The 72089-nt window shown below is 43.6% G+C and overlaps 2 protein-coding genes and 1 long non-coding RNA gene across 3 annotated transcripts; 1 reads left to right on the forward strand and 2 right to left on the reverse strand.

The window, feature by feature from the left end:
- The first annotated feature begins 16074 nt into the window (after positions 1-16074).
- LOC123170298 (flavonol sulfotransferase-like) lies at positions 16075-17275 on the forward strand. The gene has a single exon (XM_044588130.1). The coding sequence runs from the start codon at positions 16090-16092 to the stop codon at positions 17173-17175; it is 1086 nt and encodes a 361-aa protein (XP_044444065.1). The 5' UTR covers positions 16075-16089; the 3' UTR covers positions 17176-17275.
- Positions 17276-17331: 56 nt separating this feature from the next.
- Positions 17332-18232, reverse strand: LOC123170299 (16.0 kDa heat shock protein, peroxisomal). Its single transcript, XM_044588131.1, has one exon. The coding sequence runs from the start codon at positions 17978-17980 to the stop codon at positions 17564-17566; it is 417 nt and encodes a 138-aa protein (XP_044444066.1). The 5' UTR covers positions 17981-18232; the 3' UTR covers positions 17332-17563.
- An 18350-nt stretch (positions 18233-36582) lies between these two features.
- Positions 36583-37753, reverse strand: LOC123168103 (uncharacterized). The gene is made up of 3 exons (XR_006484208.1): positions 37515-37753; positions 36844-36971; positions 36583-36724 (listed from the first exon to the last, which is right to left on the reverse strand). It is a non-coding gene; the product is annotated as an uncharacterized lncRNA (long non-coding RNA).
- Between the last annotated feature and the right edge of the window lie 34336 nt (positions 37754-72089).

Raw genomic sequence — 72089 nt, forward strand, 5'->3', positions numbered from 1 at the left:
TCAGTACTGCATTTCATCCTCAGTCGCAAGGGCAAGTTGAACGCGCCAACCAAGTTCTCAAAGACATGCTTCGAGCTTGTGTTATTTCCTTCGGCAAGAAATGGGAGGAATCTCTCCCGTATGCTGAGTTCTCCTATAATAATAGCTATCAAGCTAGTCTGAAGATGGCCCCCTTCGAAGTGTTATATGGGCGAAAGTGCCGAACCCCTCTGAACTGGTCAGAAACGGGGGAACGTCCACTCTTCGGTCCGGATATTATCCAACATGCCGAAGAACAAGTCCGCATTATTCGTGAGAATCTCAAGGCTGCTCAGTCACGTCAGAAGAGTCAGTATGACCGTCATCATAAAGACATGGTCTATCAACCTGGCGAAAAGGCTTATCTTCGAGTCACACCAATGAAGGGTGCTCACCGCTTCGGAATCAAGGGCAAACTAGCTCCTCGCTATATTGGCCCATTCACTATTCTGGAAAGGCGTGGAAAAGTGGCATACCAACTGGAGCTTCCGCCGAACCTTTCTCAGGTTCACGATGTGTTCCATGTGTCACAGCTCCGCCGTTGCTTCAAGGACCCAATCCGAGAAGTGGATCATGAAGTGCTCGAATTGCAGCAGGACCTCTCTTATAAGGAGCATCCGGTCCGCATTCTCGACCAAGCTGAACGCCGCACACGTCAGAAGGCGATCAAGTTTCTCAAAGTCCAGTGGTCGCACCATTCTGAAGATGAGGCCACTTGGGAACGCGAGGATCGCCTGCGTGATGAATACCTCGCACTGTTTCCTTCTACCTCCTAAATCTCGGGACGAGATTTCTTGTAGTGGAGGAGTTTTGTAACGCCCGGGTAATCAAGCTACAGTAATTCCCCGCTAATCATGCCATGTCACCTCGGTTACTGTTGTTAACCATGCGATGATCCAAAACCGTTTCATAATTTAAATTCAATTAGTGTCAACAATAAAAGTTTTTCAAAATTTAAAACAAAATGTTCGGGAGATGCCATATTTTGCATAAGTAAATATGGTGTAGTAAACACATTTTTATAAAATGCCTAAATAATTTAAATTGAATTAAAACAGAAAAGAAAATAAATAAAAGGAAAAAGTGAAAATTTAAAAAGAAAAGAACCCCCCCTCTATTGGACCAGACGGCCCAACTCACCACCGGCCGGCCTGGCCCACCTCGCTCGGTCGCTCCCTCCCCTTCCCTGTTCCCCCGACCGGGGTCGGAACAGGGGCACGTCCCCGCCGCACCCCCTCGCCGGCGACGGGGGAGGATAAGGCTGCCACGCCCCGCCTCCTCGATCGCGCCTCCCACTCGCCCCCACTCTCGCCCTCGGTTCCTGCGCCTCTCCCTCCTCCCTCGGATCCACCTCGCCCTCTCCTTCCCCTTCGCATCCGAACGCAACCGCCGCCATGCCTCCGGCCTAGCCACGGCCACCGTGCCCACCTCGCCGCCCCACGGTGTCTCCAAGGGCCGCCGTCGCCCGCTGCTTCGACTGGTGCAGCCCGTTGGAGACCGGAGCCACCGCAACGCCCCTCCCCCCCGACATCGCCGTCTTCCTCCTCTGCTCCGACAAGCTCCGCCGCCGCTCTTCACCAACTCCGGCCGCGCCCCTGCAGCTACTAAACCCCCAAGGGCCACCGTGTGCGCCGCTCGGTGAGCCCCTGCTTCCTCCTCTCTTTCTCGTGCGCCCTAGCTAGTTTCCGCCGAAGCGCCCGAACGCAGCACCGCGGAGCTCGTCGCCGACGAGTCTTCGGTGACCAAATGGACACGGGCGTGTTGCCATTGAACTCGCCGCATCGAGTAGGGGCCGACTAGCCCTCCCGTTTGCCCATTAACGCGTGGCACCGCCGTTCCCTCTTGCGGCCGAACGCCGGCGTCCGCCGCGCCACTCGTCGCCGTCGCTACACAGCCTCTCCGGCCACGGTGTCGCTACCGTTCGACGCGGCTTTGTCTCTGCGTTCGAACGCGCCCAGCCGCGCGATAAACCATGCCCCGCAGCCTCGCCATCAAACTCACCCGAGCCCCGGTGTCCGCCCCGCTCGTCGCCGGCGACGCTGCGGCCCTCCTCCGACCAAGCCACCACCTCCATTCAATGCGCCACGGCGCGGGCCTTCGAATGAGCCTAGCCCCGCTCCTCCCCGAGCCCCGTAGCGCGATTCCGGCCAACTCCGGCGAGGGGCCGCCTCTGTTTTGGTCGCCGGAGTCGCTCCGGCGCCGGTCGCCGACGTGGCTGGCCTGGGGCCACCCAGAGCCACTGCCAGTGGGCCCTGTGGGTCCCAGTTGACTGGGTTGACCCAGTCAACTGCTGATTGGGCAGGCCCCAGCCACTGACGTGCGGGCCCCACCGCTTAATCCTGTAATTAAAACATTTTAATAATTAAAACTAATTAGTTTAGTTGATTAGACAATGACAGGTGGGGTCCAGTAGTTAACTAATCTAAATTTAGTTAGTTTAATCTTCTGTTAGTCCACTGTCTATGACAGGTAGGACCCACTAGTCAGTTTGACCTGGTCAGCCGCTTTGTTGACTGCTGAGGTCATCATTACGTCATGCTGACGTCATATTCCTTTTCTGTTAAATTAAATAATTCCAGAAAATGATTAAATCTTTAGAAAATCATATCTTTTATTCCGTAACTCGGATGGAAATACTTTGTACATGAAAGTTGCTCAGAACGACGAGACGAATCCGGATACGCAGCCCGTTCGTCCGCCACACATCCCTAACCTCTCGAACTCGCAACTTTCCCCCTCCAGTCCGTCCGTCCGAAATTGCGAAACATCGGGAATACTTTCCCGGATGTTCCCCCCCCTTCGCCGGTACCACCTACTGTCGCATTAGGACACACCTAGCACCACTCATTGTCATGTCACGCATCGTCATGCTTATGTTGCATTGTATTTACTGTTTCTTCCCCCTCTTCTCTCTGGTAGACTACGAGACCGACACTGCTGCTGTCCAGTTCGACTACGGAGTTGACGACCCCTCCTACTTGCCAGAGCAACCAGGCAAGCCCCCCTGATCACCAGATATCGCCTATTCTTATCTATACTGCTTGCATTTGAGTAGTATAGCCTGTTACTGCTTTCCGTTAATCCTATCCTGATGCATAGCCTGTCCTTGCTTCTACTGTTATTACCTTTACCTGCAATCCTACATGCTTAGTATAGGATGCTAGTTTTCCATCAGTGGCACTACATTCTTGTCCGTCTGCTGTGCTATACTATCGGGCCGTGATCACTTGGGCGGTGATCACGGGTATATACTTATATACTCAATACATGACACATGTGGTAAATAAAGTCGGGTCGGCTCGTAGGAGTACCCGCAAGTGGATCTTTGTGGCGGAGCGACAGGGCAGGTTGAGACCGCCTAGGTGAGAGGTGGGCCTGGCCCTGGACGGCGTCCGCGGTTACTTCGACATAACACGCATAACGAGTTCTTGGTATTTGATCTGAGTCTGGCCATTTGGTCTATACGCACTAGCCATCTACGCGGGAGTAGTTATGGGTATCCCGGCGTCGTGGTATTAGCCGAAGCCTTCGTGACGTCAGCGACTGAGTGGCGCGCGCCGGATTGGACTGGAACGCCACTAGGCTAGGTCTGCTTCCGGCCGCGTACGCAACGTGCAGGTGTGCAATGGGCGATGGGCCCAGACCCCTGCGCGCATAGGGTTAGACCGGCGTGCTGACCTCTCTGTTGTGCTTAGCTGGGGCTGCGACGTGTTGATCTTCCGAGGCCGGGCATGACCCAGAAAAGTGTGTCCGGCCAAATGGGATCGAGCGTGTTGGGTTATGTGGTGCACCCCTGCAGGGAAGTTTCTCTATTCGAATAGCCTTGTCCCTCGGTAAAAGGATGAGCCGGAGTTGTACCTTGACCTTATGACAACTAGAACCGGATACTGAATAAAATACACCCTTCCAAGTGCCAGATACAACCCGGTGATCGCTCTCTAACAGGGCGACGAGGAGGGGATCGCCGGGTAGGATTATGCTATGCGATGCTACTTGGAGGACTTCAATATACTCTCTTCTACATGCTGCAAGATGGAGATGGCCAGAAGCGTAGTCTTCGACAGGATTAGCTATCCCCCTCTTATTCTGGCATTCTGCAGTTCAGTCCACTGATATGCCCTTTACACATATACCCATGCATATGTAGTGTAGCTCCTTGCTTGCGAGTACTTTGGATGAGTACTCACGGTTGCCTTTCTCCCTCTTTTCCCCCTTTCCTTTCTACCTGGTTGTCGCAACCAGATGCTGTAGTCCAGGAGCCAGACGCCACCGTCGACGACGACTCCTACGACACTGGAGGTGCCTACTACTACGTGCAGCCCGCTGACGACGACCAGGAGTAGTTAGGGGATCCCAGGCAGGAGGCATGTGCCTCGTTCGATCTGTATCCTAGTTTGTGCTAGCCTTCTTAAGGCAAACTTGTTTAACTTATGTCTGTACTCAGATATTGTTGCTTCCGCTGACTCGTCTGTGATCGAGCACTTGTATTCGAGCCCTCGAGGCCCCTGGCTTGTATTATGATGCTTGTATGACTTATTTATGTTTTAGAGTTGTGTTGTGATATCTTCCCGTGAGTCCCTGATCTTGATCGTACACATTTGCGTGCATGATTAGTGTACGGTCAAATCGGGGGCGTCACATATTCCCACCACCGGGACGGAGATAGGACGTGGGAGACATTATTGCTACAGAGGGACATCGCCGCCGCCACACAGCCCCAACCAAGACGTTCAACCTAGCAAAAACGAGAATGGGGTCCCTCCCGCCGGCGGGGGGCCGAGATCCTCCGCACCTTCATAGGCCAAAGGCCATCGGAGGCGGGGTGGATCCGCGGCGGCGCCGACGGGAGGAGGAAGGAGACGTTTCTTGTGGAGGCGCCGGCCCATATGTGCCGGCGTGGCCGGCTGGCCGCCCAATATTACATTGATTTGCATTCAAACATATTGTCAAACATAGTTCATCGAATAAAATAGTATAGTTTTACAAGCCGGATACAAATAAAAAAAATCACATAGTTTTGCAAACAAATAAAAGAAGATACATCTATTGGTTGCCAACATGAGTCCACATATGTTCAACCAAATCATTTTGCAGTTGCACGTGAGTTTCCCAATCACGCATGTCTTGATGAAATTGGGTGAACTGTTCAAACGTTGCCGCTACTCCATGCTCAGGCACAACATTCTCACCCTGAAACTGAAATCCTTGATCGCATAGACATTCTGGGCGCTCGTCTTCTACGATCATATTGTGCATGATCACACAAGCAGTCATCACCTCCCACAGTTTCTGCGTGCTCCAGGTATTAGCAGGATACCGAATGATGCCCCATCGAGATTGCAAAGCACCAAAGGCACGCTCGACATCCTTCCTAGCACTCTCTTGTTCTTGGGCAAATCTTTTCCTCTTCTCTCCGACATGGTTGGGTATTGTCTTGGCAATAATGGTCCATTGAGGATAGATACCGTCACCCAGGTAGTATCCTTTGTCGTAGTTGTGGCCGTTGACAGTAAAGTTCACCGGTGGGCTGTTGCCTTCGGCAAGCCTAGCAAACACCGTCGAGCGCTGAAGCACGTTGATATCATTATGTGATCCAGCCATGCCAAAGAAAGAGTGCCAGATCTAGAGATCTTGAGACACCACGGCCTCTAGTATGACAGTGCAAGCCCTGACATGTCCCTTATACTGCCCTTGCCTAGCAGAAGGACAGTTCTTCCACTACCAGTACATGCATTCTATGCTACCAAGCATCCCTGGGAAGCCCCTTCTGGCATTCATCGCCAACAAACAGGTTGTATCTTCAGCTGTCGGCTCTCTCAAGTACTCAGGGCCAAACACAACAATAACAGCCTTGCAGAACTTATACAGGGACTCTAGGCATGTAGACTCACTCATACGGACATACCCGTCAATGAGATCACCAGTCACTCCATATGCAAGCATACGGATGGCGGCAGTGCATTTCTGATAAGAGGAGAAACCGATCTTGCCGACGACATCCTCTTTGCACTCGAAATAGTCATCATAGCCGACCACCCCCTCTCTAATACGGTTGAAAAGATGCCTACTCATACGGAAACGGCGGCGGAATTTTTGATGTTTGAACAACGGGTTTGTTGTATCAAAGTAGTCCTTCCAAAGAAGGAAATGCCCGCACTCTCGGTTGCGATTCAACGCCGGAAGGTGGCCCAGAATGGAGCCACAGAACAACGGCCGCTGGCTGTTGAGGTGGTGATGGACCAACACGGTAGCCAATATCTCCTCCTCGTCGTCGGACGACGAATCATTAGAGTCGCAAAGGAAATTGTGGAAAAAGAACTCGTCGGCGGAGTCCATTTTCGTACCTTGGCAAACTGTCGAACAGCTTGCGGGCGTCGAAGAAGGAGACGGCCGGCGAGGGGAGTCGCGGCGCGCACGGACCAGCTAGCTGCCCCGCCGGCGTCCTACGAGTGGGCCGGCGTCCGACGAGCGTGCCGGTCTGATCTGACCGGGGCGGCGAGGCGGCTTCTTGGTCGCGGGCGGCTGTGCATGGGAGGAGCGGTGGTGGGAAGCAGTTTGCTCCTCCGGCGGCAAGACGGCGGTGGCGGGCGACGGGGGGAGTGGGCGGCGTTGCTGGGCGGATGTGGAGGCGGCGGCAGCTGGCAGAGTCGCCGGCAAAAATGGGCGACGGTGTCGGCGACGAAGAAGGCGGGCGGGGGTTGCTGTTGGCTGGGGGTGAGGGGGAGGCCAATGTGCTACCGACCAGCGGGCCCGGGAAGAGGAGAAGGCGAGCGTGCGCGCGTTCGTCGCGTGTCCGCGCCGACGCAAATCCGGCTCAAAAATGGGTCGGGAATGGGTCGCCCGCTGACGAAAAACGGATGCGCGTCCGTTTGGGTCGGCGCGTTGAGCCGCCTTTTGTGTCCGCGCCAACCCAAACGGACGGCGGCGGACGAAATGAATCGCCCCATTGGAGTTGCTCAACATACTCAAAAAAGTATTCTATACTGGGGTCTGTGCTCTTGACAAGCAGTGTTTTCAGTCTAGCTGTGTCAAATCGGGTATGAAGTGTCCTTCTAGGTTTTGGCTGGTAGAGCAGAGGACTGAAAATCCTCTTTAGTTTCACGCTCCTACATCAGAAACAACAGTGAGAAAAAACTCTTCCATTCTATCTATGGTAGATAAAGGAGCTTCATGGCCTTTTCACCCTACAGCCGTTGCACTTTTTTTATTATTAAATTGTAGTCTAACTGTGAGTTTTGTTCAGCAGCTCGCTTGAAAAACATACATGGTTCGACCTTTCGGTGCACAAGACACAACGAATATGGTACCTCGCCTAAGAGCATCTTCAACAGCCGTCCAACGCGCGGCGCGCTAAAAACCAGTTTGCAGCGTGCCCATCACCTGGTTTGGCGCGGCGGGCAGCGCTGGTTTCAGCAACCGCAGCAAAATGCAGCGCGCGCGTAGCTCCAGTAGCGTGCAAAAATGCAGCGCGCGCTCTCGCACAAACAACATATGCGCTCCAAACACAAGCAAAAAGATCAAATACAAACAAAATAAATGAACAATAAATAGTTCAATTTCGTTATTACAACTCAAACAAATAGTTTATCGTTCAATACAACAAATAGTTCAACAATACAATATCAAACGCACAAATTATGATGCTCTTTGTCGGCCATTCCAAGCCCACCACTCCTTAATGAGATCCTTCTTAGGATCATCATGCGCTGCAGGACATCGAATAGCATGATAGGAGGTAACAAAACGGGCCACCCTTTCAGCCCTCCGCCGCACTCGCACGGGATGTCCCAAGAGCTCATACTGAGAGTAGTCTACATCTTGGCCATGCTCATTCTTGATGATCATGTTGTGCATGATGTACCAAAGTATCTTTTGATCCCAAAATCTAGCCGCTCCTCTCACAATAGCAAATTGGTCTCGCAAAATCCCAAAAACTCTCTCCACATCTTTTCTAGCCGCCGCCTGAGCATTGTGGAAATCAAGATTTTTCTTACCTTCTGGTTTTTTCAACGGCTTCACAAATGTTTGCCACTTTGGGTAGATGTCATCCGCAAGATAGTAGTCATAGTTGTATGTACGACCATTTGCTACAAACTGCACCGGTGGCAGTTCACCCTTTGCAATCTTATTCATCAGTGGTGATTGGTTCACAACGTTGATGTCATTCAAAGATCCAGGCATTCCAAAAAAAGCATGCCAAATCCAAGTCTCTTGATCGGCCACCGCTTCAAGGATTATAGTGGAACCCTTTTTTTGGCCGTGGAATTGCCCATGTCATGCCTTTGGATAATTCTTCCAACTCCAATACATGCAATCTATTGAGCCAAGCATACCTGGGAAGCCGCCAACTTTGTTCATCTCCAATAGCCTTGCAGCGTCTTCAGCATTGGGAGATCTCCAATACTCCTGGCCAAACACTTGCACAATTCCGACTACGAAGCGCTTGACACACATGATGGCTTGGCTCTCACCCATGGCTAAGTGATCATCAACTAGATGAGTCGGGATACCGTATGCCAACATACGCAAAGCGGCTGTCACCTTCTGAAAGGTGCTATGCCCGAGCTCTCCGCTGACGGCATTCCTCCTTTGTTGAAAAAACCGGTCATGGCTCGCTAGTTTCTCTGCAATGTGCCTGAACAACTCGGTGCTCATCCTAAACCGGCGACGAAAGTATGACTCGATGTTTGTGGGATTCTCCACAATATAGGCCTTATCAATCTGTTGTGGGCATCGACCCTATCCCTCCAAATTTTCTGCCGACCATAACCCGTGCTTCGGTTTTTTATTGATGTGCATAGGTAGGATCATTGCAAGATCCTCCTCCTCTTCCATATCAAATTCTTCTTCGGAAGAATCATACGATGAACTCATCTACAATGTTCAATTTAAACTAGGCTATAAAAACTACAAACATGTAAAAAATGTGAAGTTGAAGCAATACATACCTTGCGGGCGTTTTGTCAAACACCTTGCGGGCGCCGAGCGGCAGTGGGCGGCCGGGCGCTGTTCGTCGGAGGACTGTCGTGCGCGATGGGCGGCGTTGACTAGAGGAAGCCGCGGCGGCGCGGGGATAGGCCGGGGAAGCGCCGGAACGGTCGCCGGAAGAAATGGGGTGGCGCGGGCGGCGGCGGCGCCAACGGCTGGATGGGGGTAGGTGGAGTTGCGAGCAAGCGCTCGAGAGTCCAGCGCGCGGGAGCAGGCGCAGCAAATAAGCGGCGCGAGATGGCGTTTCGGCCGGCGCGCTGAACTGGATATGACGCGCGTGCGATTTTTGCGCATCCGCTGGAGCGCCCGGAGCGGTAGCGCGCGCAAAAAGCACTAATTTTTTCAGCGTGGCGCTTATATAGCGCGGCTGTTGGAGATGCTCTGAGCCGGAAAGGTTTGATGCATAACGTGGGCATGATTTTCCACCGGTTTCCTTGACCTTGTTTTCCTCTTTTTCTTGGGAAATGATAAATCCCGAAGTTTGGGATTTGACCATGGCAAATCAAACATTTTCGATGTTAATTTAATTGGCGCGTGGATGGCAAGTTTAAAAGTTCACGCACGACAATTTTTTGATAAAAAATATGCTAAGGATGGAGTAGTCATGCTTGCCAACTAACTTGCCATCCTCGCATCACTAAGCTTGTCATCGAAATTAAAAAACGATTGATTTCTCCTGGTCAAATCATGTGTTTGTGCGTTATCGGGTCCTTTTTGTTGCGTCATTTCTTCTTTTCATGTTTATGTTCTTTTTCATTTTGCATGTTTTTCTTGTTTCTTTTTCTGTTTCCATTTTTTGTTTTACAATTTTCATGAATATTACGTTCAGATACTTTTCAGAATTCATGAATATATTTAAAAATTCAAGATTTTTTGTAATTTTTAATATTTTTCAAACTTCATGAAGAAGTTTTAAAATTGTGAACATTTTTAGTATTGATGAATATTTTTAATATTTATGAATTTATTAAATTATTGAGCATTTTTTTATAAATCATGAAAATTATTTACAGTGCATGAACAGTTTTTAATATTCAAAAAAACTTTAAAATTTTGTTAGCATTTTGGTAATTCATAATATTATTTAATCTATCAAATGCACATGCAAGTTTCTTTTGAAAAAGTGTGCGAACTTGAGCATCTGCAGCAACCACGCATTTAGACGGGCGTATTTGTTCGTGCTAGTAAACAAACGAGAACGACATATGATGAATTGGTGTGTCTCCACTTTAAATGGGGCGCCTATTAGGACGACATGTGCGCATTAACCCCCTTCCGGTATGAGTCGGTTGTCGACGTGGAGGATGGTGGCCACCGGCCAAGGCCGCTACATAAGGACATTCTCTAGGAGGAATACGGGACTTCGTCAATCCGTAAGCTAGAGAAGTGTAGAGATAGTCGATTAGTAGATCGTTTACATGTCCCGTCTAGATTCGTCCACCTTCAACTCCGGCGACTAGACATCGAACTGACCAGACGTTGCCATTGGGCACGTGTTGTAGTAGTTGTTAACTATAATCATCAACAGAGTCATTTCTCGCCATGTGAGGGCCTGAACGTGGGTCAAGCTTGTGTCCCATGACCATGTGATAACCTGAGGTGATCACCCCTATCACTGTAATCCACATATGTTTACTGTATCGTCATTAGGTACTTTGTGAAACATAGATGAAGGCTGGCTCAGTGGGCCTCGTTGGGGCTCCTAGGGCTCACCTAAAGGTTCCATCCGCATTCGTACCACCCATATTTCTAACCACTCAAATTTTGGATTAATTTCTGGGCCAATCAAGTAGCATATAATCCATCGTCATGCTCGTCTTGAACTTGCATTTTTGGACATTGATGCCCATCCCCACTGAAGTCATCCTCACATGGCCTATTTTAAAAAATTATTTTGATGTAAGTCATCAACTTCTCCTAACCCACATAGGCATAGAAAACACACAGTATGGGTGAGTTCATGAAGTGCAATTCACAATTTCTTAACATACCACTAGATCATTTGATCCACGTCGTACATCATTTACTATTATTTGTGGACAATCTATAGTCCAATCACCGGGCTTCATCTTAGTCAACCTTTAAGTTCACTTTATGTTCTACCTTAGTTTTTTTAAAGCCAGAACCAACTCTTTGCTTTACTTCATTGCTTCAAGACTTGATCACTAAAGGATCAATTCTCTCATGACAATATTGAGTTTCTCCATGAGAATCATATTGGTCATCACTTGCTCTTCTAAATACTCCACCACAATATCTTGAGAGCCATAGTGAATTTTTTCATTTAAATTTACTCACTTCAAGACTTTATCAACCTTGGCCCAATTCATGAGCTCATCATGACCTTAATTATCTTCAAGACATGTCTAGAATTATTTTCTTTAATCACTCTCTCAAGAGCTTGATCCTTCATGGCTCAACTCATAAGCCCACACACAAAAACTTTTTGTTTCCTCCAACGAACTCTATCTTGGTCATATTTGACTTACTCACTAGAATCAATCTTGATTTATCTTATTCAATTTTCTGCATATTCTTGACCATAACATATTCATCTCTATAACTAAATAATCTTGATGCATACCCTCATTTTAATGTCATTCTTCCCAAATCCAACCCATATACTTATGAATCACATATGGAACATTCTTTCGTATATAACTCAATGCAACTGTTAGTCCATGCAAGTGCCAATCATACCAAATCTCAATGCATATGTTTATCTTGATGGCTTTCATCCTTGAACCCGTCCAATGTTCTGCATGGATTACCTATGGAACCCATATCTGTTAAATCATTAGTCCATAGGATTGCTATTAATTATGAAAACCACACGTGGGTCGGGGTTTATGCACTTTCAGTCGCCCACAAAGCGCCCAGAAAGCACATGACCATGTATTCCACCATGTCTTGCTACCACAAAAGTCAAGGCCTCACTTGGTGTTGTGTAAGATCGAACTGAGTCTAGAGGGGGTGAACAGACTACTAAAACTAATTATATCACAACCTAGATGGTTTTCCCAATTTTAGTTCTTGGCAATTTTAAGCTTATCTAGATATTTCCTAAAACACCCCAGACATGTAAATCTAATAAAGGGTAAAGCACGGAAGTAAAACCTGCAAGTAAGTTAAAGGGAGTGAGCTTAGTAGATTGCAAATACAAGGAGGCTCAACAATGTTTTCACGTGCTCCTCCTCACGTGTTATCCAATCAGACTCTCCGTACATATAACACAAAAGATAAGGAGATGGGGGGTCTCCCTGCCTTAACCCCCTCGAAGGCTTGAAACTCTTACTTTTTTCCAGATTAAATCGAACTCGGTATTCAACAGTGGATACACATTGCATAATAAAATTTACCCAGTTTTTTCTCGGAAGCCTAGTTTCAGCATAATCTCCTTCAGGAAGGACCACTCAACCTGGTCATAAGGTTTATGCATATCAAACTTGATGGCACATAGACCCTCTTTACCTTCTATCTTATTTTCAATTGTATGAAAGCACTCATAAGCCACTAAAACATTCTCTGTAATCATTTTCCTGACACGAAAGCACTCTAATTCAGACTCACAATTTCTGGGAGAAAAAACTTCAAACGAGAAGCCACCATTTCTGCAGTACTTTTATACACCACATTACACAAGCTAACCGGCCTAAATTAGGTGACCTTTTTCGTAGAATTAACCTTCGGGGTCATCATAATAGTAGTGTTAGTCCATCTCGTTGGAATAGTACACATGTTAACCTCTTGCAAAACCTCCTCGACCAGATCGTCCCCTAACATGTATCAAAATCTTTTATAAGAAATAGCATGTAGTCCATCCGGCCCCGGAGTATTTAAATCACCAATATCAAAATGAGCCTTACAAACATCTTCAACGATGTAAGGGGCAAGGAGTGCATTATTCATCTTAGCTGGCACCCTTCTATGTACCAGAGATAAAATCTCCTGACCCGGTTGCAAAACTTTAGAAGTGACAAGATTTCAAAAATAGTCTGTGGTGTGATCCTTCAGTTCCGTTCCTTGTTGCCGAACCCCAAAATCATCATGGAGTTTCTTAATATTATTTCTCTTTTCCCTAGTTGTAGTCGCATTAAGGAAGAAAGAGGTATTACGATCCCCATGCATCAACCAATTTGCTCGACCTCTCTGTATCTAGAAAATTGCTTCTTGATCCAAAAGATTTTCAATAAGCACTACAGCTTCCTTTTGTTGAGATCGGGACTGTGTATTTAGAGGACCACACCACCGTCTCTCTAATTCCTTTTTTAATTTGTTGATTCTCCATTTTGGACCCTTCAGAGTATCATGACCCCGAGTATGTTGTATGCATATTCGCATGCACCGCTCGAGTCTGAGCCACGAGAGATGGATCAATACTTGCAATCTTGGCCTTTTCCCAAGCTGACTTCACGATTTCCTCAACTGTCTCTTCTTTGAGCAATCTTGCTTCAATTCGTTTTACATGGCCCTTCGGACGACTAAATACATTACCGTAAAAATAATCCATATCCAGAATCAAAGGGTGGTGCTCCGAGCGTACATGTTACTAATTGATAACCGCAGCCCAAGGAAATTTATTTGCCCATTCCGCATTACAGATAGCCCTTTCAAGTCTTTCCCTGATATCCCCTCTTTTGCAAGTAATGAGATCACCAATGGAACACATATTCATCCAAACCGCACTATGTAAGACAATCATGAAACTATTTCATCATAGCATTAGATTTCATATTGTCACCCTCTTCTTCCGAATAGTATACAATTATAAAATCCCCTAAAACCATCCAAGGATGGGCCTTTATTATGCAAATTACGGATATCATTCAAAGATATATGACGATCACTCCAAGACCTATGACCATAGAAACCCGTAAAGTGCCACTGTACAACATAAGCATCCATATAAAAAACATAAAAAGCTGATAGAAAAAACATGAGTGATAGTTGCTAGTGTGTTGATGCATGCCACGACGAACATCAGTGTTGACAATGAGGGCCGCCAGACGAAATAACGTGTTGCACCCCAGGCCATTGCTCAGCTCTCGCGTGTAAGGAAAAAACAGCCAACATGAATATCCGGCCTTTAGATCCGACGGTCAGTGAAGTGAATGAGACCAATTTATTTCCCAGCTACTAGCTAAGTTCCAGCAAAACAGATACATATATATATATATATATACTTTTTTCTGGTTGATGGCTTCATTTATCGATAATGTTTTCTAGCGAACGTCAGTTAGGAGGGGGGTGACGAGTGAATGTTTTTGCCTGACTGTTTTAGTTGCTTCACGAGATTAAACGATGACAGTTTTAAATGAAAAATGCCTTCTTCTAAAGAAACCGTCATGTTGTTCTGAAGAGTTGCCATCACCTCACAACTACAACTACCATCAAAACTGTTTGAAATGCCACCCCTCCTAGCGAATGTTGGGAGTTCGTGTTTACGATATAGAAAATCTAAAGTTTTTTGCTCGCCATGTGGGACTTAAACAGATCATGGAACATTGGCATCAGACCAGCTTAATTATATCCCAACATCTCTTATAAAATTCTACTAAAAAGTCATCCGGGCCAGGTGGCTTATTATTATTCATCTGCGAAATCGCCTCGAAAACCTCCTTTTCCGTGAAAGGAGTAGTGAGTAACTCGTTCTCATCCTCTCCTAGCTGCGGTACATCCTCAACCATATCCTCGTTGCGTGAAACAAAATTCACTACTGGTGCCCCAAACAGCTTTTTATAAAAGTTGGAAATGTACAACTTTACGTTCTCATGCCCTACTATTGTACCCTCGTCCTGTTCAAGTTGGATAATCTTCCTTTTTCTATATTTCCCATTCACAATCATATGGAAAAATTGAGTATTATTATCTCCTTGAACCACCTGACGCACTTTAGCTCTAAGTGCCTATTTGATCTCCTCTTCTCTAAGAATCTTCGCCAAACTAACCTCAGCCTCACATTTAGCTCCTCGTTCACTTATATCAAGCAAATTAGTCTCAACCTTTAAATCAAGATCATTAATGAAATTAAGTAACCTTTCTTTTGCTGCTTGTAGATACCACTTTCATTTTTAACCCATCCCCTCAAAAACTATCTCAGATGTCTAATTCAAATTGCCATATGTCAATGTTCGAATCTCTCCTCTGCTTTGAGGCCCATTCCATGGCTATCAAAGCAAGGAAGTCATCCCTCTCAAACCACAAAAGTTCGAAAGAGAAGACATCCTTGTTGCCTCGGTGAACCGCCTCACCCGAGTCAACAAGCAGGGGTGTGTGATAGGATATCCCCTTTGTAACGCACACACCGTTACCAAAGGCATCTCGGTAGCGTTTTTAATCATCGTTTTACTAACCTACCTCGAACAAGTGCTGCATCCCGGCAGCGCTTTGAATCTGGGAGGCGCTTTGAATCCCAGATGAATAGTAAATTAAAAAAAAATCAAAAAATTCTGATTTTTTTGTAGATGTTCGTGTAATACCTCGAGTGTAATCCTTTCCATTTTGTAACCTTTCCAACCTTGGTCATGAGTATTTCCATGTGGGTTTATTATATGGCTTATTCATCTTTGTTTTGCATTGTCTCTTTATCTGTTGCATGCCATGCTCATCTTTGTTTGTTGCATTGTGCCTCTTGTCATGTTGCATTTCATCATGATCATTATGTGCATTGCACTATTCTTTATGAAGTGACTTGATATGCGCTTCTATTCTTGACGGGTCTCCCCAGACTCATGAGAATAAGACTGCATATTGGGCATGACAAGTTCGTGTTAGTGTCACAAGCATGCTTGAAAAATTTCATGCGAAATGGAGCAACAGTGTTTCGGGGATGAAAAAAACAAATTCGGCGTGGCATTTGGTCTTCTCTTACTTTCGCTTTCCATCATCCTTTTACTATTCCTTGGTTCGATGCGTCAGCTAAGAGGGTCCTTCTCTTATATCTTATAAAAAAGATAATCATCAAAAAGCAAAGAAATCGGTAGCGAAAGACGTACATTTCCACTTTTTTAATGACGCGTGATCCACGCTCCAAATATACTGCTCGGGTCACCAGTGATGATATAGCATGGCACCGCTGCGGTAATGCAGACCTTCCTTATCAATCACATGGCAGTCCAACAACTCCAACTTCAATCCATGGCGACTAACGCAGCCAGTGCTCCGGCAGGCCCTATCCCGTTCAAGGATGTTGTCCTCGACAACGTCAACCTGGTCGCCGCCATAGCGGCGGAGACATCTTCGGAAGACCACGGCGATGTCCTGGTATCGGCGCTACCGAGCAAGCTGTTGGCCGGCACCCAGAACAAGCTCCGCTGCTACCAGGGCTTCTGGCTGCCGGAGACCTTCGTCCCGGCGGCCATCGGCCTGCAGCGCCGCTTCGTACCCCGCCCCGACGACGTCATCATCGCCAGCCTGCCCAAGTGCGGCACCACGTGGCTCAACGCCCTGTCGTTCGCCACGATGGCGCGCCGCTCTTACCCGCCCGCCGGCGCCGACCACCCACTCCTCCGCCTCAGCCCGCACCAGTGCGTGCCTTTTCTAGACGCCCTCTTCGCCGGAGGCGGCCGGGAGGCCAGGCTCGACGCGCTCCCGTCCCCGCGTCTCATGTACACGCACATGCCGCACGAGATGCTGCCGCGCGCCGGCGGCTGCAGGGTCGTGTACATCTGCAGGGAGCCCAAGGACACGGCCGTGTCGCTGTGGCAGTTCCGCCGGAGCATGCACCCGGAGCTACCGTTCATCGACACCTTCGAGTCCATCTGCAGCGGCGCCAACACGTACGGGCCGTTCTGGGACCACATCCTCGGGTACCGGCGCGCCAGCGAGTCGTGGCCGGAGAACGCGCTCTTCTTGAGGTACGAGGAGCTGCTGCGCGACCCCGCCGAGAACGTGAGAAAGCTCGCGCGGTTCGTCGGGCTGCCGTTCTCGGAGGCGGAGGAGGAGGCCGGCGTCGTCCGCGGCATCGTCGAGCTCTGCAGCCTCGAGAGCCTGAGGAGCATGGAGGTGAACAGGACGGGCTACATGGACGGCCTCAAGTTCCCTCGCAAGGCCCTCTTCCGGAAGGGCGTGGCCGGCGACTGGGTGAACCACATGACGCCGGAGATGGCGCGCCGCATGGACGATATCGTCGCCGACAAGCTCCGCGCCACGGGTCTCACTTTCCAGTGAGGTCAGAGAAAATTCGTATGTAGGCCGATTTGTCAAGCAAGTTATATTTCAGTGTAGTAAGTACACCTTAACAAATTTGTCAGAATAAGCAAGCTCAAAATGGTCTTTCAAATTTCTGCATTGCCCCAAGATCAATTCTTTTGTCATACTCATCACTAAGTATTAACCAAATTCCTCAGCTTGTCATACGTCCTCAGCACAGCATCATCACGATTTGTATTTGTATTTTACAGTAAAATCATTCACGGCTACTAGTTTATTATTCACAGCTGCTTGGCATATTTATCACATCACAGTACAACTTTCACGGTCGATTTACGTTGACACATCACCAACCCCATAAACATACCAGATTTCTATTTTTTGAGCAAATAAACAGAGTCCGGCGTCAGAGCTTGCTGGAGACCGCGATGGGCCTGGTCCGGGGGCGGGCCGGAGCGGGCTCCTTGGGCACGACGACGGTGAGCACGCCGTTGTCGACGCTGGCCCTGATCTGCTCCACCCTGACGTGCTCCGGCAGCGCCACCTCCCGCGCGAACTCCGGCTTCCCGCGCTCCGCCACGTGCCACACCGCCTCCTCCTCGTTCCCCTCCTTTCCCTTCTCCTTGGCCGCGCCCCTGACGCTGAGTACGTTGCCGTCCTCCACCTGGACCTTGACGTCGTCCTTGCCCAGGCCCGGGACGTTGATGCGGAGGACATGGGAGGTCGGGGTCTCCACCCAGTCCATGGCGGCCGTGGCGGAGGCGAAGGGGCGGGCGTAGAGTAGCCGCCGGAAAGGGCTTCCCCCGAAGAAGAGGTCCGCCATTGATTGGAACGTGAGAGCTAGCTCGGATGGGGTCCGCTGGGACTGCAGTTGAGGATCGCACGGTTGGGAATTGGTGCTGCGGTCTCGGCGTCGGCGAGCTGGGAAAAATGGCGAAGGAACTGGAACGATGGGGCCAATAAATCAGGACGGGTTTGCGGCGTCGACGTCAGAGCGATGGTTCGAGAGGCGCAGAGAGAAGGAGCGACTCGCTGGATAATGGCGTAGTACATGGGAGAAGCTTCTGGAGTATGTATGCTTTGATATGTCTGTACTCGTGTGGAACAGTTCCTTCAGCTGTCAGAGATAGACATCCAACACTAACCACATGCATTTCAATTGAGGTAAATACAACACTGGTGCTTGAACTTGTCACGAATGTGCACTTTAGTGCCTGAACTTGCAAAATACATTGAACTGGTTCCACAACTTGGCATGGACATGCATATACGGTTCAAATCTTGTTTTTATACGTCCATGACGCTGACGAGGCACGCCAGGATGTAAGAGACAAGGCATGTGGCCTGTTTTTTTTTGCAGAAAACCCTCTAGAATACTTTTTTCTTACAAAAGGCCCTCAAAGAGAAATTGATAAATTAAAAAATCTATTAATCTATTAATAATTAAAACTGGTCCGGGGTTTGAACCACGCGCGTAGGTGTGCATGGTTAGCCAATCGACCCATTCAAATTTAGTGTCAAGAATGGATTCATACACTTTATAAACATAAAGCTGAACAACATAAATTAAAAAATATTTCAACAATACACTGTCATTGGTTTGAACCTGCAACCAGGGGCTATATGGCCGCACATTCCACTCCAACTGGCGACATCGAATGGTAAAACGATAAATTTAGGTTTATAACATAACGAGCCCGTATGGCTAAAATGGACCACAGTGTGGCTCAGTTTTCAGCGGGTTTGTTCTTTTTCATTTCATTTTTCTAAAAAATACTTAAATTATTATCATGTTACAAAAAATATACATATATTTCAAACAAATTACGTTAAAAAGTTCATATCATTTCATAAAATACCTATGCAATAATTTAACAGAAATACACATAATAAAATTAAAAATTAAGAATATAATTTATAATTTGAAAAAATGTTCACATTTTAATAAAAAATAAAAGTAATTTTATAAATGTCCATATATTTAAACAAATTCTCATATAATTTTAAAATTTCACATTTTTAACAAACTATTTCTGTAGTATATCAACGTGTTCATGCTTTAAAAAAAACCTGTGTTGTTTTAATAAGTTTATATAGTACTCCCTCCGTCCCAAAATAAGTGTCTCAACTTTATACTAACTCTAGTACAAAGTTGTGCTAAGCTTCAAACACCTATTTTGGGACGGAGTGAGTATATAAGTTTGTGTGTTTTCTAAAAAAAAAATACAAGCCCAGTGCGCCATTAGACTATGGATCCTCACATGAATAATACTTGAATCATATAAACATTTTAGTCATTCATAAATATTTTCAATTTTATGAATATGTTTTAAAATAACACGTGAATTATTTTTAAAGTGACATGAAGATTTTTTTCATTATTTTTAAATTATGTTTGTTATACAGTCATAAAGAGTACTTGTACTTTTGATACATGACAACTCAATGGTTGGAGTGGCATCCGTGCCTATAAGCTTTGGTCCGATATTTGGGTCACAGATCCGATGGTGTTTTTGCTGGATTATTAAATTCTCTTTATTTATTTTGTTCGGCCAAATGTTTATAAAGGTTATGAATCATTAAAGTTGTCGAGTGGCTAGCCGCATGCACTCTGACTGGTACGTCGCTTGTTCGATCCAGCACACCAGTTTTATTTTTTATCTTATAATTATACTCTAGTTTTTATTTTATAATTTATCGATTTCTCCCTGAGGGCCTTATGGTAAGAAAATAATTTCAGGGGTTTTTTCCAAAAAAACAGGCCACACACCCTTGTCACTGACAGCGGGCCCCATGGCATGCTGGCCCGCCTCCTTAGCTTCACGGACGTATACAAACACCATTTGAACCGTATATGCACGTCCATGCCAAGTTATGGAACCACTTCAATGTATTTTGCAAGTTCAGGCACTAAAGTGCACATCCATGGCAAGTTCAAACACCACTGGTGTATTTACCTCATTTCAATTTTTATCAACAAATCGGATGAAATTCATGCAAACACGACCGGATTTTGTATAAACATGACGGATTTTATACAAACATAACGGATTTGGTTATATTTCGAACATTTAGAACAAATAAAAGACCCGCCCCTAAACCTATACTACGCCGCGGCGGCCAGCGTCCAAGCCCGTGTCGTCCTCCATCAGCCGTCTCCACAAGCATCGGCGATAAGACCCGTGAAGTGAAGGTGCGGTCTTCGGCGAGGAAGAGTAGAACACGGGAGACGGACCAACCCACATGAGACACAAGGCACCGCCGCCTCCCATGGCCTAGTCATCCTCGGAGGAGTTTGCGACCTGTCCGTCGCCGGTGGACGTGAGGTACACGATGGAAATGGTGGCGCCAGCTCTGTCTTGGTCCCATTGGGCCGGCTGATGAATCGTCGGCGGCGAGTAGGAAGCGCATCTGGCGTTGTTCTCCTCCGCAACCGCCTGCAGCTGCGCCTCCGCGGCGGCCGCTTCCTGGCGAGCGGCGGCTTGAGCGCAAACGGCATTGTAGATGGCACGTTGCTCCACCACGAAGTTGGGGTTCGCCACGGCCTCCTCGCTCGCGCGCTCGCGGTAGATCTGGCCCTCCGCCAGCCGGTGCTGCTCCAGAAGGAACATGTTGTACCGTTGTTCCTCCTGCGTTTGCTGGAACGCCGGCGCAGGCCGTGAAGGAAATATGCCCTAGAGGCAATAATAAAGTTGTTATTTATATTTCCTTATATCATGATAAATGTTTATTATTCATGCTAGAATTGTATTAACCGGAAACTTAGTACATGTGTGAATACATAGACAAACAGAGTGTCACTAGTATGCCTCTACTTGACTAGCTCGTTCAATCAAAGATGGTTAAGTTTCCTAGCCATAGACATGAGTTGTCATTTGATTAACGGGATCACATCATTAGAGAATGATGTGATTGACTTGACCCATCCGTTAGCTTAGCACGATGATCATTAGTTAGTTGCTATTGCTTTCTTCATGACTTATACATGTTCCTATGACTATGAGATTATGCAACTCCCGAATACCGGAGGAACACTTTGTGTGCTATCAAACGTCACAACGTAACTGGGTAGTTATAAAGATGCTCTACAGGTGTCTCCGGTGGTGTTTGTTGAGTTGGCATAGATCGAGATTAGGATGTGTCACTCCGATTGTCGGAGAGGTATCTCTGGGCCCTCTCGGTAATGCACATCACTATAAGCCTTGCAAGCAATGTGACTAATGAGTTAGTTCTGGGATGATGCATTAAGGAACGAGTAAAGAGACTTGCCGGTAACGAGATTGAACTAGGTATTGAGATACCGACGATCGAATCTCGGGCAAGTAACATACCGATGACAAAGGGAACAATATATATTGTTATGAGGTTTGACCGATAAAGATCTTCGTAGAATATGTAGGAACCAATATGAGCATCCAGGTTCTGCTATTGGTTATTGACCAGAGACGAGTCTCGGTCATGTCTACATAGTTCTCGAACCCATAGGGTCCGCACGCTTAACGTTCGATGACGATCGGTATTATGAGTTTATGTGTTTTGATATACCGAAGGTTGTTCGGAGTCCTGGATGTGATCACGGACATGACGAGGAGTCTCGAAATGGTCGAGACATAAAGATATATTGGAAGGCTATGTTTGGACATCGGAATGGTTCCGGATGAGTTCATGCATTTACCGGAGTACCGGGGGGGTTGCCGGAACCCCCCGGGGAGTCATTGGGCCTTAATGGGCCTTAGTGGGAGAGAGGAGGAGGCGCCCAAGGTGGGGGCGCGCCCCCAAGCCCAATCTGAATTGGGAGGGGGGCCGGCCCCCCTTTCCTTCTCTCCCTCTCTCTCTTCCTTCTTCTCCTACTCCAACTAGGGAAAGGGGGAATCCTACTCCCACCGGGAGTAGGACTCCCTCCTTGGGCGCGCCATGAGAGGGCCGGCCCTCCCCTCCTCCACTCCTTTATATACGGGGGAGGGGCACCCCATAGACACACAAGTTGATTGTTTAGCTGTGTGTGGTGCCCCGTCCATAGATTTCCACCTCGGTCATATCGTTGTACTGCTTAGGCGAAGCCCTGCGTCGGTAACTTCATCATCACCGTCATCATGCCGTCGTGCTGACGAAACTCTCCCTCGTCCTCAGCTGGATCTAGAGTTCGTGGGACGTCACCGAGCTGAATGTGTGCAGATCGCGGAGGTGCCGTACTTTCGGTACTAGGAACGGTCGGATCGTGAAGACGTACGACTACATCAACCGCGTTGTCATAATGCTTCTGCTTTCGGTCTACGAGGGTACGTGGACAACACTCTCCCCTCTCGTTGCTATGCATCACCTAGATGGATCTTGCGTGTGCGTAGGAATTTTTTTTTAAATTACTGCGTTCCCCAACAGTGGCATCCGAGCCAGGTCTATGCATAGATGTTATATGCATGAGTAGGACACAAAGAGTTGTGGGCGATAATAGTCATACTGCTTACCAGCATGTCATACTTTGATTCAGCGGTATTGTTGGATGAAGCGGCCCGGACCAACATTACGCGTCCGCTTACGCGAGACTGGTTCTACCGACGTGCTTTGCACACAGGTGCTGGCGGGTGTCAGTTTCTCCAACTTTAGTTGAATCAAGTGCGACTACGCCCGGTCCTTGTTGAAGGTTAAAACAGCACACTCGACGAAAAATTGTTGTGGTTTTGATGCGTAGGTAAGAACGGTTCTTGCTCAGCCCGTAGCAGCCACGTAAAACTCGCAACAACAAAGTAGAGGACGTCTAACTTGTTTTTGCAGGGTATGTTGTGATGTGATATGGTCAAGACATGATGCTAAACTTTATTGTATGAGATGATCATGTTTTGTAACAGAGTTATCAGCAACTGGCACGAGCCATATGGTTGTCGCTTTATTGTATGCAATGCAATCGCCCTGTAATTGTTTTTACTTTATCACTAAGCGGCAACGATAGTCGTAGAAGCAATAGTTGGCGAGATGACAATGATGCTACGATGGAGATCAAGGTGTCGCACCGGTGACGATGGTGATCATGACGGTGCTTTGGGGATGGAGATCAAAGGCACAAGATGATGATGGCCATATCATATCACTTATATTGATTGCATGTGATGTTTATCCTTTATGCATCTTATTTTGCTTAGTTCGGCGGTAGCATTATAAGATGATCTCTCACTAAATTTCAAGGTACAAGTGTTCTCCCTGAGTATGCACCATTGCGAAAGTTCGTCGTGCCGAGACACCACGTGATGATCGGGTGTGATAAGCTCTAAGTTCACATACAACGGGTGCAAGCCAATTTTGCACACGCAGAATACTCGGGTTAAACTTGACGAGCCTAGCATATGCAGATATGGCCTCAGAACACTGAGACTGAAAGGTCGAGCGTGAATCATATAGTAGATATGATCAACATAGTGATGTTCACCATTGAAAACTACTCCATCTCACGTGATGATCGGACATGATTTAGTTGATTTGGATCACGTGATCACTTAGATGATTAGAGGGATGTCTATCTAAGTGGGAGTTCTTAAGTAATATGATTAATTAAACTTTAATTTATCATGAAATTAGTACCTGATAGTATTTTGCATATTTATGTTGTTGTAGATCAATGGCCCGTGCTACTGTTCCTTTGAATTTTAATGCGTTCCCAGAGAAAGCTAAGTTGAAAGATGATGGTAGCAACTACACGACCTGGGTCCGTAACTTGAGGATTATCCTCATTGCTGCACAGAAGAATTACGTCCCAGAAGCACCGCTAGGTGCCAGGCCTGCTGCAGATGCTGCTGATGACGACGTCCGGCAAAGCAAAGCTGATGACTACTCGATAGTTCAGTGTGCCATGCTTTACGGCTTAGAACCGGGACTTCAATGGCGTTTTGAATGTCATGGAGCATATGAGATGTTCCAGGAGTTGAAGTTAATATTTCAAGCAAATGCCCGGATTGAGAGATATGAAGTCTCCAATAAATTCTACAGCTGCAAAATAGAGGAGAATAGTTCTGTCAGTGAACATATACTCAGAATGTCCGGGTACCACAAACACTTGACTTAGCTGGGAGTTAATCTTCCTGATGATAGTGTCATCGACAGAGTTCTTCAATCACTGCCACCAAGCTACAAGAGCTTCGTGATGAACTATAATATGCAAGGGATGGATAAGACAATTCCCGAGCTCTTCGCAATGCTAAAAGCTGCGGAGGTAGAAATCAAGAAGGAGCATCAAGTGTTGATGGTCAACAAGACCACCTGTTTCAAGAAAATGGGTAAAGGGAAGAAGGGGAACTTCAGGAAGAATGGCAAGCAAGTTGCTGCTCAAGTGAAGAAGCTCAAGTCTGGACCTAAGCCTGAGACTGAGTGCTTCTACTGCAAAGGAACTGGTCACTGGAAGCGGAACTGCCCCAAGTATTTGGCGGATAAGAAGGATGGCAAGGTGAACAAAGGTATATGTGATATACATGTTATTGATGTGTACCTTACTAATGCTCGCAGTAGTACCTAGGTATTTGATACTGGTTCTGTTGCTAATATTTGCAACTCAAAATAGGGACTACAGATTAAGCGAAGATTGGCTGAGGACGAGGTGACGATGCACGTAGGAAATGGTTCCAAAGTCAATGTCATCGTCGTTGGCACGCTACCTCTACATCTACCTTCAGGAATAGTTTTAGACCTGAATAATTGTTATTTGGTGCCAGCGTTAAGCATGAACATTATATCTGGATCTTGTTTGATGCGAGACAGTTATTCATTTAAATCCGAGAATAATGGTTGTTCTATTTATATGAGTAATATCTTTTATGATCATGCACCCTTGAAGAGTGGTCTATTTTTGTTGAATCTCGATAGTAGTGTGATAACCCACAAGTATAGGGGATCGCAACAGTTTTGGAGGGTAGAGTATTCAACCCAAATTTATTGATTCGACACAAGGGGAGCCAAAGAATATTCTCAAGTATTAGCAGTTGAGTTGTCAATTCAACCACACCTAGATAACTTAATATCTGCAGCAAAGTATTTAGTAGCAAAGTAGTATGATAGTAGCGGTAACGGTGGCAAAAGTAACAGTGATAGCTTTGTAGTGATTGTAACAGTAGCAACAGAAAAGTAAATAAGCGAAGAACAATATGTGAAAAGCTCGTAGGCATTGGATCGGTGATGGAGAATTATGCCGGATGCGATTATTCATGCAACAGTTATAACATAGGGTGACACAGAACTAGCTCCAATTCATCAATGTAATGTAGGCATGTATTCCGAATATAGTCATACGTGCTTATGGGAAAGAACTTGCATGACATCTTTTGTCCTACCCTGCTGTGGTAGCGGGGTCCTATTGGAAACTAAGGGATATTAAGGCCTCCTTTTAATAGAGTACCGGACCAAAGCATTAACACATAGTGAATACATGAACTCCTCAAACTATGATCATCACTGGGAGTGGTCCCGATTATTGTCACTTCGGGTTGCCGGATCATAACACATAGTAGGTGACTATTGACTTGCAATATAGGATCAAGAACTCACATATATTCATGAAAACATAATAGGTTCAGATCTGAAATCATGGCACTCGGGCCCTAGTGACAAGCATTAAGCATAGCAAAGTCATAGCAACATCAATCTCAGAACATAGTGGATACTAGGGATCAAACCCTAACAAAACTAACTCAGCTACATGATAAATCTCATCCAACCCATCACCGTCCAGCAAGCCTACGATGGAATTACTCACGCACGGCGGTGAGCATCATGAAATTGGTGATGGAGGATGGTTGATGATGACGATGGCGATGGATTCCCCTCTCCGGAGCCCCGAACGGACTCCAGATCAGCCCTCCCGAGAGAGATTAGGGCTTGGCGGCGGCTCCGTATCGTAAAACACGATGAATCCTTCTCTCTGATTTTTTCTCCCCAAACACGAATATATAGAGTTGGAGTTGAGGTCTGTGGAGCACCAGGGGGCCCACGAGGCAAGGGGCGCGCCCAGGGGGGGTAGGCGCGCCCCTACCCTCGTGGACAGGGTGTGGGCCCCCTGGCCTTGATTCTTTCGCCAATATTTTTTATTATTTCCAAAAATAATCTCCGTGAAGTTTCAGGTCATTCCGAGAACTTTTATTTCTGCACAAAAATAACACCATGGCAATTCGGCTGAAAACAGCATCAGTCCGGGTTAGTTCCGTTCAAATCATGCAAGTTAGAGTCCAAAACAAGGGCAAAAGTGTTTGGAAAAGTAGATACGACGGAGACGTATCATAGTGACACACATATTCATAATATTGAAGCCAAAAGATGCAGAGTTGATAATGATAGTGCAACTTATTTTTGACACTGCCGTTTGGGTCATATTGGTATAAAGCGCATGAAGAAACTCCATTCTGATGGACTTTTGGAATCACTTGATTATGAATCACTTGGTACTTGCGAACCATGCCTCATGGGCAAGATGACTAAAACTCCATTCTCCGGAATAGTGGAGCGAGCAACAGATTTATTGGAAATCATACATACTGATGTATGTGGTCCAATGAACATTGAGGGTTGCGGCGGGTATCGTTATTTTCTGACCTTCACGGATGATTTGAGCAGATATGGGTATATGTACTTGATGAAACATAAGTCTGAAACATTTGATAAGTTCAAAGAATTTCAGAGTGAAGTGGAAAATCATCGTAAAATGAAAATAAAGTTTCTACGATCTGATCGTGGAGGAGAATATTTGAGTTACGAGTTTGGTCTTCATTTGAAACAATGCGGAATAGTTTCGCAACTCACGCCAGCCAGAACACCACAGTGTAATGGTGTGTCCGAACGTCGTAATCGCACTTTATTAGATATGGTATGATCTATGATGTCTCTTACTGATTTACCGCTATCGTTTTGGGGTTATGCTTTAGAGACGGCTGCATTCACGTTAAATAGGGCACCATCTAAATCCGTTGAGACGACACCTTATGAACTGTGGTTTGGCAAGAAACCCAAGTTGTCGTTTCTTAAAGTTTGAGGCTGCGATGCTTATGTGAAAAAGCTTCAACCTGATAAGCTCGAACCCAAATCGGAGAAATGTGTCTTCATAGGATACCCAAAGGAGACTGTTGGGTACACCTTCTATCACAGATCCGAAGGCAAGACATTCGTTGCTAAGAATGGATCCTTTCTAGAGAAGGAGTTTCTCTCGAAAGAAGTGAGTGGGAGGAAAGTAGAACCTGATGAGGTAACTGTACCTGCTCCCTTAATTATTAGAAAGTAGTTCATCACAGTAATCAGTTCCTGTGACTACTACACCAATTAGTGAGGTAGCTAATGATGATGATCATGTAACTTCAGATCAAGTTACTAATGAACCTCGTAGGTCAACCAGAGTAAGATCCGCACCAGAGTGGTACGGTAATCCAGTTCTGGAAGTCATGTTACTTGACCATGACGAACCTCTGAACCGTGAGGAAGCAATGATGAGCCCAGATTCCACGAAATGGCTTGAGGCCATGAAATCTGAGATGGGATCCATGTATGAGAACAAAGTGTGGACTTTGGTTGACTTGCCCGATGATCGGCAAGCCATCGAGAATAAATGGATCTTCAAGAAGAAGACTAACGCTAACGATAATGTTACTGTCTACAAAGCTCGACTTGTTGCGAAAGGTTTTCGACAAGTTCAAGGAGTTGACTATGATGAGACCTTCTCACCCGTAGCGATGCTTAAGTCCGTCTAAATCATGTTAGCAAATGCTGCATTTTATGATTATGAAATTTGGCAAATGGATGTAAAGACTGTATTCCTGAATGGATTTCTGGAAGAAGAGTTGTATATGATGCAACCCGAAGGTTTATCAATCCAAAGGATGCTAACAAAGTGTGCAAGCTCCAGCGATCCATTCATGGACTGGTGCAAGCATCTCGGAGTTGGAATAAACATTTTGATAGTGTGATCAAAGCATATGGTTTTATACAGACTTTTGGAGAAGCCTGTATTTACAAGAAAGTGAGTGGGAGCTCTGTAGCAGTTCTAATATTATATGTGGATGACATATTGTTGATTGGAAATGATATAGAATTTCTGGATAGCATAAAAGGATACTTGAATAAGAGTTTTTCAATGAAAGACCTCGGTGAAGCTGCTTATATATTGGGCATCAAGATCTATAGAGATAGATCAAGATGCTTAATTGGACTTTCACAAAGCACATACCTTGATAAAGTTTTGAAGAAGTTCAAAATGGATCAAGCAAAGAAAGGGTTCTTGCCTGTGTTGCAAGGTGTGAAGTTGAGTCAGACTCAATGCCCGACCACTGCAGAAGATAGAGAGAAAATGAAAGTCATTCCCTATGCTTCAGCCATAGGTTCTATCATGTATGCAATGCTGTGTACCAGACCTGATGTGTGCCTTGCTATTAGTTTAGTAGGGAGGTACCAAAGTAATCCAGGAGTGGATCACTGGACAACGATCAAGAACATCCTGAAATACCTGAAAAGGACTAAGGATATGCTTCTCATTTATGGAGGTGACAAAGAACTCATCATAAATGGTTACGTCGATGCAAGCTTTGACACTGATCCAGATGACTCTAAGTCACAAACCGGCTACGTATTTATATTAAACGGTGGAGCTGTAAGTTGGTGCGGTTCTAAGCAAAGCGTCGTGGCGGGATCTACGTGTGAAGCGGAGTACATAGCTGCTTCGGAAGCAGCAAATGAAGGAGTCTGGATGAAGGAGTTCGTATCCGATCTAGGTGTCATACCTAGTGCATCGGGTCCAACGAAAATATTTTGTGACAATACTAGTGCAATTGCCTTGGCAAAGGAATCCAGATTTCACAAGAGAACCAAGCACATCAAGAGACGCTTCAATTCCATCCGCGATCAAGTCAAGGAGGGATACATAGCGATTTGCAAGATACATACGGATCTGATTGTTGCAGACCCGTTGACTAAGCCTCTCTCACGAGCAAAACATGATCAACACCAAGACTTTAGAATCATTACTGTGTAATCTAGATTATTGACTCTAGTGCAAGTGGGAGACTGAAGGAAATATGCCCTAGAGGCAATAATAAAGTTGTTATTTATATTTCCTTATATCATGATAAATGTTTATTATTCATGCTAGAATTGTATTAACCGGAAACTTAGTACATGTGTGAATACATAGACAAACAGAGTGTCACTAGTATGCCTCTACTTGACTAGCTCGTTCAATCAAAGATGGTTAAGTTTCCTAGCCATAGACATGAGTTGTCATTTGATTAACGGGATCACATCATTAGAGAATGATGTGATTGACTTGACCCATCCGTTAGCTTAGCACGATGATCATTAGTTAGTTGCTATTGCTTTCTTCATGACTTATACATGTTCCTATGACTATGAGATTATGCAACTCCCGAACACCGGAGGAACACTTTGTGTGCTATCAAACGTCACAACGTAACTGGGTAGTTATAAAGATGCTCTACAGGTGTCTCCGGTGGTGTTTGTTGAGTTGGCATAGATCGAGATTAGGATTTGTCACTCTGATTGTCGGAGAGGTATCTCTGGGTCCTCTCGGTAACGCACATCACTATAAGCCTTGCAAGCAATGTGACTAATGAGTTAGTTGCGGGATGATGCATTACAGAACGAGTAAAGAGACTTGCCGGTAATGAGATTGAACTAGGTATTGAGATACCGATGATCGAATCTCGGGCAAGTAACATACCGATGACAAAGGGAACAATATATATTGTTATGAGGTTTCACCGATAAAGATCTTCGTATAATATGTAGGAACCAATATGAGCATCCAGGTTCCGCTATTGGTTATTGACCAGAGACGAGTCTCGGTCATGTCTACATAGTTCTCGAACCTGTAGGGTCCGCACGCGTAACGTTCGATGACGATCGTTATTATGAGTTTATGTGTTTTGATATACCGAAGGTTGTTCGGAGTCCCGGATGTGATCACGGACATGACGAGGAGTCTCGAAATGGTCGAGACATAAATATCGATATATTGGAAGGCTATGTTTGGACATCGGAATGGTTCCGGGTGAGTTCGTGCATTTACCGGAGTACCGAGGGGTTACCGGAACCCCCCGGGGAGTCATTGGGCCTTAATGGGCCTTAGTGGGAGAGAGGAGGAGGCGGCCAAGGTGGGGGCGCGCCCCCCAAGACCAATCCAAATTGGGAGGGGGCCGGCCCCCCTTTCCTTCTCTCCCTCTTCCTTCTTCTCCTACTCCTACTAGTGAAAGGGGGAATCCTACTCCCACCGGGAGTAGGACTCCCCCCTTGGGTGCGCCATGAGAGGGCCGGCCCTCCCCTCCTCCACTCCTTTATATATGGGGGAGGGGGGCACCCCATAGACACACAAGTTGTTTGTTTAGCCATGTGCGGTGCCCCCCTCCACAGATTTCCACCTCGGTCATATCGTTGTAGTGCTTAGGCGATGCCCTGCATCGGTAACTTCATCATCACCGTCATCCCGCCGTCGTGCTGACGAAACTCTCCCTCGGCCTCAGCCGGATCTAGAGTTCATGGGACGTCACCGAGCTGAACGTGTGCAGATCGCGGAGGTGCCATACTTTCGGTACTAGGATCGGTTGGATCATGAAGACGTACGACTACATCAACCGCGTTGTCATAATGCTTCCGCTTTCGGTCTACGAGGGTACGTGGACAACACCCTCCCCTCTCGTTGCTATGCATCTCCTAGATGGATCTTGTGTGTGCGTTGGAATTTTTTAAAATTACTGCGTTCCCCAACAGGCCGGGCCTCTGCCATGGCGGCGTTTGAAGTGCGCTTGCTCCTGCTCCATGGTGAAGCCGACATGCACAGGAGGCGCGGGAGCCGGGGCGGAGTTGTCGGAGCCCGTCTCCATCATGGTGTTGTCCTCATCATCGGAGGCCTCGGGTGAGCTGGCCGGCAAGCTGGACTCGATCTGCCTGGCATGGCGGCTATGCCATGTGGCTGCAAGGCTGGCCACCGAGTGGTTCATCTTCAGCAACAGACTGTCCCATAGTGTTTTCTCGGTAGCGGTCATGGCGGATGTGGAGGAAAGAAGGAGGATGTGGGGCGGATGTGTTGTGCTATGGACATAGCCGGGAGTGGCTGCTCTTAAATAGTGGATTTCGGTGAAGCCGGACGTTAATGCGGGACGCTGGAGTGGGTTTTTCGGCCGGCGAGCTTGCTTAATGGCAGCATACGGAGAGATGGGGCATTGAACATACGTGATAGATATCCGTCCCATCCCATCCAGTCACGCGTCTCCGGCATTGAACAGGTACAGAGACCGGAGATGTGAAGCGGGCGACTCCCATGGCCGGCGCGCCGCTTCAATGGCGGAGGCAGTGAGAGGTCACATCCGGCCTGAGCCGTCTTCAATGTTGAGTGGCGTGCTCTATGATGACCCACAAGTATAGGGGATCTATCGTAGTCCTTTCAATAAGTAAGTGTCGAACCCAACGAGGAGCAGAAGGAAATGATAAGCGGTTTTCAGCAAGGTATTCTCTGCAAGCACTGAAATTATAGGTAACAGATAGTTTTGTGATAAGATAATTGGTAACGAGCAACAAGTAGCAAAAGTAAATAAAGTGCATCAAGGTGGCCCAATCCTTTTTGTAGCAAAGGACAAGCCTCGACAAACTCTTATATAAAGGAAAACGCTCCCAGGACACATGGGAATTATCGTCAAGCTAGTTTTCATCACGTTCATATGATTCGCGTTCGGTACTTTGATAATTTGATATGTGGGTGGACCGGTGCTTGGGTGCTGCCCTTACTTGGACAAGCATCCCACTTATGATTAACCCCTATTGCAAGCATCCGCAACTACAAAAGAAGTATTAAGGTAAACCTAACCATAGCATGAAACATGTGGATCCAAATCAGCCCCTTACGAAGCAATGCATAAACTAGGGTTTAAGCTTCTGTCACTGTAGCAACCCATCATCTACTTATTACTTCCCAATGCCTTCCTCTAGGCCCAAATAATGGTGAAGTGTCATGTAGTCGACGTTCACATAACACCACTAGAGGATAGACAACATACATCTCATCAAAATATCGAATGAATACCAAATTCACATGACTACTAATAGCAAGACTTCTCCCATGTCCTCAGGAACAAACGTAACTACTCACAAAGCATATTCATGTTCATAATCAGAGGAGTATTAATATGCATAAAGGATCTGAACATATGATCTTCCACCAAATAAACCAACTAGCATCAACTACAAGGAGTAATCAACACTACTAGCAACCTACAGGTACCAATCCCAGACATAGAGACAAGAATTGGATACAAGAGATGAACTAGGGTTTGAGAGGAGATGGTGCTGGTGAAGATGTTGATGGAGATTGCCCTCTCCCGATGAGAGGAGCGTTGGTGATGACGATGGCGATGATTTCCCCCTCCCGGAGGGAAGTGTCCCAGCAGAACAGCTCCGCCGGAGCCCTAGATTGGTTCCGCCAAGGTTCCGCCTCGTGGCGGCGGAGTCTCGTCCCGAAAGCTTGCTTATGATTTTTCTTCGGACGAAAGACTTCATATAGCAGAAGATGGGCATCGGAGAGCCAACAGGGGGCCCACGAGGCAGGGGGCGCGCCCAGGGGGGTAGGACGCGCCCCCACCCTCGTGGCCAGGGTGTAGGCCCCCACTTGTATTTCTTCCGCTCAGTATTTTTTATTATTTCCAAAAATGACTTTCGTGGAGTTTCAGGACTTTTGGAGTTGTGCAGAATAGGTCTCTAATATTTGCTCCTTTTCCAGCCCAGAATTCCAGCTGCCGGCATTCTCCCTCCTTATGTAAACCTTGTAAAATAAGAGAGAATAGGCATAAGTATTGTGACATAATGTGTAATAACATCCCATAATGCAATAAATATCGATATAAAAGCATGATGCAAAATGGACATATCAACTCCCCCAAGCTTAGACCTCGCTTGTCCTCAAGCGGAAGCCGATAACGATAAATATGTCCACATGTTTAGAGATAGAGGTGTCGATAAAATAAAATATGGACATGAGGGCATCATGATTATTCTCATAACAGCAACATATATGGATATTTTCATATGATTTCTTATGCTCAAGTAATAATCTATTCTCAATGCAAAGTATGAATCAGAAACTTTATTGAGAACTAACAAACTATAATCTCAGTCATTGAAGCAATTGCAATTTACAATAACATCAGAAAGAGTCTATGTCAGAGCTTTTTAGCAAGTCCACATACTCAACTATCATTTAGTCTTTCATAATTGCTAACATTCATGCAATACTTGTGGTTACGGAGTTTTAATCGGACACAGAGAAAGATAGGGGCTTATAGTTTCACCTCCCAACCTTTTACCTCAAGGGTAATGTCAACAATAATAGTTCATGCCAACTTACATCCAATTAGATATATATATCAGGATCTTTCCAACACACTGTGCTTGCCAAAGGATAAATGTAAAAAGGAAAGGTGAAGATCACCATGACTCTTGCATAAGGTAGAAGGTAATAATAAAAGATAGGCCCTTCGCAGAGGGAAGCAGAGGTTGCCATGCGCTTTTATGGTTGGATGCACAAAATCTTAATGCGAAAGAACGTCACTTTATATTGCCACTTGTGATATAGACCTTTATTATGCAGTCCGTCGCTTTTATTTCTTCCACATCACAAGATCGTATAAAGCTTATTTCCTCCACATCAATCAATCATACATATTTAGAGAGCAATTTTTATTGCTTGCACCGATGACAACTTACTTGAAGGATCTTACTCAATCCATAGGTAGGTATGGTGGACTCTCATGGCAAAACTGGTTTAAGGGTTTTTGGAAGCACAAGTAGTATCTCTACTTGGTGCAAAGAATTTGGCTAGCATGAGAGGGAAAGGCAAGCTCAACATGTTGGATGATCCATGACAATATACTTTATCTCAGATATAAGAAAACATAACCCATTACGTTGTCTTCCTTGTCCAACATCAACTCTTTAGATGTCCAAGATAGTATATTTACTAGTAGACTGCCCGTGCGTTGCCACGGGCTTTTCATAATTTGTATTGGTTGCATGTAAATTTCATATAGATAGAAAATATAGCCAAAGTAATTGTAATGTACTTCGCTTGCAATGTATTTCGATAATAAAATGTAACTCTACCCTATACACAAAAGGGTTATCATATCTGATGCACAAAATAAAGGTGGTACACAAATATTGACCTCTTTATTGTGCATTGCATTACAAATGATAATAACACTTGAATGTTTTTTTATGCTTAAGATCGATTGTCTCGTGAAAGCGTGTGCATTGCTATTCTCCTTTAATTAAAATTAACACATGGATGATTTTGTTCCCTTTTAAAAAATGTTCCAAGAAGTTATAACCAGAAACTTAATTGCAATGTGCAATTGGCTGGCAAACTATTGCATATGAACTTAGGCACTTGAAACCATACAATTTACCATTTAGAAACTGCTGCAGCAAAACACATCTTCTAGAACATGCTACTCCCAGCTATCTTGGGAGAGGTAGATACATCAATCTTTGATAACATTTGTTGATTAAAAATTTATTGGCATTTATTTATATTTTTATAGTAATTTTTAGTTTTGTTAGAATTATGTAACTTCAGATTTGGTGTATCGGCTCAAAATGAAATTCACATAAGACTCAAAAGGAAATGTGTGTGTTGTACTATGAACTATGATGTAAAGGGAAGCGACCAACTCCTATTCAAATACCAACCGGAGAAAAACCCTAATTATACATACACTAAGACATTAAAATAAAAAATAAGGGTGAAAGGGCGATTGACATGCAGCATCAATTGTGAATAAGCAGGTTAAAACTTGCCCAGAGAATATTGCTCACGACTCACAAGTTTACAACATACTTTTTTCTGTATTAGCACAAAAGTCGAATAATACATGGTAGGATTGAGGAGGAGGAGGTCTATAATATTAGTCTTATCGATTGTTCATTATTCTATTAGCAACTAAGAGAGAGAGAGAGGGGGGGGGGAGGGAGGGAGGGAGAGAGAATCGGATCACCAAATTGTCTCCATGTGTCTACGCTATCTGAAAACCGCCATATGTGAGAAGTAATGGGGTCAGGACGTCTCAGGGCAGCACGCTAGATCAGGCCGGATCACATCATGCTGGAAAAAAAATATAGTTTTCTAAAATATTGCAAGGCATCCCGAAGATATTGACGTTACAAGTTGCTACGAGCTTAAATGCTTAAAACAATCAACCGAAAATACCAACATACTTCTCCATTTTGAGCTAGTCCACCTAACGAGGACTTCTTCATTAATACCCACAATCGTTCCAGATAGCCAATAGGAGATAAAAGTTAGTAAATGTTGTACTCCCTCTGTTCCTAAATATAAGTCTTTTTTGAAAGTTCAATAAGGACTACATACAGATATATATAGACATATTTTAAAGTGTAGATTCATTCATTTTGCTCCGTATGTAGTTCACATTGGAGTCTCTAGGAAGACTTATATTTAGGAACGGAGGGAGTACAAATAATAATTTCAGTTGAGTTGAAAGACTTAAATTAAAAACCAACAAATATATGCAGGGTTATTTCATACTGTTATTTTAATGGGCACCAATAACGTCCTTTTCAGCATCATAATATATAATCCAAAATCATATTAACAATTTTGGGGTAACTTTATACTACTTATGAGTATAAATAATATGATTAATTAACAAATCTTGGATTGTAATAGATCTGAAAAAACATTTATATGTTTCAAAGAGTCAGATGGTGTGAGTATCGTCTGAAAGCTTTCTGGATAAATAAGGATATATGGAGTTGTTAAGTTCAAGAAAACAGAATGGCTCTCCTTACACAAAGTCTAAGTTCACCACCGTTAGATTTATAAATGGGGAAAAGATGCTATGAATAAGAGAAACAAAAAATAAAGATAGAAAGGTGTTAAGTTCACCACACTCTTTATTTGCTTACTGGGTTGAGTAGGTAACAATATGTTTTAGAAGATGATGACTTCCTAATACTTTAGCACATAACTGTACTCTACTGAACCGTGGGGGACGAATCGGAGGTACAGTAGAAGAATGAACAAATAGATTTTATTTATATTATCCACACCCTACATGTACAACACTGAGAAGCTCCTCGTGAAACAAGCTTACAACAGTGAGCATTGAACAATCATACTCTCTTCTTGCTAGCCGGTGCTGAGAACACTTGTGCAGCAATTAGTATATCAATGTCCTCGTAGATAGGTTGATGAAGATTGCCAGCAATGAAAATATCATCCAGTTCATAGGCCTGAAAATTTCACCACTGGCACTCATGGGAATTAGTTAGTACTAAAAAGAATGGTATAGCTCTCGCAAGAAATTACATACAACTCCATTGCTGGTTCTTCAATGTCAAAATTTCAGCATATATGTGAACATTAAAAAGACTTCACATACCTAAATAAATTATGAAAAACACTCATGCTGCAGTGCGGCTCCCGTGTCCTCGTCAGTTTTGACGCCCTACCACGTACTTGCAGCTTGGGGCGCGACCCCTACATCCTTGGTGGCGGCCACAGCGCCCACATCCACCTACATCCACGCTTTGGCAGGAACCATATAACAAAAAATATATTGTGGACCAAATGTTCATGGAATTTTGCAGTATGATATAGACTACAAATGGGTATGATAGGCAAGAATCCTCAAATTTCCATTATACCATAATGTCTAGCTTAGGGATTTTGTTCCGTATCTTCTTATTTGGCACTACACCAACATTTAGCATGACGTCAACGACCACATAACGCCTTCATCACTGGTTAGCGATCTGATCATGTCTCTTACTACCTGAAAGCACAAATATTAAATTCTATTGTTAAAGATATATTCTTAACATGTCAATAAGAGGGAAAAGCAATATGGCAATTCAATGTCTCATCGACCCTGCAGTTGGCAACATCCCAAGTGATGATCAATTTTAAACATAATATTTAACTACAAGAATGACTACAATACAATTCATCATTTCTTTGTTCTGGGCATTTTTGCCCCTGAATACATGATAATACAAGGACAAACTTAAAGTATGCTGATACGATGTAGTGCCATCAAGCATGGATAATTATGCAAGGACAAACTCATGTTCTAGGAATTTTTTACCCTAAACGATGCATGAAACGACCAATAATAAACAGATTAGAAAAATTGTGCATCTCTCTTTGTCCATAATAAGTTCTGTTGCTTCTTCCAAGTCAGTTTATTATTTAACCATATCGTTCGGCCACCACTCTGTCCATGTAGGGCGAGCGCTAGCATTAGTAGCATTTATCTAAACTCTGATTACCAGCACGTACAATGATTAACACGAATGTTGGTGCAAATAGAACTCACTTGTGGTGAGAAACTGAATAAGTGTTGTCGAAGGGTTGAGGGAGCTCGAAGGGGTTGGTATCACTGAACAAGTTGTTCGTCAGTACAGCCCCAAGAAAACTTTAGAAAGGATGTTTCTGTCCACCCACATAAATAAAGAGATAAATCTGTGATCGTGCAGCAAGCCTGATAAGCCACATAAATAAAGAGATAAATCTGTGATCGTGCATAAAGTAATTAACAAACCCGGTGTTGTTCTCTTCTGTCCACGGTCTGCCCGCTCCCCACCCCCGTTCTACCTCACGCCCCGTCCATCCGCTCCCAGCTTACTCCCTAGCTCCATGTTGCTCATGCTCGCCCATGTGTGCGCTGTCAGCCAGCTGGTGGCCCCAACTCGTACGGCTCCGTCCGCTTGGTGCCAGATGATTAGCACATGGATGCATCCGCCGGCCGTACCACCTGCACATCATTGAACAGTGGATTACTACGTCGACAGGGATAGAAAAATATAAAACTCACACAAACGGAATTTACAGATATCAGCAAACACTAATCTGAATACCTTCTGAATCTCACGTAGTGCAGGGGTGCTCTGAAAGTCTAAATATCATTGTGTTACAGAAACAATGTTCCTTTCTCAGTCTACTGGGTGCCCTTAGACAGGGCCACCTCATTGTCAACCACTCCCGCATCCCTCACCCTGTCAAACCGGGTCGCGGCTTACTCGGAATTCACGAATGCCCGTGTGGCGTCATCGAAAGAGCTAAGCAAATTCTCGCCAACCGCATCGCCTTCCAGCAGATGGTCATTACGAAGGATCGATGCCGCTGCCCCTATTCCACTTTTAATATGATGCATCCAGATTCTTTTTATAATAATTTCTCACATGTTTCAATTGAATAATTTGATTATCCGAACCAATTAATGAACCAGAGATGGTTTTTTATTGCTACCTTTAAGTCATACTGTATGTTTCAGTGGTGCTGTTTTTTCTTTAGGCAGCTTGCAGAATGAATGATGAAGTTTTTTGGGCCTGCATCGCAAATGGGTTTGGCCAGATGCTCGACTGGTTTTACGACCAACTATAGAAGTGTATTCATCATTTCCATTGGCATGACCGTAATTTGTGAATCAGAAAAGATAGAAAAGCAAACTTTAATGTTAAATATAAAACGAAAGAAAAAAAGAATCCAAGTAATTAGATTTGTAAAAAGAAATACATTCGAGATGTTTCATCGATACAATAAGCACATCAGTAGGACATTATAATCATGGTATAAACTTGCTTCCTTTTTTATGATATAGATACACGCATACTGGAAAATTTGCAACAACAATAGATAACAAGATTATTTTTAGCTCACCTTCTGATTCCATTGTCGCTTTATCATCAGTTCATCAAAAGTGAAATTAGCCTACGAAGATAACCATGTATACTGAACACACGAGAAAAACACAAGTTTAATCCATCGGCTTTAGAGATCCTTGACAGATGCCATCAGGTTGAGAAATTTGATGTTATGAATAAGGCATGAAGAGAATTGTCTGTTGGTCAACATTTGCAGAAGTAAGCTGGATCAAGGATGAGTTTTCGCCATCGGTAAACAGGGACCTGTTCAAGTACAAGCTGTAGGAATAAACTTTAGCATTAATTACTGAATAGCATACAAAATTGTCTAATGTACTGCAAACTATAGAGCAAAATCACATCCCTGGTGTTGAAACACCAGTGGCACAAGGCACTTTGTCCAATTTGTGCTTCCAAGGGTAGTCTCCGAACTCTGACACGGTGGCACCATCACCAACTTACACTTGCTTGTCAGCGCAGCTGTGATGGCCCTTGCTGGGGCTCATACCTCCGAGTCGTGCTCCTCTTTCCAAAATTTGTCCAAGGTGCCTGAAAAAAAATACTTAATTAACCTCCAATGAAAATAATAATACAGCATGTCAGCATGGATAGCTATATGACTGTATTAAAAATTACTCTAATGTGAGACAATGGTTTGAGTTGCTAGATATTGTGGGTCATCTAGTTAAATTCAGGTCTTACTTCCTGCTTGCTGCACGAACTTCCTCGGTGGTAAGCATCGCAGTCGTCAGCATACAGGTTCACCACCTGAACTTACGCGCACAAGACATGACCTGATGCCCGATGTAGCCACATGCATAGCAGAACCACGGCAAGCACCCGTACTGAAGTTTAAGCCCCACCCTTGTTCTCTTTTCCTTGATCCTTGCTATCATCGCAACTGAAATTTCCAGCGCCCGCTATATACAGGAAAAGCAACCCGTACACGAACAAAGTTTCCTACCTACTCTCCCATCACGTAGTTCAATTTGGAGGATTGTTCTCATGTCCTTGCATAGAGCACGTACCATTACATCTGTTCTCCAATTCATCGAGACATCAAGAATGTGTACCCATATCCACAGCCAAAGTGCACAAAGTACTTATTGCCTCCCAAAAACGTGAACGTCAGATCCTCTTTGTCCTTAGCCTCCAAGCATCTTCTAGCTCATCAAACAGAAAACATATTTGCAGCGAAAAGTGATTCAATATATGAGCAATTAGGACAAGATTAGTGCTTTGGGAATTGAGAGAGTTGTCCTCCGTACTCATCCTTATGATAACATGCTTTGGGAATTAGGCAAGCTCGTGATTCTGTGGAGATGTTCGATAACATGCTTCTAGAAAGCGTCATGTTACACCACGCCCATCCTAGACACCACAGTATGATGTGAGGTTGACTCGTGCACCACATTTGCCACCTGGTCTGGCCGCCCTGCCAACCCAAGATCGTTCCAAGCCAATATTTCGCTCGGTGTTCTGAAGATCTGCAGAAGAGGTTGTAAAAATCATCAGGTGTGTAACCTGCATACAGAAGAAAGATTGATACGTGCATGTAAAACTGAGAACCAGCAAATCTGATTCAAACACAAAAGAAAAAGGGCAAGCTTAATTATGCTATCCTGCTGAGCCACGGCCGGCACTACCCCTCGTCGTTTCAGGAGGAACAGGAGAGCACGAGCAGAGGATACGGATTCAGGGGATGAGAGGGGTGGGGTGGGGATCACGAGAGCTTATCCATGTCTTGGGGCGGCCATCCATGCCGAGCGGCAGCAGCGAGGTGCCATCGTGGTGGTGACGGGCGATGCATCCAAGGCGCCGGTGGCGCCGGCGTTCTCGTGATCCATGATGGCCGCGTCTGCCCGGATGGTTGTGTCCGTCGAGGTCGGACGGACAGGGCCGCACGGGCCTTTGTAGAGGGGGAGGGTAGAGGGTTGGCAGATGGGGAAGGGAAGTACCAGGGATGTGGTGCCGACTCGTTGGTCTCAGATCACCGCCGGTCGCCTGTATCCGAGTCGCCGCGACGTATCCGAGGCGCGGCGGTGAATCAGTTGTCAGATCGGAGCACGAGGAGCGGGAGGCAGCGGATCACCATTGAAGGCCGAGGAGTGGGACGGGTAGAGATGAAGGCCGAAGGGAGGGAAGAAAAAGGGGTGGGGGTGCGGCCGTGCGTGGAGGAAGATGTGTGGCAGCCATGGGTCATGGAGTTCGGTGGCGGCGGCGTCTTCCGGAGTTCGGCGGCAGGGACTGAAACCGCCCTGCCCTAGAGAGGCGGCGACGGCATCTCCCGGAGTTCGGCGGCTGCGGGATTCAAACCGCCCTGCCTTGCAGAGGCGGCGGCGGTGGCAACGATAGATGGGATCGAGAGGACGGCGGCGACGACGGAAGGGGATCGAGAGGAACGGCGTTCCTCATGCGGGGTGGTTTTCTTGGGTGCGTGCGTGGGGTGGGGTGAGGTGGGGCGGGGAGGTGACGAAAAAAACTAGCGAAAAAAATAGTCGAAAAAAACCCGGACGAAAGTGGGGGGACTATTCAACCAACTCGTCCATTAGGAGTAGAGATATGTGAAACCTCTCTTTCTTTATTACTTCCTATTAATTGCAATGATGACCAAAGCTATGTTTGTCAACTCTCAACAACTTTTAATCATCATACTCTTTCTATGTGAAGTCATTACTCTCCATAAGATCAATATGATCTCTTTGTTTATTTTATTCTTTTCCTCTTTTCTTTTATTCACCCAAGATCATGGCAAAATAATCAAGCCCTTGACTCAACACTAATCTTTATTATATAGCTCACGGACTCGATTACATAGAGGGATCATAAAGCAAAACTCAAAACTAAATCATACCAAAACTTTATTCTACTAGATCAAGACATTACTAAAAGGATCAAACTAAGAAAAACGGTAAAGATAGGAGATGTGGTGGTGATACGATACCGGGGCACCTCCCCCAAGCTTGGCAGTTGCCAAGGGGAGTGCCCATACCCATGTGGTTATATCTCCTTCTTCGGAGGTGTTGGTGTGATATTCTTGGCGATGATACTCCTCAGGATACGATTCTCTTCTTTGAGCTTATTGAGTTGCTGCTTGAGATCCATTATCTCCTTACGAAGCTTTCCTGTAACGACCGAAGCTCCTTGCACCCAAGGGTGTTGCATAGCTGCGGGGGAACAAGTAACACTCTTTTTCATATTCTCATAAGAAAGAAATCTAACATTGGAAGGGACAACTGAGTTTGGAATAGCCGGGCTCTGTAGTTCCCCCATCGTGAATCCAGCTCGGAGACGAGAAGTGACTTCTTGATCCTCCTCCATGGCCTCTATCCTCTTCAAATCAGCCTCCATCTCTTCCTCCGTTGCTGGCCCAAAGTGGTCAGCATCGCTGTTTGTCCTTGATCTCGATGCCGGATGAGACACCCGGCTCTCCCCGACTGACTCTTGAGAAGACATCTTGCTCTAATCTGCAGCAGCAACAGCTCGAAACACAAACAGAGGATAATTGCATGATACAGGAGTCGAAACCCTCGGGAGATTATATAATGAATTTTTACCGACCAAAATACATATCCTGCAAGAAAACGGAGTCCGGAGAGCGCACGAGGTGCCCATGAGGCAGGGGGTGGGCCCAGGGGGGTAGGGCGCGCCCTCCACCCTTGTGGATCCCCCGTGTCCTTCCCGGACTGCTTCTTATTTTTCTATTTTTCTAAATATTCCAAAACGGAGAAAAATTGCCATTAGAACTGTTTTGGAGTCGGTTTACTTACCGTACCACATACCTATTCCTTTTCGGAGTCTGAAACGTTCCGGAAAGTGTCCCTTATGTATTCCTCCGGGGTTACGGTTTCAATAACATTGGTTTCAACATTTATGGGATTGCCTGAGATATAATGTTTAATTCTTTGACCGTTCACCACCTTCGGATTTGTGCCTTCGAAGTTGTTGATTTTTATGGCACCGGAACGATAGACCTCATCGATAACGTAAGGACCTTCCCACTTAGAGAGAAGTTTTCCTGCAAAAAATCTTAAACGAGAATTGTATAGCAATACATAATCACCTACATTAAACTCACGCTTTTGTATCCTTTTGTCATGCCATCTTTTAACTTTTTCTTTAAGCAATTTGGCATTTTCATAGGCTTGTGTTCTCCATTCATCAAGTGAGCTAATTTCAAATAACCTCTTCTCACCGGCAAGTTTGCAATCATAATTGAGCTCTTTAATGGCCCAATATGCCTTATGTTCTAGTTCGAGAGGTAAGTGACATGCTTTTCCATAAACCATTTTATATGGAGACATACCCATAGGATTTTTATATGCAGTTCTATAGGCCCATAATGCATCATCAAGTTTCTTGGACCAATTCTTCCTGGATCTATTAACAGTCTTTTGCAAAATTAATTTGAGCTCTCTGTTGCTCAATTCTACTTGACCACTAGACTGCGGGTGATAAGGAGATGCAATTCTATGATTAACATCATACTTGGCAAGCATTTTACGGAAAGCACCATGAATAAAATGTGAACCACCATCAGTCATTAAATATCTAGGGACTCCAAACCTCGGAAAAATAACTTCTTTAAGCATCTTAATAGAGGTGTTATGATCAGCACTACTAGTTGGAATAGCTTCTACCCACTTAGTAACGTAATCAACAGCAACTAAAATATGTGAGTATCCATTAGAGGCAGGAAAAGGTCCCATATAATCAAAGGCCCAAACATCAAATGGTTCAATAACAAGTGAATAATTCATAGGCATTTCTTGACGTCTACTAATATTACCAATTCTTTGACATTCATCACAAGATAAAACAAACTTACGGGCATCCTTGAAGAGAGTAGGCCAATAAAAACCGGATTGCAATACCTTATGTGCAGTTCTGTCTCCAGCGTGGTGTCCTCCATAAGCCTCGGAGTGACACTTGTGTAGGATCTGTTCCCGTTCATGCTCAGGTACACAACGTCTAATAACACCATCTACTCCTTCTTTATAAAGATGTGGGTCATCCCAGAAGTAATGTCTTAAATCATAGAAAAACTTTTTCTTTTGTTGGTATGTGAAACTAGGTGGTATGAATTTAGCAACAATGTAATTAGGATAATCAGCATACCAAGGAGTAGTACGAGAAGCATTTATGACATTTTATTGTTCATCAGGAAAGCTATCATCAATAGGTAGTGGGTCATCAAGAACATTTTCCAACCTAGACAAGTTGTCTGCAACGGGGTTCTCAGCTCCCTTTCTATCAATAATATGCAAATCAAATTCTTGTAACAAGAGAACCCATCTAATAAGTCTAGGTTTAGCATCTTTCTTTTCCATAAGATATTTAATAGCAGCATGATCAGTGTGAATAGTTACTTTAGAATCAACAATATAAGGTCTGAACTTATCACAAGCAAATACAACTGCTAAGAATTCTTTTTCAGTAGTAGCATAATTTCTCTGAGCATTGTCTAGAGTTTTACTAGCATATTGAATAACATTTAATTTCTGATCAACTCTTGCCCTAGAACATCACCTACAGCATAATCACTGGCATCACACATAATTTCAAAGGGTAAATTCCAATCAGGTGGCTGAACAATAGGTGCAGAGATCAATGCTTTCTTAAGTATTTCAAATGCTTCTACACAATCATCATCAAAGACAAATGGTATATCTTTTTGCAATAAATTAGTCAGAGGACGAGAAATTTTGGAGAAGTCCTTAATGAACCTCCTATAAAAACCGGCATGACCAAGAAAACTTCTTATACCTTTGATGTCCTTGGGACATGACATCTTCTCAATAGCATCAACCTTGGCTTTATCAACTTCAATACCTCTTTCAAAAAATTTATGCCCCAAGACAATACCTTCATTAACCATAAAGTGGCACTTTTCCCAACTCAAGACAAGATTAGTTTCTTCACATCTCTGCAAAACTCGATCAAGGTTGCTCAAGCAATCATCAAAAGAGGATCCATAAACGGAGAAATCATCCATGAAAACCTCACATATCTTTTCACAAAAGTCAGAGAATATAGCCATCATGCATCTTTGAAAGGTAGCAAGTGCATTACATAAACCAACAGGCATACGTCTATAAGCAAAAGTACCGAAAGGGCAAGTAAAAGTGGTCTTTTATTGATCATCGGCTGACACAGGTATTTGAGAGAAACCAGAGTAACCATCTAGAAAGCAAAAATGTGTATGTTTGGATAATTTTTCTAGCATTTGATCGATGAAAGGTAAGGGGTAATGATCCTTTTTAGTAGCTTTATTTAATTTGCGAAAATCAATTACCACTCTATAACCTGTAATAATTCTTTGCGGAATCAATTCATCTTTATCATTAGGAACGACAGTAATACCTCCCTTCTTAGGGACACAATGGACATGACTTACCCACTGACTATCAGCAATAGGATAAATTATACCTGCCTCAAGGAGCTTTAGTATTTCCTTTCTTACCACTTCTTTCATCTTAGGATTCAGCCGTCGTTGGTGATCACGAACTGGTTTGGAATCTTTCCGAATTTATTTTATGTTGACATAGAGTGGGACTAATGCCCTTAAGATCATCAAGAGTATATCCAATAGCAGCGCGGTGCTTCTTCAGAGTTTTCAATAATCTCTCTTCTTCATGCTCTGAAAGGTTAGCACTAATAATAACAGGATATATCTTCTTCTCATCAAGATAGGCATATTTAAGAGTATCAGGTAACGGTTTGAGCTCAAACACGGGATCACCCTGGATTTCAACAGGGAAATTGTGTTTCAGGATGGGTTCCTGTTTAAAGAATACTTCATCGATTTCCCTTCTTTCATTCATAAACATATCATTTTCATGGTCTAGCAAATATTGTTCTAAAGGATCACTAGGAGGTACGGCAATAGAAGCAAGACCAATAATTTCATCTTTACTAGGCAATTCCTCTTCACGGTGTTGTCTACTAAATTTGGAAAAGTTAAACTCATGAGTCATATCACCTAGACCAATAGTAACAACATCCTTTTTGCAATCTATCTTAGCATTAACAGTGTTCAAGAAGGGTCTGCCAAATATAATGGGACAAAAGCTATCTTGTGGGGAACCAAGAACAAGAAAATCAGTAGGATATTTAGTTTTCCCACACAAGACTTCAACATCTCTAACAATTCCAATGGGTGATATGGTATCTCTATTGGCAAGCTTAATGGTAACATCAATATCTTCTATCTCAGCAGGTGCAATATCATGCATAATTTCTTTGTATAAGTCATGAGGTATAGCACTAGTGCTAGCACCCATGTCACATAAGCCATGATAACAATGATCTCCTATTTTAACCGAAATAACAGGCATGCCTACCACCGGTCTATGTTTATCTTTAGCACAAGGTTTAGCAATTCTAGCAGTTTCATCACAGAAATAAATAACATGCCCATCAATATTATCAGACAAGAGATCTTTAACAATATCAATATTAGGTTCAACTTTAACTTGCTCAGGAGGTGTATAGGTTCTAATATTGCTTTTACGAACCACAGTTGAAGCTTTAGCATGATCTTTTATCCTAACAGGAAAAGGTGGTTTCTCGACATAAGCAGTAGGGACAATTGGATCATTATAAGTGATAGTCTTTTCTTCAACTTTAATAGGTGCAGCTACTTTTACTTCTATGGGAGGATGATATTTAGACCACTTCTCCTTAGGGAGATCAACATAAGTAGCAAAAGATTCACAGAAAGATGCTACTATCTCAGAGTCAAGTCCATATTTAGTGCTAAATTTACGAAAAACATCGGTATCCATAAAAGATTTAACACAATCAAACTTAGGTGTCATACCTGGCTCCTTACCTTCGTCGAGGTCCCAATCTTCAGAGTTGCGTTTAATTCTTTCCAATAAATCCCATTTGAATTCAATAGTCTTCATCATAAAAGAGCCAGCACAAGAAGTATCGAGCATGGTGCGATTGTTATCAGAAAGCCGAGCATAATTTTTTTGAATAATTATCTCTCTTGGGAGCTCATGATTGGGGCATGAATATAACATTGATTTAAGCCTCCCCCCAAGCTTGAGCGATGCTTTCTCCTTCGCGAGGCCAAAAATTATATATATAATTGCGATCACGATGAACAAGATGCATAGGATAAAACTTCTGATGAAATTCCAATTTCAATCGTTTGTAGTTCCATGATCCCATATCATCACATAGCCTATACCATGTCAATGCATCTCCCTTCAAAGATAAAGGGAAGACCTTCTTCTTAATAACATCATCGGGTATACCTGCAAGCTTAAATAATCCAGAAACTTCATCCACATATATTAGGTGCTCATCAGGATGCATTGTTCCATCTCCTGCAAAAGGATTAGCTAGCAGTTTTTCCAACATACCCGAAGGAATTTCAAAGTAGACATTTTCGTTTTCAGTAGATTCAGTAGGTTGAGGAGCAACTCTTTGCTCTACTGGTCGGGGTGAAGATACCCCGAAGAAGCCCCTCAGAGGATTACTTTCCATAGTAACAAGTGACAGTAAATTCCAGCACACTATATAAATTTTTCCTTACCAAATTTCACCTACCAAAGGCGCTTCACTCCCCGGCAACAGCGCCAGAAAAGAGTCTTGATGACCCACAAGTATAGGGGATCTATCGTAGTCCTTTCGATAAGTAAGAGTGTCGAACCCAACGAGGAGCAGAAGGAAATGATAAGCGGTTTTCAGCAAGGTATTCTCTGCAAGCACTAAAATTATAGGTAATAGATAGTTTTGTGATAAGATAATTGGTAACGAGCAACAAGTAGCAAAAGTAAATAAAGTGCAGCAAGGTGGCCCAATCCTTTTTTTAGCAAAGGACAAGCCTGGACAAACTCTTATATAAAGGAAAACGCTCCCGAGGACACATGGGAATTATCGTCAAGCTAGTTTTCATCACGTTCATATGATTCGCGTTCGGTACTTTGATAATTTGATATGTGGGTGGACCGGTGCTTGGGTGCTGCCCTTACTTGGAAAAGCATCCCACTTATGATTAACCCCTATTGCAAGCATCCGCAACTACAAAAGAAGTATTAAGGTAAACCTAACCATAGCATGAAACATGTGGATCCAAATCAGCCCCTTACGAAGCAACGCATAAACTAGGGTTTAAGCTTCTGTCACTCTAGCAACCCATCATCTACTTATTACTTCCCAATGCCTTCCTCTAGGCCCAAATAATGGTGAAGTGTCATGTAGTCGATGTTCACATAACACCACTAGAGGATAGACAACATAAATCTCATCAAAATATCGAACGAATACCAAATTCACATGACTACTAATAGCAAGACTTCTCCCATGTCCTCAGGAACAAACGTAACTACTCACAAAGCATATTCATGTTCATAATCAGAGGAGTATTAATATGCATAAAGGATCTGAACATATGATCTTCCACCAAATAAACCAACTAGCATCAACTACAAGGAGTAATCAACACTACTAGCAACCTACAGGTACCAATCCTAGACTTAGAGACAAGAATTGGATACAAGAGATGAACTATGGTTTGAGAGGAGATGGTGCTGGTGAAGATGTTGATGGAGATTTCCCTCTCCCGATGAGAGGAGCGTTGGTGATGACGATGGCGATGATTTCCCCCTCCCGGAGGGATGTGTCCCCGGCAGAACAGCTCTGCCGGAGCCCTAGATTGGTTCCGCCTCGTGACGGCGGAGTCTCGTCCCGAAAGCTTGCTTATGATTTTTCTTCGGATGAAAGACTTCATATAGCAGAAGATGGGCATCGGAGAGCCAACAGGGGGCCCACGAGGCAGGGGCGCGCCCAGGGGGTAGGGCGCGCCCCACCCGTGGCCAGGGTGTGGGCCCCCACTTGTATTTCTTCTGCTCAGTATTTTTTATTATTTCGAAAAATGACTTTCATGGAGTTTCAGGATTTTTGGAGTTGTGCAGAATAGGTCTCTAATATTTGCTCCTTTTCCAGCCCAGAATTCCAGCTGCCGGCATTCTCCCTCCTTATGTAAACCTTGTAAAATAAGAGAGAATAGACATAAGTATTGTGACATAATGTGTAATAACAGCCCATAATGCAATAAATATCGATATAAAAGCATGATGCAAAATGGACGTATCACTCTACAACGGCATGAATGCGGGCAGCTGGCTTTGGGCAGGAACGCGCGCGTGCGAGGGAGGAGGATTTTTGGTGGGCCAAAGCGGTCAGAAACGGGCTTGGCTCGAGTTTGTCTCCAGTTTGCGGGACCACTATCTGCCAGGTCGTAACCATCTGCCGGCTTACCAATGAAACACCAAAGTCCCAGCCGGGTCATATCTCTGGCTGGGTCATACCGCGGGGTATATCCTCGACAGCCTCCTCTCCGACTCATCTTGTAGTTCATTCCTAGTTCTTGAGCAGTAAATGAAGTCCCACTCTGTACCGTTTGTTTGATCCGATTATCATTCATTATCTTCAGAAAGTTGTTTTGTCACTTCCAAATCTAGATCTTTTATCTTTTGCATATCATGATTTGCCAAGTACCTTCACTTATGCTTCATAACTATTGTGATTCCTCACTAGTACTTATTTACGGATTCGTACAATGGCGTCCGTACCGGTCCGTGCATCGATACAGATCGGTGTTGGATGCCTTTCCTAGTCCGGACAACGCGGTCCAACGGTTGCGGGAGGTTTGCGGCTCCGTCTTGAAAATGCCTTTACAAATACATCCGCAACATTTGTAAATGAGAGAAGCGTCTGAAGCCAACATGTTCCAAGGGGCGGCGCTCGCTCCTTACAGCCGCGGGTTGGGATGGGGCGTGACAGTCGTCTACTTTGTTGTGCGTAAGGCCGCGTGCAGTCGCTGCTCGTGTCGTCCCCCTATCCTTGCTGACTTGGAGGTTGATGACGCGATGGAGGCTCGCGTTGGTGTCCTCCTCCCACCCCAAGCGGGGCACGGCGGCCTCACTGCCCCCCACACGTCGTCCTACCGATGCCGGATCTCGCTGAGGTGATGAGGCGACGCGGCAACCACAACTCGAGCTGACCACCATGGCGACTCATCGCACAAGGGCCCAGCGTTGGTTCCCTCCCTATAGGTAGCATCCTGCTCAACACTTCCGCTTCATTTTTTTAGTTTCATTCTCTACAAATGACATGCCACGACACAGTAGAGGCACATCAGTTTGTGATTGCAGTCTTAATGTATTTGTAGAGGAGCATCATCATTAGTTTTTTTGACTAAGGAGATATCCATGAAATTTTGCTAGACAAGCAGGCAATACACCATGGTCATTTAGTTACCCCATGGCAAATTTTCATTAATTTTCTCTAACTGTTGATGTATCTATGATTCATTTTTTTGCTATGCGAGGTAGTATGAGCTAGTAAATTTTTTGAGCTGACTACTGATGTTTGCTTGAACTACATCGGTATTTTCCCAAAGAGGAAGGGACGATGCAACTCTGCAACGGTAGGTATTTCCCTCAGTGATGATACTAAGGTTATCGAACCAGTAGGAGAACCACGCAACACCACGTAAACAGCTCCTGCACACAAAGAACAAATACTTGCAACTCGACGTAAGAGAGGGGTTGTCAATCCCTCATGGGTAAAAACATAGGTAAAATTGTAGTAGATTGGATAAAAAGATCTCGCGGGAACGCGAGATAAAATAAATAAATAGAAATTGCAGCAAGGTATTTTCGTATTTTTGGATTAATAGATCTAAAAATAAAAGTGAATAAAAATAGATCTCGAAGGAAAATATAATAAAGAAGAGACCCGGAGGCCGTAGATTTCACTAGTGGCTTCTCTCTAGAAAAATAGCATACGGTGGGTAAACAAGTTACTGTTGGGCAATTGACAGAACTTCAAATAATCATGACGATATCCAGGCAATGATCATTATATAGGCATCACGTTCAATATTAGTAGACCGACTCCTGCCTGCATCTACTACTATTACTCCACACATCGACCGCTACCCAACATGCATCTAGTGTATTAAGTTCATGGAAAAACAGAGTAATGCAATAAGAACGATGACATGATGTAGACAAGATCTATTTATGTAGAAATAGACCCCATCTTGTTATCCTTAATGGCAACGATACATACGTGTCGGTTCCCCTTCTGTCACTGGGGTCAAGCACCGTAAGATCGAACCCATCACAAAGAACCTCTTTCCATGGCAAGAAAAATCGATCTAGTTGGCCTAACTAAACCAAAGATTCGAAGAAGAAATACGAGGCTATAAGTAATCATGCATATAAGAGATCAAAAGACTCAAATAACTTTCATGGATAAAAACATAGATCTGATCATAAACTCAAAGTTCATCGGATCCCAACAAACACACCGCAAAATGAGTTACATCAAATAGATCTCCAAGAGACCATTGTATTGAGAATCAAAAGAGAGAGAGAGAGGAAGCCATCTAGCTACTAACTATGGACCCGAAGGTCTACAATGAACTACTCACGCATCATCGGAGAGGCACCAATGAGGATGATGAACCCCTCCGTGATGGTGTCTAGATTGGATCTGGTGGTTCTGGAACTTGCGGCGGCTGGAATTGATTTTCGTCGACTCCCCTAGGGTTTCTGGAATATTGGGGTATTTATAGAGCAAAGAGGCGGTGAGGGAGGCCACCGAGGTGGGCACAACCCACCTGGGCGCGCCCTGGTGGGTTGTGCTCCCCTCGGAACACCCCTCGGGTACTTTCTTGGCCCAATAGGTGTCTTCTGGTCCAGAAAAAATCCACAAAAAGTTTCGCTGCATTTGGATTCCGTTTGATATTGATTTCCTGCGATGTAAAAAACAAGCAAAAAATAGCAACTGGCACTGGGCACTATGTCAATAGGTTAGTCCCAAAAATGATGTAAAATTGCCATAAAGTGATTGTAAAATATCCAAGAATGATTATATAACAGCATGGAACAATAAAAAATTATAGATACGTTGGAGACGTATCAACCACATATAATTGCCTTTGTGTACTAACATCCTGGCAAAATAGGTTGTTGCCATGATGTTTTTTGAGCACCATGGCAAGTAGTTTGTATGCGTCATGAGATTTTTACCAATATTTTTCCACCACTTTTTGGTTTGCCATGGAAAGTACTCCCTCTGTAAATAAATGTAAGAGTATTTAGATCACTACTTTAGTGATCAAAACGTTCTTATATTTCTTTACATAGGGAGTAGTTTGTATGCGTCATGAGAGTTTTTTTTGCACCATGGAACATAGTTTGTATGTGTCATGCAAGTAGTTTGTATTCGTCATGCAAGTAATTTTATTCCTTGCCAATCATGTGTTTCATGTGTCCCACATCTTATATAGTCGCAATTATTCAGGGAAATTGCAATGACAATTGATAAAAATAAGGGCTCAAAGGCCATGGTTAGTTATTATAGTGTTTTGCTATGGCAAATTATCAATCTTTATTTGTTATGGCAATTGTACCTTCATACACATGGCAATTTTACTTTTTATTTGCCATGGAAAATTTAGTAAATACTTCTGCATTCTTCTTTAGCAAATAGTTGCCACGACAGAAATGATATGAGTAGTTGCCATGGAGCATGGCAATTTCTAATTATGTGGACCATGGCAAATTTTCTTCCATTTATGCAACATGGCAATTTTTTAAGAAGACCATGGCAAGCTCAGTGTATGTATCATGGCAAATGTAGGTTATGGAGCATGGCAAAATTTTCTTCCTTTTTTGCAACATGGCAAATTTTCTTTTTGAACGGGACCATGGCAAACTTAGTGTATGTTTCATGGCAAATGTAGTTTATGGAGCATGTGGCAATTTCTAATTATATTGACCTTGGCAATTTTTCTTCCTTTTTTGCAACATGGAAAATTTTCTTTTTTGAATGGGACCATGGCAAACTCAGGCATGTATCACGACAAACGTAGGTTATGGAGCATGGCAAAATTTTCTTCCTTTTTTGCTACATGGCAAATTTTATTTTTGAACGGGACCATGGCAAACTTAGTGTATGTCTCATGGTAAATGTAGTTTATGGAGCCTGGAAATTTCTAATTATATGGACCATGGCAATTTTTTCCCCTTTTTTGCAACACGGCAAAATTTATTTTTGAAAGGGACCATGGCAAACTCAGTGTATGTATCATGGCAAATGTAGGTTATGGAGCATGACATTTTTTATAGTCCACTGATCATGATATATAGAAAATTTTCCAATAAAGTTGCCATGGCCCATGGCAACTTTAGTTTTACTCCTCATGTTTCTCGTTTAAAACCATCGCAATTTTATTGGACCATGGCAAATTAAGTTGTTCGAGCATGGCAAATGTAGTTTATGGATCATGGCAATTTTTACTATCTGTACCATGGCCAATTTTTCTTCCTTTTCTGCAACATGGCAAATTTGTTCTACACATGGAGCATGATAAATATAGTCTATGCATCATGGAAATTTTTGTGCATGGATCATGGCATTTTTAGTCCATAGATCATGCTGTGACATTATAGTCTATGCACTTTTTAATCTATGGATCATACATAGTACATTTCCAACGTAGTTGCCATGGCCCATGGCAACTATAGCCTATGCATCATGGTTAGCGTATGGGTCATGGCATATATTTTTAGTCTATGGATCTTGATATATAGAACTTTTCAGTCCATGTCATTTTGTGAACATAATTTTTTTGCCATGACAATTTTGACTTTTTTACCATGCTTTTATTAGGTAATCAAATATGTTTTATAAACCTTGCCATTGTAAAAAATAATATCATGGTAAATCATAAATAGTTTGGTCAAACTCAAATGGCATTTTTTAGAATTTTCCATGGCATTTTTCTGCTTTTAAAGTTTATGGCATTTTTTTGTAGCAGAGCAAGAATTGGGCTTTTTGTCACAGAAAAAGTTAAAATCTGGGCCTTTTCATTTGTTTCGTAGTGTTTCTTTCCTTTTTTGGCTTTCGCATGGAAAAGGCTTGGCGATAGAGAGGCGTTCGGTCTGTGGGTTCCCCCTACCGAACGAAATCGTTTAGGGGATCAATCGCTCGTATCGAACGAATCGTTCGGCCTGGGAGGTCTTAGACCGCATGTCCGGCCAATATTGGCGCCCTTCCTTTATGGTTTATAAAGCCTGTTATATCTCTAGAATAATAATTTGACCAACGTGATACAAGCACTAGTGGAAAACAGGGAACTAGTCTAGGTTCCAGAGGGCCATTAGTCCCGGTTCTGGACCCGAGACAAAAAGGTCGGGACAAAAGCCCAAAACCTTTAGTCCCGATTCGCTTACGAACCGGGACTAAAGGGGCTCCACGTGGCTGCTGTCTGGAGCTCCACCTTTAGTCCCGGTTGGTAACACCAACCGGGACTAAAGGAATTTTTTTTGAATTTTTTTTGTTTTTTTTCGGAAACAAAATTTGAATTTTTTTAAAATTTTCCCAATTTTCAAATTTCTGAATTATTTGACAATTTAATCTCTAATCACCCCTCATAACCCCTCATAACTGCTCAATTTAATCTCTAATCACCCATCATCATTCCAAATCGTCTAACTTCCCGGCCGGTCGCCCATCCTCTCACTACTCCAGCCTGAGCACACTTAGGCCCTGTTTGGTTCGGCTGTGGATTTCTAAAAGCAGCTGTGAAAAATCTGCTATGGAAAATAGCTGTGGAAAATCTGATGTGAAAAAGATGTAGGCCATTTGGCAAACCAACTGATACAACTTTTTCATATTTTGGCCCGCAGCGGAATCAAATTTTGGAAGGCACGTCTTGGGCTGCTTCCGCTTTTGGTTCAAATTTTGGCAGCAGATTTCTGGAAACGGATTCTGCTGGGTTCGCCCTTTGGTTCAGATTCTGCTGCGCGGCAGCGGAATCCGTCGATAAAAGCTGAACCAAACAGGGCCTTAACTTTCGAGTTCTATTCCCCGTTGTTTCCAAGTCCTCACTTGTTTGTTTTCCTGACAATAGTAGGTTGTCAATCCTATTAACCCTTAGGAGTTGAACTTGAGCATGAAGTCACACGTTTCACCGTTTGAGTTTGAAACTATTATTCTTAAAACCAATAATTATTTAGTAACACTAATATTTCATGAATAAGTAGTTTGACCACAGTTTGACCAAAAATTCAAAAAACATAAATTTGAGGGTAACTTTTTTTTTCCTTTCAGAATTTGACGATTCTAAAAATTTGCAAAACGGCTTACGGCCGTCGAAATCGGAACCGGCTTTTCGTGCTGAACATTTTGATATATTATACATTTTTTTGACATCGTATGCAAAAGTTATAACCATTTTACTTTTTCATAACACTTTTTTCTGCAAAACATGTCCAAATTTAAGTTATTTAATTTTCCTAACTAGTAGATGTAGTAAGATAAATACATCTTGAAGGATTTTAATTTTTGAAGTTTTTATCATTTTCTTTTTTTTTCAAAACTGAAATGGTGATACACGGGGGGGGGGGGGTAGAGTTTGAAATCCTTTAGTCCGGGATGGTGTCCATCCAATCCTACCGTCGACTACATCTGCTAGCACCGTCCCAGCCAGAGTCACAATTAAGGTTAACCAAGCCAGAGTCACGTTCTATTAATGTGGCAAAAGAATTACTTTTTAATATAGCAAAACTAATTCTATCAACTATTATTAAAGGCTAAACAACTATTAATACAAAGCGGTAGCAAAATCAATATTAATTAAATATAAAAATTTCTCTATTGTTGTCTAACAGAAGCATACTACAACATGTTAAAATCTACAGAAGGAACTAACAAAAAAAATTGAAAACAATAAGTAAAGGACTAAAACAACTATATAAGCAAAGCAGTACTATTTTAATTAAAATCCTAATTTACATTATTCTAAAAATAACCAAATAAATCTTACTGTGACAACAATCTAACATGTGACTAGGAGAAAAAGAATTAAATTACAAACTATTTTTAAACTCAAATTATTCACAATCTAGGGTTTGAAGCAAATTTGAATAAATTCATATTTAAATCATTCAAATTTGAAAACTAATGGCACAAATAGAAACTAGACTAAGTTTTGAATCTAATGCAAAAAGAATCACTCAAAAACATCAAATATCCTAAAAGATATACGCAATTTAAAATAGAACTAAAAACAAAAAAAATGGAAAAACAAAAAATAAATTTTAGAAACCCTCTAGTCCCGGTTTGAGACACAAATTCGGACTAAAGGGCATCACACCCTTTAGTCCCGGTTGGTGTCTCAAACCGGGATATCCCACCTTTTAGTCCCGGTTCGTGTCTCAAACCAGGACTAAAGGTCCCATTTGAACTGGGACTAATGCCTTCCTGACGCCCTAGCCGCTCGAACCGGGACTAATGCTCACATTAGTCCTGGTTCGTAATGCAACCGGGACTAATGTGTACATTGAGCTTGGACCAAAGCCTTGTTTTCTACTAGTGAAGTTATACTTCATGAAATAATATATCATTAGAAACTTCAAATGGAATATTTTCTCCCCCAAAAGGTATATTTTTAATTATATAAATTTTAGGATGCAACGTATTGAGCCCGGACATGAACAATAAATTCGCTAAAATAGGGAAAATAAAATAAAATATGAACAATAAATTTGCAAAGCATAGAAAAAATAAAGAAAATTTCTTATTCTTTTACATGCAAGATGCTCCTATGTGTTATATGCGAGCAAAATTTCGGGGTGCTTTGACAATCGAGGGGCTCATGGTAGAAAACAATTAAAAAACACTGTTCAGAGCCAATTTTGTCTTTTTTGCCACAAGTTCCTCGAATGTGAAGCACCCCGAAGTATTGCACGCACATCACACGCAGAAGCATCTTGGATTTTTTTTTTGTTTTTTCATTTTTTTTGATATTATTTCTTATTTTACTATTCACCGGGTGATGAGCCCGAGCTCGTCTTTGAACTATCGATAATTTTAGGGATATACAACTTGTATTATGTTGGTAAAATTTTCAACCTAAGGATACTCGTAGGCCAATTAACCGGAGAGGATATATTACTAAATAAATTCATTCGATATAAAATATGTAAGAAATTTCGGACACAACTTCTTGACATAAAAGTTGAAATGTCATGATTTAAGCGATGGGTACTAGACAGTCATTAGATGTTTTCGGTCTTGGTTTGAAGAAGGTATAATGCTAATGGAGTAGTGGGTTATGGGGGGCTAATCATGGTAAAATTAAAAACTTTATCTGCGTGTTGACTTTATTCGCAAGAATCGCCCCATAATGTCGATTTGTCCACAAGGAGGGATATGTATGCATCCTAGACAGGTTACTTATGCTCGGTTGGGTCGTAATCTTTTTATTCTTGCCATTTGTATAGTACTTGAATGCGTTCAATTTTTAAAAGACTAAGTGATTTGCAATGTTCCGTGTATGTATTCTCCTAATTTCATTAGAAAAGTCAAGTCATTATTATAATTTAACTATACTTGTCAATGGATAATAACAAATAAATTTTTGGTTTTATTCATGAATAAGAAATTTTATATGAAGCGAGACAATGATTCATGCATCTTCCCAATTACCGTGACCTACTGTTATACTAGCTAGGAGCATTTGTTTGCAACTGATTATTTGTGGATGCTTGTGATTCTCTTCGTATTTGTGATATATGATACCCTTTCTTATATTGTTGCGCTCATTGAAATTTAATTGTAATATCCAGTTTTCTGGACTGTAACTAGGAATTTTACGGTTGATGCTTTGGTGAGAGAACATGGTATTGACATTGATGGTTCACAAAGCACTTGATTCTTCATTTGTATGAAAAATTATTTTCATTGTAGTTCATTTTGATTGGTTTGGCTATAACATGGTCTAATGTGAGAAAGTTTAATTTTGTTTTTTAATTTTGTGTGGTATGTGATGTTTGGATGGTGTGTACTGAATTGTTGCGTGCTGCATGGTGCATGGTGCATGGGGAAAAAATATCAGGTGACATGGAGTTAGGTGCTCCCGTGATACGAGCCATCATGAGCCGTGGGATCTGAGATCCAAGAGTTCACAACCCAGCTCCTGGAATTGCGCGTAAATCTAATATTCATGGAGGAAATTTTTACAAAGTGACAGGAGCTCTGTCCGTGGCCATTCGATCTCATATCCAACAACTCGCGGGAGCTCGTATCACCGGAGCACGCTGGACCTGATTCGTTTCTGAACGTGGTGCATCACTCGATTGGTTATTCACTTTAAATGATAACGTTAATTTTTTTTTTTAATTTGAATTCTTGATTGGTTCCTACTTCAGCTTTTCAAAGAAACACCGGATTGACACATAACTAATAATAGAATGTACATTACAAAGAACTAGTAGTGTGGCCCGCGCAATTGCGCGGCTAGCATTGAAACGATTTGAATCTTGATATCTAATGTTTCTTTGTCTTCTTCATGCCATCTTTTGGAATAATTGAAGATAGATAATAAGCTGAAATTATGATGGTTGGTTCATGGAGTAAAAACTTGTGGACATGTAGAAATGCAAACCCAAGTAACTTCACTATGTATTAATGGAATTTACCATTCAACATGTATTCTTTTCTTTTAACTCTGACAAACAATAAGTCTAATCACTCGTGGAGTGATTTAGCCATGTTTGGTAACAAAAAACAAAGATTGGCGATCTACCTACTCATGCATTATTGGCACCTCCTGCCAATTATGTTTTTCTTGTCAATCTACTGAATGAAAATATATATAATGATTGTAAGATTACCTCGGGTGAAGAATAACTTATTTTGCACCCTGGATGATGAATAGTAACACTATATATATATATATTTACTTAAATATATATATATATATATATATATATATAGTAGAATCATCTAATTAAATTTGCTATTATGATTGAAACGATACACAAAAATAGATATATGGGACTTAAATTTCATAGATTAGGTAAATTATGTAAGGTTTCACATATTACATAAGGATGATTAACACATGAATCCATTAGTTGACTTTTTGTGTTTCCATGTCTCCTTCAAAATCCTTTGAATATCATGTCATCTATATATTCTGGTGGACATGAGGTTGTGTGCCAATATGCGTGTATATTCTTGAAAGTGAGAGTATATTCTATACTATTATTATTATTATTATATAAGTATAAGTTGTACCATAATAAATATACTTTTTACTATTTAATCCGGCAAATTTGTCCTCTTAAATTTGAAAAGGTTGACCAAATGTGTCATTTTTCCTCTAACAGCAATTAACTGACCAAAGTACTTTACTGTGTTAAATTAGCACATCCCTAACATGTCAAAACCAGGAGATTTTTAAGATAATTGAAATTAGTATATACGCTTTATGGGTATTGTAACCACTCCATATACAACATACATTTTTAGAAGATATAAGTATTATAGGAATGTTATTATTTTGTGAAATAGTGCAATTCTCCTGCGGTTTTCATATTAAATATCCCACTATTCCCTCCCCTGGCCTCTCATGTGCTGATGGGAAATCTCAGTACCAAAATACCTTCGTAGTTTGAACCACAAAAGTAAAAGCAACCTGAGGCACCCATACAAAAAAAAACCTGGGAAATCTATTGTCATTTATTCTTCAAACCATTATCCAAAAGGATCCAAAACCTGCAAATAAGAAAAGAAAAACTGAAATATATAAACAAAGACTAATGGTTTTCTCCAGAAAATTATACTATATATTTGTTTGCATGAACGGAGACTGTAAGCGTTAATTGTTGTTTCTAGCATAGATGGACATGATAAATACCAGGGATCTTATGCTCTTTTATAAAAGTATCAATTGTAGTTTCCATTCAGTCATCGATAATGATAACATTTCTCCGTGCAGCATACCAAGCAAATTTGTGATTGTTAGGAAATGTAAGAACGACACTACTTGGGTATGTTTGAGATAACATAACATACTCCTTCATGTTTAAATACATTGCATACTCCCTTCATGTTGAGTTTCTATTGTGGATGTTGACATTTTTTTTGTATAATTAATTTGGTCAGGCTTTACAATGTTACGCCTAGGATAAATCTTACACGCTCGAATTACAGTTCCAAAATTTATAAAACTGAACGCTGACACAACGTTGCACAACAGAAATAGAACAATATAGAAAGCAGATAGAAATAATGAACTAAAAATAAGTATATGCATAAATTAATAAACTCGGCCTCATAAGGATACGCATTGATCCCACCAAAAAATGCAAATTATTTCCAGTACATCCGAAGAGGAGACCACTGTTGGAATTAATCCCGACGTGAACCAGGTACATGTGTGTATACGAGTCCAACTATTGCAAGAAGTCATGACCGTGTAGTAGTACAAGTCGTGACCAAGTAGTGTTGCTATAGCTGATCCTAGCGTGTATATATATGTAGCCTGCATCCCTGTAACTTGTAACCGTGAAGCAATAAAGTAAAATCACAACGTACGATACGTACGTGTGGCAATCAGCCAAAGTCTCCTGTGCGTGTGTGCGTTTGAGTATCCAGCCCAAAGGCTGTTGTGTATGTGCATGTTTAGGCTTGGAGATCAGTGAGCTGAGATCAGTTTTGCACTGCGGTGCATCTGCTTCATACGATGCGTCTCGATGTAAAGTATCTCGTTGGGTCTGGCCGGCTTGGGGCTGAACCAAGATAGTCAGCGAGCTCTGTTCATCATCGTCGTTCGTCGTCGGTCATATCGCCGTTGCCGGAAGTACTCGGCATCGGGACTGGGCTAACAATTGATATCAGAGCAAGGTTGATCTTCTAGTATAATGGAAGATTATGTCAAACGACGAGAAGACCAAGCAGCTGGCGGAGTACTCCGGTGTGGCTAAAGTAATTGATGCTTCAGTGAGATCAGAGTATCCACCATTCGACCGTGCGAACTTCGTGGTGTGGGCGACCATGATGGAGTGGGCGCTTGAGGCCAATGAGCTCTGGGAAGCCCTCGACCCCGGCGGTGACGAGTACCTGAAGGGTGGTGCCTTGTATCGGAAGGATCGCCAGGCTATCACGGCCATCTGCTCGGTGATGCCGGTGGACGTGCAGCAACATCTAATCTCGAAGAAATCAGCGAAGGAGGCGTGGGACACACTCAAGACGTTGCATCTAGGGCACTCGCGTGTGCGCGAGGCGAACTTGCAAACTTTGCTGAAAAGTTACGAGAATCTGAGGATGGGAGAAGATGAGACGGTGGATGCCTTCACAGCAAGGGTCGCCATGATGGTAAACGGGATTCGCAGTCTCGGGGAGAAGCTAGAGGACATCTCCGTGGTCCGGCGTTTTCTACGTGCCGCTCCACCGCGCTTCATGCCAATTGTGTCAGCGATCGAGCAATGCATTGATCTCAAGACTCTCACTTTGGATGATCTGGTTGGTCGCTTCAAGGCGCATGACGAGCGGATGAAGCTGAGTTACGGTGATGCAAAACAGGATGAGTACCTGATGCTAACGCGTGCTCAGTGGCAGGCAATGGTTTTCAAGGAGAACAATTTCGACAAGGCGTCTGGTAGCGGCGGAAAGTACCGTCCCGCAAAGGACACCGACGAACAGTCGGAGAAGCCAAAGAAGAAAAAGTTCGACAAGAGGAAGATCCGCTGCCACAACTGTAATCTGCTCGGACAGTTCAAGTTGGAGTGTGAGAATCCCCCGAAGGAGAAGGCGCTCATGGCCTAGTTAGGTGATGAAAGTTACATGATGTTGATGTGCGAACTCGTGGACAAGGTAGATCCAGTTCTTCAAGCGTCGGCTAAAGAAATTGTCGTGCTCCGTGAAGAAAAAAGTTCACTGTCAAGTTCATGGTTCGGAAACTCATGTCGACGCTACGGACATGGGGGGTGATTCCGAAGCTTACGTCGAGCATAAGTGCTAACTTCGCTGGAGCGGATGCAGCAATTGTCGCATGTGCTCGACCATGGAGAAGCAGTCTTCATACGATGTGTCCAGAAAAAATGAAGGCGTACGTGGCGCCGAAAGTCCACGAAGAAACAAAAACTGTTGTTGAAGCTCGTGCAAAAGTGGAGACGAGTGCAGCGGCTACTGACGCACTGGAAGAAGCTGGTGCATTGAGTTATGCGGATAGCTTGAGACATGCTGGAAAGTGCTCTGGAAGTAGGGCCAGCTCGATGCGCAGCAGCCGTGCCGCGGTGCCCAGGAACAGGCAGACGTGGAATCCCACCGAAGACAAGAGTTGCACTGGGAGGCGACGCACTCGTACCTACGGGTGCTGGGAACGCTCGGAAAGGAAAGCCAGACCCAGCCGCCTCGTGCAGCCCAGGAATGGGCGCACATGGTCTTGGAAGCAGCCCACGAGGCCTACCAACAGTGGATGTTTTGTTTCAGCCCGAGTCAGGAGGGCCGTGTAGCACATGTGGTGCGCTAGTACCATTGGACCAATGGAGTAGGCAAACACGAATGGTACAAGGAAATGACACTGTTACCTGCACCAATACATCTACAACCGGTGTTACACCTATATTCGAAGAAAACTCTTCGGACGATTGACCCGGTAAAAATGAAAGGGAGTGGGTGACAGTGTCTAGCAAGCACCGAGGAAACAGCGGATTTCAAGGACGCGAATACGAAGTGGTGTTGGCGTCGCGCTATGGAAAAGGAGTTGAGGTCGATCCACGACAATAATGCATGGGAGGTTGTGGATCTTCCCAACAATGAAAAAGTCATGGATCTCAAGTGGGAATTTATGATCAAGAAAGATACCGATGGGTCCGTGAAACACAAAGCGAGGCTAGTAGCCAAAGAGTACGTGCAAGAGGAAGGTGTGGACTTCGAAGAAGTGTTCGTTCCCATTGCAAAGATGGAATCGGTGAGACTACTCATCACTCTCGCGGTTCAGGAATCATGGAAGATACATCACATGGATGTAAAATCCGCATTTTTGAATGGCGAGTTAGAAGGAGATGTGTATGTGAATCAGTCACCGGGATTCATCAAAGAGGGAGAGGAACACAAGGTACTGAAGCTACGCAAAGTCTTGTACGGGCTACGGCAAGGCTCTCGGGCGTGGAACATCAAACTTGATCAGACGATGATTTCTCTTGGATTTGAGAAAGCCCCACTAGAGCATGCGATGTACAAGAGAGGTGAAGGAAGAGATCGTCTACTAGTTGGCATCTATGTCGACGACCTATTGATAACTGGAGGAGATGAAGAGGTGATTGCAAAGTTCAAGCTACAAATGAAGGAGCTATTCAAGGTGGATGACCTAGGGCTATTGAGTTACTACCTCGGGATGGAGGAACGTCAAAGGCCAGAGGGGATCACACTGCGCCAGAAGGCATACGCAAGGAAGGTTCTTAAAAGCTGTGGCATGGAAGATTGCAATCCAGTTGATGTTTCAATGGAACCTCGTCTTGAGCTGAGCAAGAAGGAGATGGTGAAACTACTCGGTTATAGTGGTAGTGACAAGGAAATGATTGTTGACGACCATAAGAGTACCTCGGACGTGACATATTTTCTTGGAGGAAGCATAGTAAGCTGGCTATCACGAAAGCATAAGGTGGTGACATCGACTTCAGGTGAAGCAGAGTGTCAAGGTGTGTGGCTAAGGAGGCTATATGGTGATCTCATGGATCGAGATCCGGAACCAGTGATGCCCAATGTTGACAGTGAGTCTACAACTTTTCTACGTGAGGATCCAGTGTGGCAAGAAAGGAGCATGCACATTGATACGGTGTATCATTACAAGAAGGATTGTGTGCAAGAAGGTAAGACGAAGGTCAACTATATTTGCACCGATGATCAGCTGGCGGATATCCTGACTAAAGTGTTGGACCGAGAGAAGGTCTTAAAGATGCGAAGAAGAATCGACGTCGGAGCTGTGACGTGACGACGTCATGATTAGGGGGGTGATTGTTGGAATTAATCCTGACGTGAACCAGGTACATGTGTGTATACGAGTCCAACTATTGCAAGAAGTCATGACCGTGTAGTAGCACAAGTTGTGACCGAGTAGTATTGCTATAGCTGATCCTAGCATGTATATATATGTAGCCTGCACGCCTGTAACTTGTAACTGTGAAGCAATAAAGTAAAATCACCACGTACGATACGTACGTGTGGCAATCAGCCGAAGTCTCCTGTGCGTGCGTGCGTTTGAGTATCCAGCCCAAAGGCTGTTGTGTAAGTGCGTGTTTAGGCTTGGAGATCAGTGAGCTGAGGTCAGTTTTGCACTGCGGTGCATCTGCTTCATACGGTGCGTCTCGACGTAAAGTATCTCGTTGGGTCTGGCCGGCTTGGGGCTGTAAGATAGTCAGCGAGCTCTGTTCATCATCATCGTTCTTCGTCGGTCATATCGCCATTACACTGGGACGACTCATATATCGTAGTGCTTACCACGAATATCACCAGGAATGTAAAATCTATAATTCGGAAGTCAGTTAATCAGCATGCCCCCTGCTTAATTCTACTCCCTCCGTTTCAAAATAGATGACCCAACTTTATACTAACTTTAGTATAAAGTTGGGTCATCTATTTTGGAACGGAGGGAGTAGCTACCATCTCATCCATGTCAAAGAATGCACTTACTGCTGAAAAGTTGTTACCCGGGACATCCTGTACGTCACTTTTGACTCACAGTAACACTTTCTTCTAGGGAAAGCGAGCACTTGTATATTTCTTTCAGCAAACTCATGTCTTTTACAATTATATGGTCTAGAGACGCCGGCACACCGCACATGTCCTAGTAGACTGAAGAAATCTCCAGTACTTCTACAATAGACACACAATGCATGTGCAGTCTCGTTGCTCCCTCTCAAAATCTTCCTGACCCTACAATTTTCGAAACTACTCAATGCTGGCCTTTGCTTCCACATACGTCCTGTAGTGCTAATTAGGCCATTGTACAGTTTTTAACTGCGTCCTTTGCTTCCACATACGTCGTCCACCATCTGGATCAAAAGCCACCACAGAAGCAGAACAATCAGTCTCCACCAGTGTTGACCCTTGTACAGTTTCTTACAGAGTTTGTACCCGAACAGCAGGTCTCCTCCCTCGGCTTCCTGCATTGCGGAAAACATTACATCCCCATTACTGTTTTGAGCGATTGCCCAAAAGCTGCATCGGTGTTCAGTTTCAGAAATCCTCCTGGGGGTGTACACAAAAGATTACTGGCAATGGGAGTATTCAGCCGGAGTAGCTACATGTATTCTATGTGCAGGTTTCTTTCCCTTTTTATCTGATTCGTCTGGGATTTCATTTGTCAGACAGACCCAATAATTCTTCAGAAAATCTACCAACTCACTGATGGATGCCTCACATTCCCCATGAAGAGTATCATTACCCAGGTGTCATGCACGCCATAAAAGAGAAAGGGTTTTATCACGGGCCTGACCAGTGTATCTGCACACACCATGACACCTTTGACAACTAATTTTCTCTCTCTTTAAAATCGTGGGATAATAACTCAAGATTTTAACCAAACAAGATAGTTCTTTTTTATTGTTGTGCTCTGCATCTAGTCCTTGCAGGGATGCGAAGATTTTACCAATTTAGCATCATCTATGCAAAACTTGAGCTCATTTAAGTACTGTACTGGCTGCAGACTCGATGATTGACGTCATACAGGGTGCAAGTCGTAGTCGAATGCGGCCGGCATGTGCTTGTGTTGTAGCCGTCTGATGTCCTTACCGGAGGCATGACCTAGCCTTGAGCATGGAGAGACCTTAGCTGCAGGTTGTCGATGTGGCGTTTGTTCGCACACGAACACGTCACCGTGTACCTCCAACACCGAGGGTGATGCATCGCACCTCACGTCGAAGCAGACCCGTCCGGAAGCGCGGCACGCAAGCAATCAGGCGGGCGCTTTTAAGGACCCGAAACCCACGCGTCTGGGAGGGACCCCGTCTGGACGCGCGACGGCTATGGGCTGCCCTAGGTCGACCTGATCACCCCTAGGGCCTCGCGGATCGCCACCCTGCAACAAGAAGAACGAACGAAGAACGAGGAAGAAGAAGAACTAGGGTTAAGGAGAAAAGATAAAAGATAAAAAGTGGTATATGATTTAATCGATTGTGTGTTGTTCAATCGGCCGTCACCCCTTAGGTATATAAGAGGCGGCTGGACTTCCCGTGCAAGGAAAAGGTTTGGATTCACGTCCAAAACCCTAGTCAAATTCGGATTGGTTTTGTCCGAACTTTCCAAAACTGTTCGGTCTAAAACTGGCTGCACCTTATGGGTCTTTTTGGAGGTGGTAAACGACCTCGGATGAAAACAAGCCCAAAACCAATCTTGACCGTTTCGACGAGACGAACAACTCTCATGTTGAACGTTTTTTTATCAGAGGTCATCTCGAGGGTCAAATCGCTTGCGCAAAGCAGGCTACTATTCGTGATACCCATCAGACACAGTGGCTGATGGGGCGCGCCACTTTTGGCTCGTGACAGGGTTGTATTCGGATGGCTCTAAATTTTGCATACGATCTCGAATTGGGACAATTTTTATATCAAAATCGACCGTTTCAAGGAGACAAGGACAATTCATGTAGATCATTTTTCCAAATGAGGCCGTCTTCGGGGCGTAATTAGCCGAATAGTGTTCTGAATACAAAATCTCAGTACTTCGGACACAACTTCGGCCTTAGAAATAAGATCGGATGGCTACGGCCCAAATATCAAGGTTTCTCCTTTTGACAATACAGAACTTTCTCACTTTGAACACTTTTCCATTTGAGGCCATCTTAATTGTGTTTTTGACCATGCCAAAATCTGGTGTCAACACACGCCCCCCTGTTTTTCGGCAAAGCTTGTGTGCCAAAAAATAACTTGCACATAGCTCTTTCTAAGGACGATGTCAACACTTCATCGGCCATTTGTACATGCTTAGGACGATAATTATATATCGGCCATTTAGATTAGCAACAAAAGTGAAGCTAATCAAACATATGATGATTTGGTAATACCCTTTCATGATGTAAGGAATGATATTGCATCCATGGATTAAAATAAGCCCATTGAGGGTAACCAATCATAAGTGATGAAGAATTCCATGGCATAGACATCAATGACATTGCTGAAGAAAATGGATAATGTGTCGACCGAAGATGTTGAAACATTCGGCTTGGTCCTTGATAGTTTTCACTCATTTCCTTCTTCACCTTTGTCCCACTCCTTGTAAAGGAAGCTCGCACATAATTCTTATTTTGAATACTTCCTTTGGTAACCCGTGCCATGTTTCTCTTTTCAAGTTCTTGTGCACTAAGATTTTGCAACTTCTTCTTTTGCCAATACGATAAGCCGAGTGGGCACCCCGGCTGCGATTTTGTTTGAAGTAATGGCAATTCTTGTTTTATCTTGTGCACTCTTAACTTCTTCCCTTCAAATTTGACACTTTGATTCTCGACAATTGATTGCTTCATCTCATTGCCTTTAGTAGCCAATGTTAACACTTTAATTGGCTCTTTATCCTTTAAGATCAAATCTGAATTGGCACTCTTGCGACCATCTTTTTTAACTCGATATACTTGTTTGATCACCTCTTTCTTCTTTCTTGAGCTCCGAACCGATTCTTTCTTATTGAAACGGTCTTGAACATATGACTGCTCACTGAACATTGATCTTCTTGGAGCTGCATAATAATGGTGAGATGGTCTAAAATATGATGGAGAATACCTGTCCCATGATGAATATCGATCTACATGAGCATAGGGAGGCATCCACGGCATTAGCATTGGCGACCCAAAATAAGGATATGAACATGTTGCATTAAATTCTCTTCTTGCCAATACTGATCCTTGGATTTGCGCCTAGGGGGTGATCTTGATGCTTTTGCATTACTCGGACGATAAGCACCATTCTCTTTACTTTTCTTTTGATATTTATCTAGTAAATGTGCAAAAGTGACCTTGGATTTCTTGTGCTTGTGCTTATTGTGGCCTTTACCTCCTTTTGTTTTGCTTGCATTGATCTTTGGATTGCTTTGTTGCCCCCAGTCCTTGGCGTCTTCATTGTATCTTCGATAGAACTCATGCCTTCAAGAATATTTTCATTGTGCTCTTGAACAACCTCTTTACTTGAAAGCTTGATCCCATCACCTGTTGTTTTTTACTTTCTCATCTTTAAAGGAATCGTCTTGAAGCAGCCGATTCAAAAACTTTTGTCCATTAGGACCAATCGGAATAGACTGGTCATTCCTTGATGTTTTAACAAATTTTAATCGTCCTTTATCAATGACCGATTTAACTATTTGACGAAACATATTGCAATCCTCAAAATTATGCTTGGATGAATCATGCAACTTGCAATACATTCGTCCTTGGATTGATGGCTTCACATGGTGATCAAGAACTCTAATGTAATTATTTTTTAGCAAAAAATCAAATATTTGATCACACATTCTTGCATTGAAGGTATACTTCTTGTTTTCTAGCCGATCTTGCTGTGCGAACGGCTTTGGAGTTAAGCAAACGAATGGTTCAAATTTGGAATATCCCCATTCGGCTATGCATTGTGTTTTGCACCCTATCTCCGATGTATTTGGATAAGATATTATATTAGCATCGGATTTCTCAAAAGAATTTGACCTTGGCTTTAAATTTCTGAAACAAAAATAGTTAGAATACACATGTCTCAATTGAGACCAAGTGAAAGCCAAGTATGAAACAAGCAAAGCTACCCAATTAGATATGAAATTTTGATAAAGCAATGGGGAAAACTTTGGCTGCAATAATAGGTCACTATCGGTCTTTATAAATAGCACAATAGGTTGACCGATATGCTCTATAACAATTTTATTGCTAACAAGTAAATTTCCCTTCTTTATTGGTCTTTCAAAATTACTTATGAGAATTTTTCTTATAGAAGCATCAACAATAAAGTTGCGACCAAATCGGAAGATAGGTAAATCACTTGCTAGACATACCTTTTCAAACACGTTGGGAGAGCATGATGGTTGTGTTACTTGAACGATATGTTGTTCCTCTTTCGAATAGCTCCCCAACACCTTGTCGTACTGTTTTTTCTAGAACAGATTCGGCATACGTAATATTTGATTTGGTCTTTTCAATAGCCGAATTAACTTTGTTATCCGAATCACCACTTTTTTTTGACAATTCTATCCACACCCAATGTTTTCTCTTTTTGGCATAATCTAGCTTGGATTGCAGTAGAATTAATAGACTTTCCCTATTTTATTAATTCATGTAGAACAACATTGCATTCGTCCCAAAAAGACATAAGATTTTTCTTAATGACCCAATCTGGATAGAATTGTGCCACGACACTTTTAGACTCTTTCGGTAACGAGATGTCACCGAAACTCTGTAATTGTGAAGGGAAAACATTGTATGCTACGATACTAGGTGAAGACACTTGTGATCCTATAGAATGTTCACTTATTCGGCTATTAGCGTGAAGGTGCGAAGCCGAATTATGAATACTTATAGTTGCATATGGTGCCAAAAAATTAGTAGCATGAGGTGTAGTATATGATGATTGAGGGTAATTGGCCGGATAACTAGTAGTAGCATGGCCAATTCCCCTATCCACCAGCATGTTTTGATTAACATATTGCAAGCTAGTTGCCGATGAATAAAAATGTGAAACACTTTGTTGCATACTATTGGAAGTTTCTATGTGAGGTGTTTTAACTTGATTAACGGAACTCATGTCAGGACCCCGATTCCAAGTCACATCGATCTAGCCGGTAACACCTCATATCACTTTGCGGCCTCACGCACGGTATTCCCACGGGTGTCGCCATACCATGGCCCGGGACCGTTTGCGTCTTTTGGCTCACGTATATGATAGTGTCGCTAGCATCCATATGAGAGAGAACCCGGGCCGACATGACTAGTCGTGAACCCAAAGTGGCACTAACTTACGGGGACAGGCATACATGAATCAACATCGAGCATGTCGGTCAGCAGCGTGCGAATCCGGGCTGTAGCTCTGGGCTAACAGGACTCCGGGAACCCGGGCTGTAGCAGGCTAGGCAGGACTCCGGATGTCACCGCGTGACATTTCCCCGAAGGGACAGACACAGGAACGAAGTGAATCACATGCCGGCCAGTCAAGTGTTCCGGAGCAGTAGTGCTGGGCTAGCAGGAATCCGGTGAACCGGGCTGTAGCAGACTACTATGGCTCATGGAAGCACAAGACTACATTTCCCCATAAGAGAGGCTACCAAGGATAAACAACTAGGTTGTCGGATCCCACACATACCAAGCATTTCAATCATACACACAATATGCTCGATATGTGCAAATACAACATGGCATCACAACAAGACTCTACGACTCAGAGTATTTATTCATTAGGCTCCGAAGAGCCAGATATTACAAACATGGGTCTCATGACCCAACATTCAGAGCATACAAGCCAAAGCACATGCGGAAGCTTAACATGTCTGAGTACAGACATCTACAAATGAAAAAGGCTGAGAAGTCTGACTATCTACCAGATCCTGCCGAGGGCACAAGATCGTAGCTGAGGTAACAAGCTAAACATCGAAGTCCACACGGAACTACTAGCGAGACTGACGTCTCTCTGCAAAACATAAAATAAGCAAACGTGAGTACAAATGTACCCATCAAGACTTACATCAGAACTATCTACATATGCATCGGTATCAACAAAGGGTGTGGTGGAGTTTAACTGCAGCACCCCAGCTTTGACTCGGTGGCTATCCTGAACTACGACTGCAAGTAACTGTTTTGAGGTGGCGCACACGAGTCCACATATTCACCATATCAATACACCACTATGGATCCGCTCCCGTCTCCCTACGAGAACGCTATCCATAGCACTCACGCTTATCTTGCGCATTTTAGAGTATCCACTTTCACTTGTCTATGAACTGTACAGGCAACCCAGAAGTCCTTTACCGCGGACACGGCTATTCGAATAGATCATATTAACCCTGCAGGGGTGTACTTCGTCACACACGCTCTCGCCACTTACCACCATGTACACGTCGTGTACCTCGGCAACCTTCAAGCGGAAGCCTGGCGAGGGAGTCGGCCACGACCTGACCAACCACACAAGTCTCTCGTCCAGGTTTATCGCCTATTCGGGTTCCATCCGCAAGGAGATCCGGCTGGGGTGTCGCTCATGGCCCCAAACGATGTGTGCAGGGTTCCCGAGCCCACCATCCGGGTGCCACTCGGTACACCAAGCCACATGTGCCTAGTCTGTCCCAAGCCCACCTGTACCGGGTGCCACTTGGTAGACTACTAACACTACCTACAAACACCAGAAACTAGTTGCAACTCCTGGACAGAGATCAAGTTGATTAATAAGTCGAGAGGGGCACTTAAGCATTCCAATGTCTGGTAGTAACTGTTCATGGATCACAAACACAGAACTCAGTTCCTGAGGACGGCTGCAATGAGACAACCCACCATGTACTCCTACATGGCCTCTCACCGCTACCTTTAACAAATCGTGTTCACGCACTTAGCTCTCAACAGTAGGACATGTTCACCACATTCCAATTCATTCCCGATGAATCAGACCTGACACAACTCTAAGCAATAGCAGGCAAGACAACAAGCATGAATGAGTAGGCACATCAGGGCTCAAACAACTCCTACTCATGCTAGTGGGTTTCATCTATTTACTGTGACAATGACAGGTCATGCAGAGGAAAGGGGTTCAACTACCGCAGCAAGTAACAGATGAAACGTAGTTGTCCTAATGTAGTAAAAGAGAGCAGGAGCGAGAGAGTGGGATTGTATCGGAATGAACAAGGGGGTTTTGCTTGCCTGGCACTTCTGAAGATAGCATTGAGTCTTCATTAGTGTCAACGATCACAACGCCGGAACATCGTCTACCGAGAGGGGACAAATACCGGCAACAGAGAAGAAATTCAATCAATGCAATGCACAATATGATGCATGATCATGACATGGCAATATGAATGTGTTCTGGGCTAATGCAAGCTAGAACAGATTGAGATGAGTCCATTTGAACCAAAGATTCAAATGCAAACCCATTTTATAAAGTCATATAAGTGCATTATCTTGTTTCACCTAAACAGCAAGGTTAGGTTGCTCTAACATGCATGAAACCAGTACAGATGGATAGGTTGGATTTTTCTGATCATTTTTCATATATAATTTGTTTCATTTGGAGTTATGGTTGAATTTCTATGAATTTTAGAAGTTTAGGGTATTTTCTGGAATTTCCTAAATAATAATAAATCCAGAAAATGAATTATTGCGTCAGCGCTGCGTCACTGTGACGTCAGCTGGTCAACAGCGCCTAACCAGAGTCAAACCTGACAGTGGGACCCATATGTCATGGACTCAGCTAATTAATATA

Source organism: Triticum aestivum, chromosome 7D (assembly GCF_018294505.1).
Source record: "Triticum aestivum cultivar Chinese Spring chromosome 7D, IWGSC CS RefSeq v2.1, whole genome shotgun sequence".
Classification (NCBI taxonomy): Eukaryota; Viridiplantae; Streptophyta; class Magnoliopsida; order Poales; family Poaceae; genus Triticum; species Triticum aestivum.

Excerpts from the sequence above, each read along its gene's own strand:
- LOC123170298 (XM_044588130.1), top strand. The coding sequence starts at position 16,090 with ATGCAGACCTTCCTTATCAATCACATGGCAGTCCAACAACTCCAACTT.
- LOC123170299 (XM_044588131.1), bottom strand. The coding sequence starts at position 17,980 with ATGGCGGACCTCTTCTTCGGGGGAAGCCCTTTCCGGCGGCTACTCTAC.